Below are 60948 nucleotides of genomic sequence, written 5' to 3'. Positions count from 1 at the left end.
CATCTGGGTGTTTCGGTATGACTTGATCTAGAAACACTGTTGACGTCAGGTTAAATTCATAACAATAATACCATATAAAGTATATATGTTACCCTTGTTTTAACATTGTGCGTAGTTGACATCATAGTATTAATTTTTATCACAATAAAAACAGACTGGCCCCCGGCCCCTGTTGAGGTGTGAGCCTGGCTCCCTGGGTATTCTGCGCTGGCGCTACATTGCCTTTGCTATAACGAGTCAGCCGACAGGGGCCCAGTCGTTGAGGAAACCAATCTTTTCTAAAAATAGCTTCAGCCTCGCTCGCAACGGAAGTTCCTGGTCGTCGCTGTTTTATAGATACCCTGACGGCGAGAGGTAGTACATAGGGGTGACACTCGAACAGAATAGAAGTAAATGTAGCAGAGGTAAGTCTTCCGACCCTACATTTTAACGAGGAGGGAAAATATATGTACATTCATGTGATATGCTTTGGCTTGAAGCCAGGGGATTTAAGGGAGGTCACCCATTTTGTACGGGAACAGGTCAACAGGTTCGCTACAACCCCCGAACGGGTAATTGAGCCCGTTCGGGAACTAACACCCCGATCGGGATAATAAAATCGCCCTCAAAGTGCAGAAAAAACTTGTTTTTCTGCACCCAAGGGGCATTTCACATCGGCGCATTATGGTGACTTGTTGTAAATGTCAACGAAACCTCCAACTTGGCTATGGTTACACGCAAGTTCCCAAATGATGCCGCATTTGTGGCGCTGACCCCTCGAAACAGAGAACCCCTGTGGTGAATGTTACACATTTAGGCCTATAAATGAATCATTAAAGTCATTCTTTGCATATATTTGAACAGAAATGCAATTGTCCCTCACCACACTTTCCTTGTCGATGGGAAGTAAATGCCCAGCGCCCTCTAGTTAGCGACAAAAGGAGGAAACAACTCCAGCAGCGGTTCATCTACTTGAAAGTATGGAAACATATTTCAGCAATGAATCTTGTTCTTAATGTATGTTAATTTCAAGTGAACGTAGGTGGAATTGTCCCTACCATGAGGTCACAACTCCATATGTGTAATATCATAATGCTATTTGACTTCGCATGTAATTAATATTAATATAAGTATCATCGCTTCATCATCTAGTTGTCTGTAAACTATTGTGGTATTTTCGTTTACAAAGCAGACATATTTTCATCCCCTTGCATTACTAACCTTTCAAGTGCAATGTACAGCGGCATGTTCAATGACATGTATGGATTCATAACCAAAAATGCTATTCATGATCCTTTGATTATTTCAATCTTAATTCTGGTTCAGATTGAGCTCGAAATCATTATGTCACAACTGCGCCTCCATAGTTGTTTGCTGGTGTGCCACTCCAGCTTAGATTATCGCCCTTTGTAGGCAAACAGAGGGCTCTTGGCAGTTACTTCCGGATAAGATGGAAAGCGTGGTGAGTGACAAGTGCACTTGAGCTACAATTATGGCATAAAATGACATAATTGATATATTTTTAGACCATAATGTGTGTAAGTTCTGCAAGGGGTCCTCTGTTTCGAGGGGGTAGCGCCCAAAATGCGGCATCATTTGGGAACTTGCGTGTAACCATTGCCTAGTTTGAGGTTTCGTTGACATTTATAACAAGTCACAATAATGCGCCGATGTGAATTGCCGCTTTGGTGGAGAAAAACATGTTTTTTTCTGCACTTTGAGGGCAAGTTTATTATCACGATCGGGGTGTTAGTTCCCGAACGGGCTCAATTACCCGTTCGGGGGTTGTACCGAACCTGGTCAAATGTCCACACGAAAAATTGCCACAGTGACCCTAGTCAAAATGGGCATACGAAAAAGTCAAAATGCCCATATGATCATCACAGCCTAAAGGTATACGTCTTTAGGTCTACTTTAGGTCTCATCACTAAACGTTTCTGGTCCCCAAGCAGTTAGTGGCATTCTTTTCTATAACATTTCTAGCCTCCAAGTAATGTAGTGTTGATATTATAGCCAGTCATCTCAGAAGGCTACAGTTATAACTTTGAAGATATATGATGGCGTAGAACATATTGAAAATCTTTTCTTTAATATTCCGTTAAAACCTTAAAAATCCCATTCCTGGGCAGCTTGAAGAAATTGGGAAATTCACTGAGCCCTTCATATCAGCTCGAACTTGTTATTCCACGCTCTGTCATCAATTGCGTTAATATTTGCTGGACTAACTAGTTAGAGTTGCCCCCCCCTTCACAATTTGCTCGAAATGGTTGTCTGCTCCTTGTGTTGAAGGACAAGCAGCTGAAGTTTCTTTGATAAATATTGCTCCTGCAATGAAACTGTCAAGGTAAATGATGCCTTCATATTTATTTCTTTATGTGTGTAATTTGAAGTAAGAATGCAACCCAAGTATGGATTAGAAATAACTTTATCAGATAAATACAACAAGAAATAACAGTTTACACGTTCACACCTGTTGAGCTGGAGTCAGTAATTATCACCCTTCAAAGGCATCACGCACATAACACAGTTAACACACTGCACACACATCACACAATTCACTAGTGTTGGGAATTGGTGTAAATCTCATAATTGATGATTGGTTCATTACAACCGATCAATCATCAAAAATAATTGGTTAGCGTCATTTATCGAATTTTCCTGGTTATGTTTGTTAATGCCCAAAAAATAAAGAAAAAAACATGTAGTTCTCTTGTTTTTTCCCCGCAAATTGCACAAAATGCATTTGCATCTTTAAAAGATGACTAGTGTGTTAAGAACATACATTTCCTGGAGTTGTTAAGATAAACTTAATCATGACTTGGAACGAGCTTTTAGTGCTTATGCAATGTGCGATCGACACAGATAGATCTTTCTTCATGAAGAATAGAGGTGTCTGGCCCATGTTCTTGTGAGTAATATCTAGGGATGAAATTAGTTCTGTTAACTGATTTCATTCAGAATTTGCTCACAAGATTGGAATGTTATTTCTTATCAGCCCAGAGAACAACTTTAAACTGCATAAACTGTAGGTAGGTTTTAAAGGTATTATCAGTGTAGGAAAGATGTAGAAAATCTAGCCTGTCCACAGGACTGGCAGGTCAAATTTTTTACCAGTCCTGCCAAAATCTAGCCTGTCCTCCAAATATAAATAAAACACCTTCGGCAGTAAATATTCGAAAAGGTTATAATCATTATATATATGTCATTGGTTTGCTAAAATTGACCCGACATGAGGACGGACTAGATATTTTTTTAACCCGTCCTCCACAAAATTCACCCGTCTCGGACGTTGGGACGGGCTATCTTTCCTACACTGGTATTATACAACTTCTGGTCAAGTGCATATGAATATATAAATAGGTAAAAATCTGAGCTATTGACCCAGTACATTAAGAAACTGCTAACACGATTTGAAATGCTATTTACTACCTTCAGTCTAAAGGAAATGTTGAAATTGAATAAACTGTAGGTTTTTAAGGCATTATCCCATTTCTGGTCAAGGGCATGGGACTAATAATAATAGTTAAAATATGTGAAAATTATAACTATTGACTCAGTACAGTCAGAAACTGCTCATAAGTGTGAAATGCTATATACTAATATAATATACTAATATACTATATAAATATCATAAGATAATAAAAGTAATAATAGTTTGAAGTTTGAAATGTTATTTAGTATCATCAGCCCAGAGGAAATCTTGGAATTCATGTAAAATGTTTACAAGATATACAATGAATAAAAAATAAATTCTGCTTAATGTATGCCTATTGTTACATGAAACTCCTTACATGGTAACTTTGAAATGTAAGGAAGATATGGCATCTGCAAAACTGTAAGAGTAATTTTGTCAGTCATTGCTCCATTGGCAGCATTCCATTTACACAGAGTTGGAAATTAACATAAGCCATATTGTCCCCCTCTGTATCAAAGTCACAACACTTGAGATGGACTCCATATCTGAAAATGACATGCTTCTTTCACCGCTACATACAAATTGTGGTGTGTTGTTGCACTGTAAAAAACAAACCCAGACAGACAATCAATGTACCATGCTTACATTAACTAACTACACCAAAAACATTCACAAGAAATGCCTCCAACATGCTTAAAAACCATGGAAAGTATTTTGAACAAATAAGAATGACAGGTGCAGGTGTGAGTGAGTGAGTGGAGTGGGTGATGCAGGAGAAGCTGAATGTGGAGAGTGAATCTAGAACAAAAGTGTCCGGCAAAACGAGAATGCCCGGGAGAGCAAAGTTGATGGAGTGTGTAGAGAGGAGTGACTGGAGTGGTGCTGAGTGGAGTCGGTGGTGCAAGAGGAGCGGAGCTGACTGGAGACGAATGAGTGGAGTGGCATGGTGTGAGCAGAGCTAGTGGAGAGAAGCAAGTGAATGAGTGAAGTGGAGGGGGTGGAGCGAAATAGATTGAGAGTAGAGCGGGTGGAGGGGAGATGAGTGAAGTGAGTGAAAAGAAGCGGAACAGAGGGGAGTAGAGCAGGAACAAGATAAAATTAAATTGGTCGACTCGGGGTCGTTTCTTCGAAGTAATTAAAGTCGACTTCGTCGTCGATAAAATCAAAGTCGTCGTCGACAAACAGAAGCCAGAAGTGGATTAAAGTTTCGGAAGTCAGTTCGAAAACAAAGTCGTCGTTCGTCGTCTATCGCTCGTCGTCTCTCGGCTCGACAGATCAAAGAAATAGTTCGAAATAAATGAAGTCGTCGATCGACAAAGTAAAGGTCTTTCGTCGTCGTCGACCGAAGTCGAAGTGGAAAAGTTAAAGAATGGAACAGATAAACGTCGTAGATTTCGTCGTCGAAGTCGTCGATTTCCGGTTTCTTTCGTCGGTCTTCGAAATAAGCTTCCTCTTTCATCGTCGTCGAATGAATTTCTAATAAAGTATCGTCGTCGATAGACCATCAAAGTCGTCGTCGGCTCTCGTAAAGTGGTCGTCGAGAATAAAGTTCGAGATGGAAATTCAAGATCAAAGATTAAAGTTGTGGTATTAAAGGCTATAATTTTCCTAATCAAAACATAATATCATCTTGCAACTTTATAATTTACTTAAATATATATAGCAATAGCATACATATAATTTGTATCATGACTTGCAAATAAAGTCATTTTGATGATAAACATGAGTTAAACATTCAGATTACCAACCCTCGAAGAACTAAATGTTCACAACGAATTATGTCAGTTGCCCAAATGAACAAGTCATAAGATAAGATTTCTTTATTATCTCAAGGGAAATGTTGTGTGCATCATGTACAGTTCTCCAGTCTATATTACCTGCAAGTGATTGCAAGTCACAATATCATTACCTCTCGAAATGGAACCCATACAAATAGATAGTACAAAGCCCCATTCACAATGCTTAACTCGCATAGTCTGCACAAAAACCATTATTTTCAGAAGAAGAAAATTTATACAATGTTTATGATGATTTTGATGATGATTGTGATCTACACATTGTTGTAGATAAATGATGACTATCTGTCAACCATGAATAGACTTCAAAATCTAAAGTGTTGTCTCATGTAACACAATATGTAACTACAGGTTTGAGGAACAGACTGTAGTGTTACATCTTTGTTCAAGTGGCAATTTATGGCTATTTTAATCCCATAAGTGGATTCATTACATTGGGTTTTACTGAACTATATATTTCCGGAATTTTTTAAGTAAATCTGAGTATAGAGAAAAATATGCCAAAAAAGAATGTATGACAAGTCCCCTTTACAGCAATATTTATGCAAGGATATTTTCAACCAAAGTGAACCGATTCTACACAATTTTATTATTAGTAATTCACGCAATATTCATACGCTTCAGGGTGGAATTAAAAGCATGGGACAAATATCACCACATTATTCTTGACCACTTATGTTCTAGTCAACATTGTCCTGACACGGAACAGTTGAGAGACGAAATATGAAAAGTTTATATTTTGTTTAAATCACCTCGAATTATAGCTTCAAACATAAAGATGATCTTTAGGCACAACAGATACATTAATAGAAACGTCCAATTCCGATTCATTAACAAGAATTTAGAACTTGTGTCCCTTCAGTTCCATTTTTCTGATTGTGAATTTTCTGTGACCAAGAATGAATTTTCCGTTACATCAATTTCATAATGACAAATTTTCTGTCACAATAGAGCTATTCAGTGTTTTAGATATGTGTCTTCGCTGATTAAACAGCACATGCTTCATTGTAGTAGGCAATAAACCCAAGCAGAATGCTGACTTTGCAGGCTATAATAATTTATTTAATCATTTTTTTCAAATATATCAACTCATAATAAAAAAATATGAAAATCTTAACAATTTATGACTTTACATGAATATCAAATGTTTTCAGAGTAATATAGTTTAGTTCTTTCCTGAAGGAACATAGCATTGAGGTAAACGTGGAATTAATTCCCTTAGAAGGTTGATTTTGGACGTCTACAGAACATTTATTGTACCTTACCCTCGCCTTACAGATGCTACGATCACAAAGACTCTTTAAAAAATCATAAATGTTCTGTTGCAAAAATCACAAAGACTCTCGCTGTAACCAAGTTCCCTACCAATGATGCACGATATTGTGGACTTGACCGCCATATTTGCGCATGAAAATCGAGAACTCCTAACATTGCCAGATCGTAAATATTAGTGGATGTGAATCCAAAATCGTGACAGGGAGTAAAGATGCAAGTGTTGCTTCCACTTAAATACCTGCTGAAGATTCGTTTGTTCCTTTTCCAATGAAATTTAATACATTTTTCACTCAATTTATATTTTTTCTTTTGGTGAAACATGTTTTTTTCAATGGGAGGTGTACAATTGAGAATAGTCAGCGCAAAGTTTAGAAATAAAAATAGTTTTTTATTGTATGGGCGGGTGGGATTTTTACAGATCGGCGGAGATGAGAAACACAGAATTATAGACAGATGCCCTAACCCGAAAAATATGTTTAAAGCTGGTCTCCCCATGTAAGGTTCTTTTGCTGGATGTAAAGGTGCTCCAAGTGTTTAATGACAGGATGTGTCACTCCTTATGATATCTGCCATCTAAATGATATTATTATGCAATATTATTATGTAATTAAATTGATCAAAGATAGATCTAATTATGTTCACTTGAAGACATATTTGAATTATTTCAATGCAGTGTTTTACAACTGTGGGTATGCTGATAACAATATTGAGGTTAAATGGAATAATAGTGGAATATATTCATCACTTTTAACCAATTTTACACAATGGTGTATTTCACATGTACACAGGTATGCAAGACATCTATTTGTTTTTTTGTTTTGTTTTGACAGAATAATGAACTATTCATAGCCTGTAAATATGCAACGTTAGTAAAAGTTTGGATATTAAACAGCTGAATACAATTATACAGGATAAATATACATCCCGTCATTGGCATTTTCCATACTGAATATTGAAAATCACTCAAGTGTGCTGTGTGTGGGAAGACATTTTGAAGTACATTCATCCCTCGCCATAACGCGAGTCTTGGGGTCCATGGATGACCCCCTGCGTTATTAGACACCCCCGGACATACAGTGTTTCCGTTCTCCGGTATATACCTGAAAATCACCGGTAAAATTTGCTTGGGACCGGTAAAATTTTAGGTCGCCTGACACAGTGTCCGATAAATAATTAAGTCAGCGGAAACACTGGACATAACAAAACTGCTATTTCGTGTATTGTGCCCAAGCAAAACTATATCGTATTGTTGGAGGTGAAAAAAGAGTTAAAAGTTAAAAGAGATCCGAAAATATAACATCAAAGAATTTCTATTCCATTATCAGAATAATTTATATGTCAAGCAGTTATTCTCACAGAGATCTTATATATTGCTATCGTATAAGTATGATGCATGTTTTCTACAAACTATTTAACATAATAATGAGCATTGCTAAGCACTTTGGGTTACCTGGCTGGATACATTTTACGTAGGAGACAGTTTGACAAGTCACCGCTGACTTCCCGCGGTACGTGCCACATTGATTGCAAAAACAAAATGTTGGCAATTAATTGTCAAATATGACTTCAATATGAGTCAATAACGCGGGTCTTGGGGTCAATGGATGACAAGGCTGTAATCTGTTCGTGATTGCTGAGAAATATGTGAAATTGGTGCTATCGCGGTAGGCGCGAAAAACGGACCCTCACAAATGTGGTAAGCGGACGTTGTATGGAATGAGGTAATGCCATTTCACTCACGGTTTCTCCGTTGTTATTGTAAACAGTTTTAATGAATGAAAATGGGATTGAATTTAATCAAATAAAATGTGTTTTCTGACATCATACATTCTCGGATGGCAGTGTTTACCCGCACAATTACGCGGTGTGTTGCATCACAGCATACGTTGTAAGTATTCGGCTGATGGCATGTCTTATAAAGTTATTACGATGTTTCGCTGTTCATCAATTATTATTGAAAAAAACCCTGCATGTTTTAAGCATCTGAAAAACCATAGATATGTATGATTAACACTGTTAATTGCAATCCGCACTGAATTTCACTAGTTTACAACGTGATTAACCAGAGTTCAGTAGCAGATTTGTTGATGTGCTATTATTGATGCCGTGAAGATGTGTGATCGCTGTGCAATTTTTTTAAGGGAGCCATGGATTACCCCGCGGTTTAATTGAATCCGCGGTATCGCGAAGAGCGTTTATTGCGAGGGATGACTGTTTCAGGTTTGTTATCATGCAATGTGTCATACTGTGTATGGTTCCTAACCTAGTTGTTATAAGAGAGTAACAATTTCTCTTATGTTTGCAGTAACACCATAACATCCACAGGTTAATGATGGAAGATGACAGCAATCCACAGAATCCTTTCTCTGTCACTGAAACAAATGAAATCTGTTAAAGGGATTTGCTGGAAACCTCAAGAAACATTTTTATTGACACCCTGGAAATAGGTGATCTCATGAACCCACCATTGGTACCATTGGTTATCTTCAGAAACAAATGAAGATTCACAGTTGAATCATGCCTTATGAATGTGTTGAATGTGGGAAAACATTTACAGCGATCATATACTCTTAAGGTACATATGAGGATTCACAGTGGAATCAAGCCTTATGAATGTGTTGAATGTGGGAAAACATTTACACATTCATATACTCTTAAGGCCCATATGAGGTTTCACAGTGGAATCAAGCCTTATGAATGTGGTGAATGTGGGAAACAATTTACAGCATCAGGGTATCTTCAGAAACACATGAAGATTCATAGTGGAATCAAGCCTTATAAATGTGTTGAATGTGGGAAAGAGTTTACACATTCTAATTGTCTGCAGGCACACATGAGAAGTCACAGTGGAATCAAGCCCTATGAATGTGTTGAATGTGGGAAACAATTTACACAATCCAGTAGCCTGCAGGCACACATGAGAATTCACAGTGGAGTCAAGCCCTATGAATGTGTAGAATGTGGGAAAAGATTTACATATTCAGGTCATATGCAGGCACACATGAAGATTCACAGCGGAATCAAGCCTTATGAATGTGTTCAATGTGGGAAAAGTTTTACACATTCAAGTACTCTTCTGAAACACATGAAGATGCACAGTGGAATCAAACCTCATCAGTGCATTGTGTGTGAGAAAACATTTGCACAATCAGTTCATATGCAGGAACACATGAGGATTCACACAGGAATCATGCCTTATGAATGTGGTGAATGTGGGAAAAAATTTACACTTTCAAGTAATCTGCAAAGACATATGAGGATTCACAGTTGAATCAAGCTTTAGGAATCTGTTGAATGTGGCAAAAGAATTTATGCATTCCAGTAGTCTGCAGGCACACATTAGAGTGCATGGTGGAATCCAGCCTTGCTAATGTGTTGAATGTGGAAAAAACATTAACACAATCAAATATTCTGGTGACACACATGAGAATTACAGAATCAGGTAATCTGCAGACACATGAGGATTCACAGTGGAATCAAACGCTATGAATGTGTTGAATGTGGGACAAAATTTACTAGTGAGGTCATCATCAGAAACACAGGAGGATTCACTATGTAATCAAGCAGTGAAGACTTTTCACTGTGTTAAGTTTGGGATAAGATGTACACAGTGATACCCCTACGATTTTATATTCCTTCCGAAAAAAACAAACACAAAATACGAGGCTACGATAGCAGTAAAATATATGAATAAAAAAAATACATTGAATTAAATTATCAAATAGCAATCGTACCATTCACAATAAATTTCAACCACACTTTTTTCAGTAGCAAGCTGTATGTGGATACCTAATGCTGAGTTAGGGGAGTACACTGTTAATAACAAGATCTTAGAATATCTGTATATTTTTTAATTTAATATGAAAACCCTTTTGAAAAGTTGATACTAACATCAGTTTTGGTCCAAAATACTAATTGGACCAAATCATGGTTGGCATCTCTGTGCACACCTTTAGGCACCCTGTAGAAACACATAAGGATTCAAAGTGGAACCCCGTCTTATCAATGTGTTGAATGTGGGAAAACATTTGCACTGTCAGATACTCTTAGACAGTAAACCCTTCAGAGGATTCGCTGTAGACTCAACTGGTTGTTGAGGTTTAGTGTTATATATATATTACAGAGCATATACTGTAGTACTGGGGTAGTTTCTAGGCACAACATGACGTAATTGAATTGTTAGGCGCTCCACTCCGTACTTGTCCTCTGCAATTGTTGTTGATGATAAATCAACGTCAATATCCATCAGGTTATGTTATTTATCAGCACCGTAGTTACTCAAGGAAATTGTCGGTATTATGTTTCTGTAAGCAGTTACCGTACATACTCTATTATACCACAGATTGCTTATATTACCTGACTTCGGCTGAAATTGTAATAGGATATCAATGATTACTTTTGTATGTCATTATTATGTATAAATTGATGCATTTGGAATGGCATGTTAGACTCTTGCTTGAATAAACCCAAGGACCTCACAGCTCTCTCTTTCTTGTTTCAAGGCTCGCTTCTAAGAGCTAATTCCCCAAATGGAGGCCTGACAGCACCTTTTGTATACTTAACACTAAAGGTCGTCTTAACTCACGCAAAAAAATAATTAATTACATAGCAAGATGTGAGTGCGTGAGTTCAGTTTTACGCCGCTTTTAACAATATCCCAGCTATATCACGGCGGGGGACACCAGAAATGGGCTTCACACATTGTACAGCAAAGTGTAAGACTGATTAAAGTTCTCCTGTGTTAATTTGAGGTAACTTCAATGGCAACTCAATGCATACAGTCCAAACTCACATAACTTTGAGAAGGTGGAACACAACAACTATGTGTTAAGACACACATCTTTAATGAGTATCCCACTGCCATTGTACCTTTCCGTTTTATTGAGAGTTTTGTTTTATATCACTTTTGGCAATATTCCAGGTGGCGTTGACACTACAAACATGCTTGTCACATCGTATCCATGTAGGGAATTGAACCCGGGTCTTCTACCCCACTGCTACTATTGCGTATTGTATGAATATAACATCTAATGAGATGCACAATCATTACCACGGGTGCATTATTTATTCTTCAGTATTAAATCAAAAGTTCAATTTTCCGTGCACATGTCAGAGCAAGAATATATTATCCACACCAGGTTAAGAATAATAATTATCATCATAAAATGCAACAAACTTTTCAGGACATCACGTTGAGGCTGCCAACTGGACTATGTCACACCGGGGGACTCAGTCAGTATTTAGAACTTAGGTCAACCCCCCAATAAGCCTTAAGTCAGAATGATCTGACTTTGGTTAACGGTTGATTAGGATTATACCTGGGTCAGCATGGGTTCACATGGGTCAGTGAAGGGTTTCGATCACAGTCGAGTGTCCTTTTATTTTACTTCACTTTTGAGAGGCTGCAGTGCTAAGTGTATTTCCAAGGACTCAGCATGGATTAAAACGGACATGTGTGGCAAATCACGTGTGTGTGATAAATGATATATGTGACAAATGACTTGCGTACATATACAAGCTATTATTATGCATGCATATTTTCCTGGCTACCTGATTGGTCTAGATGCGGTCTCGTGGTCGTCGACAGAAAAGCATACTGACTCCAACCCAAGCCCCGATACTGAGTAGCTTGAACAAGATGAAACATAAACATGACTAGCGACGGTACTTTGATGTGGTTGTTGTCCACCCGGACAAAATCCACCCCAAAATTGCCATCCCGGACAAAATCCACCTCTTCTTAACAAAATATGGACAAAATCCACCCTTCTCAAATTTTAGTGTGTCCTGATCTTTGAAAATCCACCCTTCGCAAATTGCTATTGTTAAAAGTTTTAGTGTGTCCTGATCTTTGAAAATCCACCCTTCTCAAATTGCTAGTGGTTGTTGGTGTTTGGTGCCTTACATTCACTGTCATGTAAAACGAGTTGTTACTGGGTCAATATTGCTTTTCGTGGGTCCATGAAACGGGTATTGACCTCATCACCAGTCTATAATTGCACTGTAAAAAATCCCTGTAATTTCTACGGTTGAACCGACGTGAAATAATCACGTTTGTCGCTGTAAACGAAAATAACGTCGAAATGCACGTAAACGTTGCATCGTGGGATACTAAGCCGGGTTATCGCGCTCGCGCGCAGTAGCATCACCGGTCCGCCATATTGTCTCATAAATTTTACATTGGGGAAAATGGGCGAATGAGTGGAGAGGGCTACGTTTTTCATTTTCATAATAATGAGATATGTAATGTGTGTGTGTGTAGTGTGTACACATGTCTGTATGTATGTGTATTTGTTTGTGTCTGTATGTATGTATGAGTGTGTGTCTATTTATGTATTACAAAAAAGTAAACCGCGAACACCACACAGTTTACATGGTTAACCAACGTAACACCTGCAAATGTTGCCTACTCTCATAGATCTTTCTTTCTTTCTTTCTGGATAGGTGTTTCCAGTGTTAAGGTTATGATTGTAGGTAAATGCAGCACGACATTTAAGAAGCAAATGATTTCAAGAAAGACGACCATCTCTGGACAGAGATTTCCTTGAGGAAATCGTCAATCACCGCCCAGTAGTTCCATCACCCAGTAGTTCTCCCCACTGTCGATTGACCATCATCCAGCAGTTCTACAAACCGTTACCACCCACCCACCCCCATCCCATCTCCGTCACACACACACATGCACACCATCCCACCCCGTCTCTCTCTCTCTCACACACGGTGTCCTCCCATTACGCAGACAGCCAGTTCGCAGACACCTTAAAACAACAACATTTACGGTTCAGTGAACAGATTATCTACTACCTGTTACCTGCACATTATATTGGAATAGTCCAAATAAAAACACAGGAACAAACTGAAGCTATATTATTTATTTTGAAAGATGGATGAAAAGACAGTAATTTGAACAGTTTATGTTCATAAACATTTTTAGTCTAACGGGAGTCGGCATCATCATATTGAAAACATTAGCTTCTCTATTAGAAATTGCGACACTGTTGTATCATATAAATCAAATAAAGACAAATGTGAACCTAAATATTATTCATATGGAATAAAGAAGTTATATGTTTTGCACACAATATTAAGATATATGACGAGTGCACTTAATTACGATTTATTTGGAATAATTTAAAAAAAAAATGACGCATCATATCAATGTGGCCATGGATGTGAGAATGTTTTTCATTACTTCCTTGAATATCCATTGTATACTACTCAAAGACATAAACTGTTACAATCTTAAGAAAGTATTGCTAAAATTAGAACACTGATTGGTATTAATCGTATCTTACATGGCAATGCAGGTGTCTCATTTACAACAAATCAGAATGTTTTCAAATATGTACATATCTATATCTCTCCAACAAAACGTTTTCTCAATTAACTTCTGTTGTACATATGCTATTATTGGGAGGGGGGCTTTTCTATCAATAACCAAAATATAACCTCTCAGTGACAAACCTGTTTTTATATTCGATAGTAATTGGTAGTAAAATCAATTTTGAGAAGAGATATCATTTATCATTTAATCACAACAAAGTTCTATTTACCCACAATCAAACTTCTCAGTAACGAACCTGTTTCAGGCTCACCCTGCTCTACTCACAAGACAGTGGATTGTTCCATTATACCCGTAGGTGTTACCCTAATTAACCTTCTAGTTCAGTGTCTGCCAAATGGGTGTCTGTCAAATGGGAGATAACCTCACACACACACAAACACACACATACACAAGTGGAACTACTGGTGATGATCGACGCTCGGTGGCAATACTGGGTGTCGATCGACAATTGATGGATCTGCTGGATCATGATTCACAGTTGGGAGAACTACTGGGTGATGATCGACGCTCGGTGGGACTGCTGGATCATGATTCACAGTTGGGAGAACTACTGGGTGATGATCGACGCTCTGCGGGACTGCTGGGTCATAATTCACAGTGGGGAGAACTACTGGGTGATGATCGACGCTCGGCGGGACTGCTGGGTCATGATTCACAGTGGGGAGAACTACTGGGTGATGATCGACGCTCGGCGGGACTGCTGGGTCATGATTCACAGTGGGGAGAACTACTGGGTGATGATCGACGCTCGGCGGGACTGCTGGGTCATGATTCACAGTGGGGAGAACTACTGGGTGATGATCGACGCTCGGCGGGACTGCTGGGTCATGATTCACAGTGGAGAGAACTACTGGGTGATGATCGACGCTCGGCGGAACTGCAGGATGATGATTGACGGTTGATGGTACGACTGGGTGATGTTCGATGGTTGAGGGAACTCCTGGATGGCGATGAAAAGTGGAAGGAACTCTGGTGGACTATGACCAACAATTGCAGGAACTACTGGGTTCTGATCAACATTTAGGAGAACATCTCGATGATGACAGGCGATTGTTGGAACTCCTGGGTGATGATTGACGGTTGTTTGAACTCCTGAATGATGATCGTCGGTTGGTGGAACTACTGGGTGTTCAACAACAATGGGGAGAACTACTTGGTGATGATCGACAGTGGGGACAACTGAGTGATGATCGATATTGTGTTTGTGTGTGGGATTACTGGGTGATGACTGACAGTTGGTGACACTGCTGGGTGATGATTAATGGTTGGTGAATCTACTTGGCGCTGCTTGACTCTCTGTGTGTGTGTGTGTGTGTGTGAGAGAGAGAGAGAGAGAGAGAGAGAGAGAGAGAGAGAGAGAGAGAGAGAGAGAGAGAGAGAGAGAGAGAGAGAGAGAGAGAGAGAGAGAGAGAGAGAGAGAGAGAGAGAGAGAGAGAGAGAGAGAGAGAGAGAGAGAGAGAGTACAGGTTGGTGATGAACAGTGGGTGATGATCGACGGTCGGCGGAACTAGTACTGATGGTTGATTATCGCCTGTTGGAAGAACTAGTAGGTGATTATCAAGAGTGGGCAGAACTACTGGCTGATGATGATCGACGCTCGACACAGCAGTTCCGCCAACCGTTGATCATCACAAAGCAGTTCCAATAGCTATTGATCATCACCCAGTAGCTCCACCAACTGGGAATTATCATCCAGCAGTTCCACCAACCGCTGATCATCGCCCTGTAGATCCACCAACTGTTGATGCCCAGGCATGTCCAGGTTCGCAACATTATGTCCACTTGCGTGTAAAATGAACAACTGGCGTTAAGTGTTCTTGTTTTAGGTTTTGTTTGTTGTGACCTGTTTATCTACAGTATTGATACATATATTGTATTTACATTCCGTAAGGGTCGGCAACCAATTGCACCAGTCCCGACAGTAGTAGTAGTAGTAGTAGTAGTAGTAGTAGTAGTAGTAGTAGTAGTAGTAGTAGTAGGTAGTAGTGGTGGTGGTGGTGGTAGTAGTTGTAGTAGTAGAGTAGAAGTAGAAGTAGAAGTAAAGGTGGTGGTGGTGGTTGTAGTAGTAGTAGGAGTAGAAGAAGTAGAAGTAATGGTGGTGGTGGTAGTAGTAGTAGTAGGAGGAGTAGAAGTAGAAGTAATGGCGGTGGTGGTAGTAGTAGTAGTAGAAGTAATGGTGGTGGTGGTAGGTGGTGGTGGTGGTAGGTAGTAGTAGTAGTAGTAGTAGTAGTAGTAGTAGTAGTAGTAGTAGTAGTGGCAGTAGTAGAAGTAATGGTGGTGGTGGTAGTAGTAGTAGTAGGAGTAGGAGTAGGAGTAGGAGTAATGGTGGTGGTAGTAGTAGTAGTAGTGCTCGTCTGTTTCACCTGAGTTGTACCTGTCGAGTACCTGCGTCACGTGATTTCCCCACTCATCAAGCTGACATACCTGGTATTACTACAATATTATTCAAAACAACGTTTCTCGCGCAGCAAAGATCAACACAAAACTACAGGTTATGCAGTAAAAACAAGTAGGCGATATACTTACGGGCTCGAAGCAGACCAGGTTCGTAACATCATGTACACTTGGTGTGAAATGAACATGTGTTCATCTGTTCCGTTCTGTTGATAAACTACGACATGCCTTTTCGGTGAGTGAGTGAGCGAGTAAGTTTAGTCTTACTCAGCTTTTAGCAATATTCCAGCAGTATCACGACAGGGGACACTAGAAATCGGCATCACACACTGCACACATGTGGGGAATCGAACTCAGGTCTTCGACATGACGAGCGAACACTTTAACCACAAGGCTACCCCACCGTCCCAGTCATATCCGTCTCAGCTGTTACATCAGGGAGTCCATAATGTGGACGAACACATTGCGACCAGAGATACCCAGTAATATCGATGTACAGAGCTGTCTCCCACCAATGAGCCGCGTCTTTAAAAAAATGTGATTCTGGGTTCGGATCACAGATTCGATCTGGTGTCTAGGCTTGTCAGCACCAAACCTGAACTCGTGGGTTTGACCAAAACTGTAAACGTCTGGGACCAGTAGACAAAGGGCTTTCTCCCCACATCAAGTTCACTAGCGTACTCCGTATTGTGTAAAGTTTCCCCATGGTGTAGAGCTCGACTGTTGCTCAAACCAAGACAAAGGGCTTTCTGGCAAAAAACAGAGAACATTGCAACATTCATCTGCTTGGTTTGGTATGACTTGAAACAGTGTTGACATCGGCTTATAAATAGAGGTTAAATTCATAACAATAATAATATACAAAGTATATATGTTAACTTTTAAAATCTACATTGTGCGTAGTTAACATCGTAGTATTGATTTGGTGATGAGTGATCTCTGAACCCTGTGTTTTGGCAACGTGCAGCGTCACAGTGAATACCACAGACTGGCCCCCGGCTTCGGTTGAGGTGTCAGCCTGGTTCTGTGGGCATTCTGCGCTGGCGCTACACTGCCTTTGCTATAATGAGTCAGCCGCCGGGGGACCAGGTCGCTGAGGAAACCAGTCTTTTCTAAAAATACCTTCAGCCGCGCTCTCAACGGAAAATCCGTGTTGGCGCTATTTTATAGTTTCACCCTGACGCCGAGAGGTCGTACATAGTGGTGGCACTCAAACGTCAGTAAATGCGGCATAGGTAAGTCTTCCGCCCCTGAATTTTAACAAGGAGTGAAAAGATATGTTTTTCGTATAATATAATTTGACTTTAAGCCAGGGGATTTAAGGGAGGTCACCCACTTTGAACACATGTACAACCTAGAGGGGAGGTCAGCAATGTTGTGCAGGTTACACAACACCAAATGATTTCCCATAGAGACTTCTATATTAACCTTATATCATTTTTTTTAAAATTACCCAGGCTATCTGTTGACATCGTACTTCTTACTCATGAACGACAGAGGCATCCAAGTTGGGGTTAAAAGTTTTAATAAATCATCCTTCGCACATCGGCGGTTACATTCAAACTGAGCATGGGAACACATGTGCAGGTACTTCCGTAAGATAAAAGGGAGTTAATTGTTTTTGTCTTTTACATACCGCTAAAAACATTAATGAGAAAAGTGACTGATGCTTACGTACAATATCCACAAAGCAATATAACTACAGTTTACAACAACACAATCAACAGTCATTCCATGTACACGGGTACAGTCAGGCTTTTAAACTATTAGTTTGGCATGAAATTCATGTGGACCCGTTTTTGGTAAATATCTCTTCATCCAATGACCCAATCGATCTCAAACTGTGCAAGAGGATGTTTTGTCAGACAACCTAATCACATTGTAAATCACCGATTTTATGCATTTGTATTAAAGAATCTGTCTATGTAACTGTCAACAAAATAAACAGCAGAGCGCAGAAGGCTTGCAGAGGGAGGGAGCCAATGACCTGTAACAGCGGTCAGGGTTCGAAATACCCCATATATTAGTGTGCCATGGCACGGTAATTATTGAAATGGCACAGCTAAAAAATGTTCTCGGTGCCCTTTTGACACGCCTGATTTTAATCACGTCATTTAATCGCCAAAACAATTATTTTTTCCAAATTAAATAATACCATACATATTTGAATGCTCATAAACCAATTTCTTTCTTTAACAATAAATTTCAAATTATCATCATCATTGTCATTTATTCTAAAAACATGTGGGCATACTCAATTTCTGAAAGGCACACCTAAAATATTTGTCTGGTGCCCTAAGGCACACTTAGAAAAAAAAGTATTTCTATCCCTGGCGGTAGTGTTGGGTCATAAAGGTAAATGCACGTGCAGTTCATGATAGTTACCTGTGCACTGCACAGTGATAGACCGTTTGGATCATTCACATTGACTACTTCTAGCTGTTATCATGAAAGCTTATTCAGATGATGCTAAAAGTTTAATTAGCAATGTGTTTAATTTTTTTTAAAAAGAGAGCAAACGTAGCAAACCGATTTATAAGGTGTCGGATTACATGAAACGTACAACTTTTGCTCCTGGCATGAAAGAGAACATCGTGCTAACAATTGTGAAAAATAAACCAACAACCAATAAACAAAACCTTGTACAAAAAGGTAGGCATCCAAAGTTAGATTCTTTTGAAATCAGGGTCATCAGCATAGCTGACCTACATTGAGGAACGTTGACCTTTATGACCCAACACTGCCGCTGTTACAGGTCATTGGCTCCCTCCCTTTGCAAGCCTTCTGCGCTCTGCTGTTTATTTAGTTGACAGTTACATAGACAGATTCTTTAATACAAATGCATAAAATCGGTGATTTACAATGTGATTAGGTTGTCTGACAAAACATCCACTTGCACAGTTTGAGATAGATTGGGTCATTGGATGAAGAGATATTTACCAAAAAACGGGTCCACATGCATTTCATGCCAAACTATACATTAAAACACAATTTCTGGACAAATTGTCCGGCTCATTGTCTGAGCACAGGAAGCGGAAGACATCAGTATTAAACAGTAGCAGTACTGTTAAGGGCTGTAGGTTTTAAAGGTATTATCCCACTTCTGGTCAAGGACATGTGACTAGTAATAATAGTTTGAAGTTTGAAATGTTATTTGGTAATGGCATCCTCAGCCCTGAGGAAATCTTAATCCAGTAAAATTCTCACAAGATATAGAATAAATAAAAAGAAATTCTGCTTAATGTATATCTATTGTTACATGAAACTCCATACATGGTAGCTTGGAGACATAATGAAGATATGGCATCTGCAAAACTTTAAAAGTCATTTTGTCAGTTATTCCTACATTTGCAGTTTTCCATTTCCACAGAGTTGGAAATTAACATAAACCTTATTGTCCCCCTCTGCTCCACTGTATCAAAGTCACAACACTTGAGATGGACTCCATATCTGAACTTATATTGTTGAGATGCTTGTAATTCAGGTTCTTGAATTTCTGAATCAGAAAATGACTTGCGACTTTCAGTACTACATGCAAATTGTGGTGTCTTGTTGCACTGTAAACAATACCCAGAAAGACGATCAATGTACCATGTTTGCATAAAATATCTGCACCAAAAACATTCACAAGAAAATGCCCACCAACAAACTTAAAAACCATGGAAAGTATTTTTAATAAATAGGAATGGCAGTTGCAGGTGAGATAGACTAACAACTAGTCTCTGAAAGGAACATATTTTACTGAAAAAAAGTTCATAGTAAAAATATGATATAATGAAAAGGAGCCCTGAGACTTTCTTCATTCCTGAAGCTGAGGAAATCTAGACTTGCCACATTTTCTAGACTTGCGTGGGCTTTCTTGGATATATTTGCTTCAGGGTCTGTACGACAGACTACAGGTGTGAGTGAGTGATTGAAAGGGTGTGTTGGAAATGAGTGAGTGAGTGGAGCAGAGTTGAAAGAGTGAGTTGAGCGGGTGATGCAAGAGGAGCTGACTGGAGGGGAAAGAGGAGAGAGGATTGGGTGGAGGAGAGTGGTATGGAGTGCCTGGAGTTGAGTGGGTAAAGTAAGTGGAGAGGCATGAGGTGGGAGGAGTGGAGCAGAGGGAGTGAAGTGGAATGTTGTTGAGTGGAGTGGGTGGTGAGAGGATTATTGCTGACAGGAGTGGAATGAGTAGGGTGGAGCGGAGTTGGTGGTGAGAGGATTATTGCTGACTGGAGTGGAATGTTGTTGAGTGGAGTGGGTGGTGAGAGGATTATTGCTGACTGGAGTGGAATGAGTTGTGTGGAGCGGAGTTGGTGGTGAGAGGATTATTGCTGACTGGAGTGGAATGAGTTGAGTGGAATGGAGTTGGTGGTGAGAGGATTATTGCTGACTGGAGTGGAATGAGTTGAGTGGAGCGGAGTTGGTGGTGAGAGGATTATTGCTGACTGGAGTGGAATGAGTTGAGTGGAGCAGAGTTGGCGATGAGAGGATTATTGCTGACTGGAGTGGAATGAGTTGAGTGGAGGCGGAGTTGGTGGTGAGAGGATTATTGCTGACTGGAGCGGAATGAGTTGAGTGGAGCGGAGTTGGTGGTGAGAGGATTATTGCTGACTGGAGTGGAATGAGTTGATTGGAGCAGAGTTGGTGATGTGAGGATTATTGCTGACTGGAGTGAGAGAAAAGGAACGGAGCAAAGCTATTGGGGCGAAGTGAGTGGTTGAAGCGGTGTGAGTGGAGAGGAGTGAGAGAAAAGGAACGGAGCAAAGCTAGTGGGGCGAAGTGAGTGGTTGAAGCTGTGTGAGTGGAGAGGAGTGGAGCAGAGGGACTAGAGCAGAGCTAGTGGAGCGAAGTGAATGGTTGAAGCGGTGTGAGCGGAGAGGAGTGGAGCAGAGGGACTAGAACAGAGCTAGTGGAGCGAAGTGAGTGGTTGAAGCGGTGTGAGTGGAGAGGAGCAGAGCAGAGGGACTAGAGCAGAGCAGAGGGACTAGAGCAGAGCTAGTGGAGCGAAGTGAGTGGTTGAAGCGGTGTGAGTGGAGAGGAGGCGGAGCAGAGGACTAGAGCAGAAACTAGTGGAAGCCAGTGAGGAAAGTGAGAGTGGTTGAAGCGGTGTGAGCCCGAAGTGAGAGTAGTTAAAGCGGTGTGAGTGGAGAGGAAGGAGAGAGCAGAGGGACTAGAAACAGAAGCTGGTGGAAGCGAAGTGAGTGGTTGAAGCGTGTGTGGCAGAAGTGAGAGTGGTTGAAGCGGTGTGAGTGGAGAGGAGTGGAGCAGAGGGACTAGAGCAGAGCTAGTGGAGCTGAGAGTGAGAGTGGTTGAAGCGGTGTGAGTGGAGAAGGAGGCAGAGGACTAGAGCAGGACTAGTGGAAGCAGAGTGAGTGAAGCTGAAGTGGAGAGGAAGTTGGAGTGAGTGGTTGAAGCAGTGTGAGCAAAAGTGAGTGGTTGGTGTAGCGGTGGAGAGGAGGAGCAGAAGGACTAGAGCAGAGCTGAGTGGAGGCAGAAGTGAGTGGTTGAAGCGGTGTGAGTGGAGAGGAGTGGAGCAGAGGGACTAGAGCAGAGCTAGTGGAGCGAAGTGAGTGGTTGAAGCGGTGTGAGTGGAGAGGAGTGGAGCAGAGGGACTAGAGCAGAGCTAGTGGAGCGAAGTGAGTGGTGAAGCGAAGCGGTGAGAGTTGGAGGACTGGAGTAGAGGACTAGAGCAGAGCTAGTGGAGGCGAAAGTAAAGTGGTTGGCAGGGTGTGTGTGGAGAGAAGGGAGGCGGAGGAGGGGACTAGAGCAAGAAGACTAGTGGAGAAAGTGAGTGGTTGAAGCAGAGGGACTAGCGGTGTGAGTGGAGAGGACTGGAGTAGAGGGACTAGAGCAGAGCTGTGTGGAAGGCGAAGTGAGTGGTTGAAGCGGTGTGAGTGGAGAGGAGTGGAGCAGAGGGACTAGAGCAGAGGTAGTAGAAGCTGAGTGGAGGAGCCGAAGTGAGTGGTTGAAGCTGTGTGAGAGGGAGGAGGTGGAGCAGAGGGACTAGAGCAGAGCTAGTGGAAGCCCAAGTAAGCAGTGGTTGAAGCGGTGTGAGTGGAGAGGAAGTGGAGCAGGGGACTAGAGAGCAGAGGTAGTAGAAGCGTGAAGTGAGTGGTTGAAGCGGTGTGAGTGGAGAGGAGTGGAGCAGAGGGACTGAGAGCAGGAGTGGAGGCCGGAAGTAAGTGGTTGAAGCGGTGTGAGTGGAGAGGAGTGGAGCAGAGAGGCAGTAGAAGCGAAGTGAGTGGTTGAAGCGGTGTGAGTTGAGAGGAGTGGAGCAGGGGACTAGAGCAGAGCTGAGTGGAGGCGAAAGTGGGAGAGAACGAGTGGTTGAAGCGGTGTGAGTGGAGGGCGGATCGGAGTTCAGTGGAGGTGGCGGAGGCAGTAATATGGGGAGTCGAGTAGAGTGATTGGTATTTAGTGGAGGAGAGCAGGCGAGGTGAGGGAGTGGAGCTGAGCGGCAGGCAGAGTGAGTGAGGGAGTGGAGCTGGCGAGAGTGGAGTGGAGGCGGAGCACAGCTGGCGAGTGAGTGGATGGAGTGGTGGCGGAGCCGGAGCAGAGGCGAATGGTGTTAAGCTGAGCGAAGGGAAGTCGGTCTGAGTATGGGGTGATTGGAGTATGTGGTGTGAACGGAGCGAAGTGGTGTGGAGTGGAGTGGTTTGGAGTTGAGTGGTTGAAGTGAGCTGAGTTAGTGGAGTGAGGTAGGTGGAGCGGAGCGTGGGGAGTGGAGTGGGTGGAGCAAGCGATTTCATCGGAGCATAGAGGACTGAGCGTAATGGAGTGCAGTCAAGTTGAGATGAGTGATATCTAGTGGAGCGGAGTGAGTAGAATGGAGTAAAGTGGAGCAAAGTGGAGCGGAGTGAGTGGTTTGAATCGGCTGGAGTGGAGTAGATGGAGGGAGTCAAGTGAGCCAGTGGGTGGAGCAGAATGATGTGGAGAGGAGGGCAATGGACGGAGTGAGTATAATGGAGTGAGAGGAGTGAGTGAGGGGAGATTTGTCTTGGTGTCTATAAACATTTCAGTAATTTTAGTTATAACAATATCATCAAATACTTTATCTTACCAAACCGGTGTGGGAGAGAGTTAAAAAGTGTAACATTAAACTAAACATCTTCACTTGAGCACTGCATCTTATCATTTACTAATTCAGTTACCTTGACAGGTATATAACGGGATGCAAATCCTCCCTTTACTTTTCTGGAGAAACACTGTGTGACTCTCTTCGCTCATTCCTGTTGCCACAGTAAGGAGAGTACATTTTTAGCTGGACATACATTGGTGAGTTTGAAGAAACGTTGACCACTACCCACCAACCTATTATATTCACGACCTCATTTGTTATAACCCATGGACATTTTAAAGAATAAATACGTATGGCAGATGCATTTAGTTACGTTAAACCTAAGCAATACCAAACATGAAGTATATGAATATGTATTTAACTTTGAGGCTGTTGAGAACTTTCTTAGATTTAGTCTGTTACATAACTACACATCAATGTAGAAACATGGATCAAGGATCTAGGAGCAGGCAAGACTTATTACATTTTCTTACCTGAAGTTTCCCTCTATCAGGCTGTGACATAACATGACAAGATTCACGTCATAGAGTGAGTGAGTTTAGTTTTATCCACACTCAGCAATATTCGAGCTATATGATGGTGGTCTGTAAATAATCAAGTCTGGACCAGACAATCCAATGGTCAACAGCATGAGCATATATATGCAATGGACCCACCTCATAGAGAAAAACTATGAACACTGAAGAAACTCCCCATGTAAACTCTTAACATTATGACACTTTATAATGCTAGACTGGTAAACAAAATATATTGTTATTAACCTTGCATACTTACCTCATTCTCTTGGAACTTGCATAGTTTCTGGAGTTATTTTCTGTACCTCAATCAAACTTTTCTCTATAGTAGATTTGATTTCACCATATACATGGAATATCTTTGATGTCAAGGAGGATAACATTTTTCAGTGAACAGTTCACGGGAAATAACTGCTTAAATGTTCAACCAGTTACCAGTTAGACACAGACACTGGGGATGGGTAGAGAAGGGGGGTGGGGGAGGGAGGGGGTTCCTGGCAGCTGAGGGAGGAGGGGTGCAAACAGTTCACAGACCAACTAGGAGGCATTTTAGGCAGCTGTGATTAGATGATTGAGAATACACTTTCATTTTTGAAAAGAGAGTAACTGTGCAGGAATTCACAGCAAACACAAGTGTAGTTCCCATAGGGTCATCAGTTTGGTTTAGGCGCGTCTTATGTATCATGTGTATATATAATATTTTGATTAGCTACTAAAATGTAGTGTACATGTGTAATTCTTTTACATCACTTTAACACTTTGTTGATTTAATCTTGAAATAGAAATATTTAAGAGTGTTATGCTACATAACATCAAGGTTGCTTCTTTAGTATTGTGCACCATGAGCTTGATGGTATATCTGTTAGACCAAACAAATGCTCACCTTTTAAATTTTCCTTACACATGAATGCCATGTTATGAAGATTGAGAAACAGTCACATTTCATTGTTTTCAAATGAGTCCATTTATACAATTATACAGTGTTATATCCGGGTTGTATTTTTCTCACTTGTACTTTAAACAATGATTAAGTACCATGTAATTTCTATTGCAGAAAATAAATTCCGGTATTTGGCAGTTGCGATATGTAAATGAAACATGAACATTTTGATTCATGTAAACAAAAATAGATGTTTCTAAGAAAATACCAGTATTCCATTCTGATGATATTATGTATAATATTTCAAAGGTTGATGATGACCAATGAACATATGTATATATGAATTGCCATCATCTTTGGATGTGAGTGTTTGTCTATTTCTAGACTTGCTTGAGCTGAATTGGCGAAAGCGGAAATTCACAGTTAAAACTGAAAGGTTCATTGGTCTATTAATGGCTGAATCACCTGAATACAGTCTAGCTTGTGCTAGCACTGACTGAGCGGGTTGCCATAAACATGTCTTTAGTTTATTTAGTTTATTAGTTTACTACAGTCATGTGTTACATAGTACAAAAACATTAAGTACAGATATACAAACACCAGGCATCAGAGGGCCGAAATGACACCTTAAAATGTTGCAGATTAAAAATTCAGTTAAATAAATGCGCAGTGATACTTAGTGTCTCCACTAACTTTTCAAACCGCCGGAACAGTGAACCGACAGCAGTGAATATTTTCGGTACGTTACGATTTTCAACAGTACCATACAATAACCTGAACTTGAAAAAATAAAAATAAAATGCTCACACCTTCAAATCTTCCTGTTTTTATTTGCTCTGAATAACTTCACAGCGTGTGAAAAATCAAATTGTTCAGTCTGCGCTGGGACAGTCGATTGTAAACGACTGGCGGCGTGGATCCTGTTTTGTAAGCTAAATCCTCGTTCAGCTGGCACACTTGTTACTGGAGTTATCAGTCTATAACTACGAGATATGACGAAAGCGATAACGTCATAACGAGCTCGTATCTGACGATGAGGTTCGTATAAATACTCGTGTTTTGTTTAAAAAACAAATGATTCAAATAAAATTGGAAACCGACCCCCAAGGTAAGGTCGTGAGAATATTTCTTAGTTGAGAGCGTTAATACGGCGCATTTAAAAAAAATTATTACGGTACCTATAATTTACGACAGTGAATAGCTTGATGACTGTAACTGGAGTTCTAATGGATCGATTTAAACGAAACTTTTTGCATTATTTCCAATGTTGAACGAACTTTTTATTCATTGGTGCTACCAAACACGTTCGGTACAACAAGGACTGGTCGGCTCGGAGTCAGTATACTGTGTCTGAGTGGGGTATTCATGCTTCACTGCAGCATGATATCTCAGTGGGTTAGCACTATAAAACCAGCTTCAGTCTGGGCTAGTACAAGCAGCCGCATATACACATACACACGCATGCACGTCATCATCTGAGCGAAATATTCTCAAGCACGATGTCTTTGTTTCGTGAACGCTAATTACAACACGAGTTGCGTTGGCCGTACCCCATGATTTCATAACATTTTTAACCAATGGCAACGTCGCACAGACCATTTCATTTTTAAAACTTGAAATCTTCTTATAGTACCTCTTCACGACTTTGGCGTCACTTGCGTTTTGGCTTCCGACTTAAGGACATCTCGTGATCATATCGTCTGCATTCAGAATGAATTCGTCATTTCCTATGTGAGTATTTCGGTATTTGTCCTACTTCTGGAAACACGATAACATTATTACATTATAACATTGTTATTAATTGCAATTAATTTGGTTTGACTGCTTTTTCCTATGTTTTTTGTTTGTTTAACAGCGTGTCTTTGCTGGATACAACTTTGAATTATCCATAAGTACTTTTTGTTTCATTTCTTAGGTAAGTTTTATTAGAATGTAATGTCAACAACAAAAATTACGAACGAAGGATCATTAGATTACAATTTGTAACGAGTCGTGTTCATCTTTGCCCTTTATTTTCATTTTAATTTCATTTGTAGTCTCTGGAGCAGCACTCCTGTACGTCCATGAGTGAAGACGCTCAAGCGGCGTCTTTCTTACAAGGGAGAAGTGCCATCCCCCGTGTAAGTCGCTATTTTACTACATTTTGCTTTTGATGCGCGGTATACTCGTATACATTTTTGCGCTTGATTTGTTGATAGTCTCGATGCTTAGGCGTTTTATTCAAAGGTTTCTTGTACGATACCACGTTATATAACGTATAATTCAAAATTTGTTCTATTTCTTTTTGCTTTGAAGGGAGAGAAAGGGAGACACGCGACTTTGGCGTCACTTGCGTTTTGGCTTCCGACTTAAGTACATCTCGTGATCAAATTGTCTGCATTCAGAATGAATTCTTCATTTCCTATGTGAGTATTTTGGTATTTGTCTTACTTCGGGAAACACAATAACATTATTGTCCGACTCTCCTATAAACAATTTAACAACAAATTGATAACAAAGTAGAGAATTGGATTAACAAAGGCCAGGTGTGGAAGGTGAAGGCGGACGCAGGGACCAAGCCAAAGCGATTTAATGACCTGCTCTCCGTTGGACCCTGAACAGACGAGACAGGTAGCGGCGATGTTTAAAATGCTATTTTGACCACCCGAAGGTTGGAAGAAGCCTCTATTGGAAAATAGACAGCCTAGCAGCAGCAGCGAGGTATAAATTGAGCGAGAGACTGGTCCCGCGTCCACCCCCGTACCTCGCCACCGAGCACTGAAAGTGCTGCGCCATCCACACCGAAATAAAGTAGAAAGTGTTATGTCATGTTATGTTTTGGTAGAATTGATAATGTAAAATGATGGAGGGAAAAACACAGGAGGACTCCACCAAGTTTGCCAATGAAAGTACCAGATAAATGAATTTATGATGAACTTATGCTGCAGCGAATGTCATCACAGAAAATGTGCAACCTGACGGGAGTCAAGTGTACCCCATCACTGATGTAGTGATCTACACCTGGGTAGATAAAGTCGTGGTGCATGACTTCACCGTCGATTGTCCTCATGAGATTGGCAACACGCCTATTCAGCTTCTTACGGCCAAGTTCAACACACTTAATTTCTCTTAGCGTATCGCCAGCAACACCGCGGCAACATATTGGACCACAGGAGCCTGGTGTGGGGAAGCCGCAACCGAGTGTAGAGTAGCTGCTCTTTGATCTGCTCAAAGAGCTCCCGGCCTGTGGTGACTCCGAGGTCATTTGAGCCCAGGTGTAATACTAGGATCCGGTGTTGACTGGCTGAGTTGGCGATCAGATCATCTATTGCCGGCCTGTCATGGCGCCATGTCCAGCCCCCCTTGACACGCCACTCCACCGGGGCCACGCTGCTGAGGGTGTCCGCCAGCGCAGGTCTCGCTCGGGCTAGGTAGCTGTCACCAACTACCCACACACCTACAACGATTACGCAAATTGTCATTATAATTATTGAAGCAGTTTACATTCTTATATATTGGAGATAACAATCAGATGACCATCGACCAGATCTCTTAATGGTCTCTGCATCAACACTGTTCATAGCTGCCGTAGTAGCAGCCCTGATTCTGAAAGAGTGAGAAGTGAATTTAAGATGTCCCACGTCAAGATGACTGATGGCTTTCTGCAGCACTGCCTGAAACTGAAATCTAGTTAGTTGTTTGCCATCAAAGTGAAGGAAAAGATAAGGGGAAGCAGTCGGTCGCGATTTTAAATATGTTACAATGGCAGCGACGGGACATAGCGGAGAATATGGAATAGCTTTGGTGTGGATAGAAGTACCTTTACCTGTTTGATCAGTCTTAGAATATTGAGGTGTGACATGCATGGCCGCTGCGTTACCTGTAATCTTTACATCATGAATAGTGAGAGACCTATGCGACGTGTCAGAAAGGGAGGTAGGTACCAACTCACTTATCCTGAAGAAACCGAAAAGGCCAGTGTATATGCTGCTTTAAAAAGATTGCATTCGTAAACAGAAGAACAAACAATATGAAGAACGTTGGAAATTGATAATAATATTTCTGCTGTGATCGGGCGTCGACTCTCTTTGGCCCTAGCTGCTTTGCTGAATCCTAAGAGCGTCTTCCGCACCAGGAAATGTTGGGATGCATCCTGCATGTCGTGCCACTTGTGCCAGGTTCCCAGTGCTGAGATATAGGCGTTGGCCGTTCTAGACGATTTACCCTGCAATGACAATGCTGACAAGTAATACATAATATGATCAAGTGGTGCCGGCCATGTAGATGGGAGACAATGTGACACTCTGAACTCGTTGAAAGACTGTAACGCTGTATGATAGGTCTTCCAAGTGTTTCTGGATAGTGACAGGTCCAGTAAACGGTCCGACTCCAGTCTTAGATGTCCCAGATGTCTGGTGGTAGTGGTGTTTTATTTTACTACATTTTGCATCTAGAAATTGCTTTTAATGTGCTGTATACTCGTATACATTTTTCGCTTTGATTTGTCGATAGTCTTGATTGCTTAGGCGTTTTATTCAAAGGTTTCTTGTAAGATACCACGTTATATAACATATAATTCAAAATTTGTTCTATTTCTTTTTGCTTTGAAGGGAGAGAAAGGGAGACACACTGACTCCCTACTCCACTCCGAAGTCGCCCTCCTGGATGGAGGGTGTAGAGGAGAGTGCGCCAAAAAGGGCGAGAAAACGTCTCTCTTTTGGGGAGAGACCCCGACAACGTAAGTCCACATGTTACTACATTTACAAATAGAAATCGGTTTTAATGCACGGTATACACATTTAAACCAACTCATAGAAAGCATTCACTTGATTTAATGGTAGTCTTTTTTTCTGTTCTGCGCGATACCATGCATACGGTCTCTGATAATTCTAAATTTGTTCTGTTACTTCTACTCTGAAGGGAGAGAAAGGGAGACACCACGTGTTTGCTAGCACCGACTCCGACGTCACCGAACTCGCCCTCCTGGGTGGAAACACCAAATCCGAGGCAAGTGAGTATCATTCATTCAGTCATTTCACTCATTCATTTCATTCATTCAATTTTATAGACGCGACAATTAACCAGTAATCCTAACTTTGTTTTATTCTAATTCCAATTCCTTTTTTTTAATCCTTTCAGGAGATCATACTTCTCGTGGCAGCCTCAAGGCAGATCATCAGGGAAATAGAGGAACAGTTAGAATTTATTTTAGAAAATGATTACTATTTTGGCTGATTGGGAAAGTAAAAAATTTAAAATTTAGAACTCCTCGTGACAGCCTCAAGGCAGATCATCAGGGAAATAGAGGAACAGTTAGAATTTATTTTAGAAAATGATTACTATTTTGGCTGATTGGGAAAGTAAAAAATTTAAAATTTAGAACTCCTCGTGACAGCCTCAAGGCAGATCATCAGGGAAATAGAGGAACAGTTAGAATTTATTTTAGAAAATGATTACTATTTTGGCTGATTGGGAAAGTAAAAAATTTAAAATTTAGAACTCCTCGTGACAACCTCAAGGCAGATCATCAGGGAAATAGAGGAACAGTTAGAATTTATTTTAGAAAATGATTACTATTTTGGCTGATTGGGAAAGTAAAAAATTTAAAATTTAGAACTCCCCGTGACAGCCTCAAGGCAGATCATCAGGGAAATAGAGGAACAGTTAGAATTTATTTTAGAAAATGATTACTATTTTGGCTGTTTTGGAATTTTTTAAATTATATCAAAAATTAAAACAAAAACTAAAACAAAAATTCTATGAAATTTGGGTCTTTTGGAATAATTTGTGGGGGGGTTCTTTTATGATATATGTCGACCGAGTTCCAAAATCTCGGCCTCATTATTATAAGAGTTTCACCCGACTAAATGAACGACAGAACTCGGAGGAAAACGAGGATTTCTCGATATCTGAACGCTCTTGGAATTTACAGTGGATTTATTGTGCTTTAGGATTTGTTTATTCGTTGGAACGTCATCGACATACTGTGAGTATTGTGTGTTTTTTATTGTTATGGTCAATAGCGCTGTCACAAATCACGGTCCTTGCGAGAGAGATGAATGACTTTTCCTTTGTTCCCCGTATCGCGGGCCGCTCTCGCGGAAACGTTCAACGAGGCTTGTTTAGGGCTGGCGGTCGTTTATTTTATCAGCCCTAACACAGCATTCTTATACCAATGGAATGTAAACGGACTCAAATGGCATATGAATGAACTGGCTTGTAAACAAGGGCTTGTTACTACACCGTTTTCGTCTTTGTTTTTGTCTTGTATTCTTTCAAACCGTCAGTTCATTACGATCAGTTTCATGTACTATATAAAAAGGAAGTTGAAATCAATCAATAAATAAATAAAAAATGAAATTATGTAATTCGGTTCTCACCTCAGTTGAAATTGAATTTGTGGGACCGTCACACAGTTTTCAAACGAAGACTCGAAGGAAATGACGCTGACGTAGGAACGTTTCATTTATAGTTAGTTAGTTAGTTATAGGCTCCTTTTGATTGGCTAAATTATGATTGAAAACCAATCACCACTCATCTTCAAACCATTGTATAGTGAGGGAACGCTATTGGAAACAAAGAGCGGATTCGACTTTGACCATTTTTGGCATCGCGTCTTTCGTGACGTCATCGAGTTGATTGCCTCTCATTGGCCGCTTCTTCGACTTGGACTGTTTTTGGCATCACATGTTTCGTGACGTCATCGACTCTTTGTGTCCTGACGCTTAGGATAGGCCATGCCCCCCGACCATTTTGATCGAAAATTTGATCAAACAGAGCTATATACAACAATCATTTTTGTCTTTCACAGCAGAAACATGTGCATTCACCGCTGTCTTGTGGGACATGGATAGAACAGCCTCATGATGACTATTGCTGTCACGGTGGTCTTTCAAAGCCGATTCTTGTGAATTAATGCACCCACGAGTAAATCCATTCAATTTACAAGCTGCTTAACATATTTTGGAAAGTCTCCCTTTCTGATCGTTTTTGGTACGTACCCAGCGAAATTTGTGAAACCAGTAATCATTAAACGGCTTCACTCTCTTCCTATCACTGTGACAGGTTGAATCTTGTTTGCCATCATTGTTATTACTACTGTCACCAGTTGCTTCCTCCTTTTGTTAGCCTTATGATGAGAGTGTTGTATGCTTTTGAGTTGGCATTTGACATGTGCTTTGAAAGCCAGTCGTAACCACTGGTATCTTTCTGCCAGACAGAGAGGACACTAGTTGTTGCAAATCGCTTTCTCAGCCAATCAGAATTATGGAACATCGGCATGTCAAGGTTTCTTTGGTGACATCTATATATAGATCAGCGGGATTTCCATTATCATGTTTTTCCGTGGTGAAAAGACAACAAACGAGACCAAAAAGTCAGATGATTTTATGTCTCAGCGCGTTTTTAATGTATGATTACCACCACTAGTCTAATAGCCAACTAACTGTGTATGATTTTTACTGCTACACTGAACCGACAGCGTTTGAAATGGCATATGTTTAATAATTTTCTAACATATTGGCAGCATTTTTACTTTCATATTCGCAATGGAATATGGAAATATATAAATGACAATTTTCAGTGTTTGCCAACAAAAACATACACTAAATCATATTCTGTGCATAGATCGCCTTAGGTCTTAGAGTTAACCGGGAGCATGGCTGTAGTAAATAGAGTTTTACAAAATTGTGGACTCTTATCCCAGTTCCGGTCGCTACATACGTAGATCCCAACTCTCGTTCACTGATAGCCATCTACATATAAGTAAGTACTTCTGTAGATGGCTTATATATATATATATATATATATATATATATATATGTAATAAGTACAATTTCATTCAGGGTTAAGATATAAACATGTCATATCACATTACATGACACAACATTACATCACATCAATAAGCATATGTTTACAGGTACATTACTATCTGTAACAGTGCATACAGCATTTGTTCATATCATCATCATCATCATCATCATCATCATCATCAAGGCTATAGTACGAATATACAACAATAAGCAAACACATCACTAATGTATAAATAATGACAATAGATTATAACATGATGCCTACCCTGTGGGTGACACTGGAGTTGTTTTTGGCTGTCAACCCTTTGGAATATTTGTTACATGATTGTAATACTTGAGGTTATCGGCAGTGAACCCTATGCACACTTGTTACAGGATTGTTCAGACACAGCAATTAACTTATACAATACAAGGAAATTCTTACGTCACTGGGTGATTTATACAAATATGCATAATCTAAGCACACTTATAATATAAAGGTACAGTGGAAACCTGATAAGTAAAATTTCAAGGGACTCGCCAAAATTGTTTACTTATCAGGTATTTTACTTATCCAAACTTATAAAAACCTGCAAATGACAACCATATATATGTATATGTACACATATGGAACAATGAACAACTTATCAGGGCTGGCTTCCAGTTGTCAGTGTATTGTCAAGTGCTTGACGCCAGCGAGCTGTAAGTAGGATGTTTGTTTGACTGGAGACTGACACGACTGCCCCTCATGTCGGATTATGTGGTGGTCGCTAATTTAGTTATCCAGTCTCTTTTGTTAAGTAATTTACTTCCAGGGACCGTGCGAGACGTTTAGTTAAGCGGTATTGTTTACTTATCCGAGTTTAGTTAACCAGACTCTAATAGTGATAATTAATGAAGAAATTTGCCGGGACCAAAGAAAAGTGTTTACTTATCAGGTCTGTTTAGTTAAGCGGTCTTTACTTAGGCTGTTTCCACTGTATGTATAAAATCACCACTCATATAAACATTTTTGCTTATGAGTATTCATACCTTTGCTAATTACACTATCATACATACTGCACTGAAAATAATTGCTTGTTATATTTATTTATGTTATTTATCCATTAATAAAAGTACATTGTAATACTGTACTATAGTTACTAACCCTAGAAGTAGATTATTGATTATTTTGATTTGCTGTGCACATCAGGTGAGGGTGACAGGTGCTGTGTAAGTAAAAATGACTGATGACCTTGTGATTAGAAATTAGCCAATCCCAATCATCCAGGTGATGATATCAAATTACATAACTGACAGAAAGATGGAATCACCTAATTTCCCTATGACCTTGTAATGGAATGATCCAAAACAATCAGAGACCTGCATTAAGCCTTTAAGATACTACTTGCCGACAACTGCTCATTATGAACACAATGAACCTCTGTTGAATGCTTTTATTATGCAATTTTGATATGTAATTACATTGATCAAAGATAGATGTAATCATGTTCACATCAAGACATGTCTGGATTATTTGTTTTAAACATATTTTTATTTCGTCAATGCAGAAATCTGGATAGGCGAACAAGCCTAGTGGCTTATATAAACGCCGCTCCAGTACACGGTTCCAATATAGCTGGATACATATTTGAAATAGACGGACAAGAAAAGAATTATATTGAGACAAGATTACACTCAGAAAAATGATTGAATAATAAATATGCGGTTATGGTGTTGGTTGTGCCTAGCAACGAAAAGAGCTGCCGCAGAAAATCAAGTTATATAAATCTTTTCTTGCATTGAATATACATGTATATGTAGAGATGATAATCACTGGAAGCGCTTACTTTTAGAAATAAACTGGTGTAATGAGTTGAGAATGTCACAATTTGTTGAGTTATCCAATGCGTCGTTACCGTATAAGGTAGTTTTCACATCGTATCCTTGAATATAAAAATACACCGTTGTTCATGTCTGGATTATTTCAATGCAGTGTTTTTAAACTATGGGTATGCTGACAACAATATTTGGGTTAAATAGAATAATAATCATAATATATATTCATTGCTTTTAACCAATTTTACACAATGGTGTACACCGGTTTGCAAGACATGTATTTGTTTTTTATTCTGTTTTGTCAAAATAATGAACTATTCATAGCCTGTAAATATGTAACGTCAGTAAAAGTTTGGATATTAAACAGCTGAATGCAATTCATTGTGAGACTATAGGGAGGATAATTATACATCCCGTCATTGGCATTTTCCATACTGAATATTGAAAATTACTTCGCTAAGTTGTATATAGTGTGTTGTGTGTGTTATGTGTTTACAGTATCAGGATGGTTATCATGCAATGTGTCATGCCATCATGTCGTGTATGGTCTCTACTCCAGATGTTATAAGAGTGTGACAATGTTTTTTATGTTTTCAGTAAACACCATAAGATCCACAGATTAATGATGGAAATTGAAATCATCAGAATCCCTCCCTTGTCACTGAAACACATGGAATTTGTTGAAGGGGTTTGCTGAAAACAGGATATCTCAAGAAACATTTTTTATTGACACCTTGGAAATAGGTGATCTCAAGAAAGAACCTGTTAATGGAACCCTGGCATATAGTGGCAACAGATGGTTTGGAGTGATCCAACAAAGCAGTCTCATATAGATGTTGTGATAGCTCGGGAACATTTTCTAAATCGAGTGTGGGGCAACAGGGTAGCCTAGTGGTTAACGCTTTCGCTAGTCACACCAAAGATTTCCCACATGGGCACAATGTGTGAAGCCCTTTTCTGGTGTCAATCGCTGTGATATTGTTGGAATTTTGCTAAAAGCGGTGTAAAACCATACTCACTCACTCTAAATCGGGTGACTTGAAAAGGCACACGCTCTGCCGTCATATCAGTGTGCTGAGTGTCAGAAAACATTTACGCTATCAGCTAATCTTCAGACACTTGAAGTATCACAGAGGAATCAAGCCTCTTAAGTGCATTTTGTGTGAGAAAACATTTACACAATCATTTCATCTGGAGGTACACATGGAGATTCACAGGGGAATCAAGCCTTATGAATGTGTTGAATGTGGGAAACAATTTACAAAATCTGGTAATCTGCAGGCACACATGAGGTTTCACAGGGGAATCAAGCCTTATGAATGTGTTGAATGTGGAAAGAAATGTACGCAAGCTGGTAATCTGCAGGCACACATGAGGATTCACAGTGGAATCAAACCTCATCAGTGCATTGTGTGTGAGAAAGCGTTTACTCAATCAACTGAACTTCAGAGACACATGAGGATTCACACAGGAATCAAGCCTCATGAATGTGTTGAATGTGGGAAAAAATTTACACAATCAAACAGTTTGCAGGCACACATGAGGATTCACAGTGGAATCAAACCTTTTGAATGTGATGAATGTGGGAAAAGATTTACACATTCAAGTAGTCTGCAGAGACACATGAGCATTCACAGTGGAATCAAACCTTATAAATGTGATGAATGTGGGAAAAAATTTACACATTCAAGTATTCTTCAGAAACACATGAAAATTCACAGTGGAATCAAACCTTACCCGTGCATTGTGTGTGAGAAAACATTTACACAATCAGATCATCTGGAGGTACACATGAGGATTCACACAGGAATCAAGCCTTATGAATGTGTTGAATGTGGGAAAAAGTTCACACAATCAAGTAATCTGCAGAGACACATGAAGATTCACAGTGGAATCAAGCCTTATGAATGTGTTGAATGTGGGAAACAATTTACAAAATCAGGTTATTTGCAGGCACACATGAGGATTCACATTGCTATCAAGCCTCATGAATGTGTTGAATGTGGGAAAATGTTTACACGATCAAGTAATCTGCAGAGACACATGATGATTCACAGTGGAATCAAGCAGTGAAGACTTGTCACTGTGATGGGTTTGGGAAAGGATGTACACCTGCAGGTACTCCGTAGAAACACAAGGAGTGAAAGTGGAATTCCGTCTAATCAATGTGTTGAATCTGGGAAAACATTTGCACTGTCAGATACTCTTAGCCAGTAAACACTTAATAAGGTTTGCTGTAGAATCAACTGGTTGTTGGGTCTTAGTGTTATGTATATTACAGTGCATATATTTCGTCGTACACTTCCATATTCCCATCCCAACAAGTGCATGTTTTATCACAAAGTAAATCGTAATCGAAAATGATCTTTTGTTGAACAAGACGAGGTTACCATCTTACCATCCTCTTTGTCCTGTAATAAATGCCATGGTCAAGCACTGACACATATTTTGTTAGCAGCTGGCGCAAAATGACTGGCTACACCATAAAGAAAATCAAGTTTCTCAGGTAATTACCTTCTTTCCACCTACCTCGTGTTGTACATTTTGTCAGCATAGGGTACATGGTGCATCTGGAACTTTAAACTTTAGATAACTTTGATAATGACTAACGAGGAGAGCTGTGAGGTATAAAATTTTGGGTTTTTTTTCAACTCGGCATGTTAGACACTTGCTGGAATACACCCATGGTACTCACAGCTCTCCCCTTTCTTGTTTCAAGGTAAGAAGCATTTAAATGTTATTCATGTTTGTGTCTAACTTCATATTTCTTTGTACAATGTACATATCGGCAAGAAAATGTCAAAGTAAAGTTTGACACATTCCAAAGATACTGAAGCACTTTTCGAAATACCTACGATTGAAAATGCTAGTTCAAGATAACCGATTAATTCTTAGGCACTTTCCAGTGATGTCCATGCACATGGGCTCCTTAAGTTTTATGTCTTTCATGTGCATATGAATATTTCTTTTCAATGTTTCGACACATGTGTATATCCCCAGTTTTTGTCTAGCTTCTGTGTGTTAGATCTGTATATGCAGGCTAGATTCTCGTTCAGTAGCCTAGATTCCAGTAGCTTAGTCACAAAACCAGTTCAGAGAATTTGTACAATAATTTTGAGCAATGATCAATAGGCGCTCCACTCCGTACTTGTCCTCTGCAATTGTTGTTGATGATTAAATGTATCCGTGAGGTTTTGTTATTTATCAGTACCGTAGATACTCAAGGATGAAATGGCATGATAGACACTTGCTTGAATACACCCAATGACATCACAGCTCTCTCCTTTCTCTCAAGGAAATTGTTTGTATTATGGTTCTGTAAGCAGTTATCGTACATACCCTGTTTTATTACCCACGTGGTCAACGTATGGGAGTTGCATACTAATCTCGTACGTCACACGTGTGTCGTATCACGTTGACCTGTGTCGTAACGACTTGACCTGAGATTCTAACGATTTGATTGGATAACCGATGACCTCTCAGTTAGGTCATGTTGTGACGGAACTACTTTTTCATTCATAACAAACACGTGGATCCATTCATTCTACAACCAAATGCATTGTGGGAATGTAAACATCGCGAACGTTGCCGTGTCGCTGTTTTATTGTGAGTCGAACTGAGACATTATACCCGTCGAAAAACGTAAACGCAATGTTTCCACCAGTGATGTTAGCCGAATGAAGCAACTGCAAACCAAGAAACGGGGTGCTACGGAGTAGTTTACTGTAGGAGGCTGTACGAGGCAAAGACAACTGACATGCATCGTGACGTCGGTTACCAAGGCAGTGACGTCATTACAGTGACGTCATGCAAATATTGTACTACAGTACAAAACTCTTCCGCAACCTCTTTATGAAACCGGTTTCGGTTTGAAACCAAAATATTAACAAAACTACGTTATTTTGTCAATTTAATGCATGTAAGACGTGGGTAATAAATAAAATACCACACTCGGTCTCATTACATACGAATTATATGAAACTCGTGACCTTCCTATGTTATCTGACCTCGCTTTCGCTCGGTCAGATACCATAGGAAGGACACTCGTTTCGTATAATTCGTATGTAATGAGACCTCGTGTAGTATTCTCTATATACCACACATTGTTTATATTGCCTGACTTAGATTGAAATTGTAATAGGATATCAATGATTACTTTTGTATGTCATTATTATGTATGAATTAATGCATTTGGAATGTAAGACACTTGCCTGAATAAACCCAAAGAACTCACAGCTCTCTCCTTTCTTGTTTCAAGGCTCCCTTCTAACAGCTAATTCCCCTAATCGAGGCCTGACAGAACATTAGTAAAGGTCATCTTAACCCACGCAAAAAATACCTGTCATAATTATATAGCAAGGTGTAATACTGATTAAAGTTCTCCTGTGTTAATTTGAGATAACTTGTTGCATTTTAGTGCATACAGTCCAAACTTAAATCACTTGAAGAAGGTGAAACACAACAACTATCTGCTAAGACACACATCTTTAATGAGTATTCCACTGCCATTGTACCTTTCCGTTTTATTTAGTGAGTTTGTTTTACATCACTTTCGGCAATATTCCAGCAATATCCTGGCGTTGGACACCAGAAATATGCTTGTCACATCGTATCCATGTGGGGGAATTGAACCTGGGTCTTCTACCCCACGGTTGCGTACAGTATGAATATGACATCTGATGAGATGCACAATCATTACCACGGTAGCGTTATTTATTCTTAAAGGTCACATGCAACGTAGCTGGGGTGAAAAGTGGTTTCAACAACTGTGCTGCGCTGCATTGCGCTCATTGTGCATCCGTGGTGAATAGGATCGCACAGCTTGGAAGCGGGATGTCCGGATTATAAGGTCGTGAGCAGGAGTAGACTAATCTCGGTTGAGTACACAAACAATAAACAGTAGATAATCTATTCGTTACACAAAATAACCTTGTTAAGGATCTAGATCTACTCAGGTATGTGTCAGCCAGTGAGACGTTCGTCGTTTGAAGACGGTAAACCTGAGTAATCGAAGTAGGCTTTAATGTGAGCTATTTTTCTTGATCTTTTACAGTCGCTAGTTTTTATATGTTATGACAGGAGATAACTGATTTAACCGTTTACATAATTTTATTTGACTATTTCACCAGACGTTCTTACCGAATCACTTTCTGAGTTCGATACTTAACATCAACGTCATTATTTAGTATTGTCAGAATTTCTAACTGTGATATAGATATGCCTCTGTCACAGACAAAACTCAATGTCTGTTTTATTGACACCTGTCTGCCTGCCTGTCTGCTAATGACAATATTGTTGATTATGACAATATGCAGTACACAACTTCGATCACTGCACATCCAATTTGAACTTAACACCTATCAGGCTATACGTCATAAAGAAAACGCATTGATTTATGGCTCGTGCACCCGAGTTCTGTCTCTGTCACATTATGTACCTACACAGACAGGCAGGTGTGACACTTGTACACGTGACAGGATATGGTGTCTGTTGATTGCAAAATGTTATACACAAAAAATGAGCATGTATTTACAAAACCCAAACTCTCTATACACACACAAAGAATGCATCGGCAAATGAACCAGCCAATGAAAGTCTCGCACGCCTACCCGCTCTGACTGGGTTCGGTTACCCGGCTGCTTCGTTTCGAGGGAAGTAAACCCAAGTACAAAATATTGCATTTTTGATTTGCGATTGTCCGCTTATGAGTTTGTTTATTTGTTTCTTCATAATCAACAGTGTATATTATATGTCATGATAATTGTGTTTTAATTTGGTTTGTTTTTTTGGTTGCATGCGGCCTTTAAGTATTTAATCAAAGGTTAAATTTTCCTTGCACATGTCAGAGCAAGAATACCATCGACACCAGGTTATAATAATAATCATCATCATAGAAATGCACTTATTCCTAACTGAATCGGTTAAACAACCCTTTTATGAAATCACTTCGCGACTGCTAACTACAGTATGTCACATCGGGGAATAAGTCAGTAAATAGAACTTAGGTAACAAAAATAAGCCATGCGTCAGAATGATCTGACTTTGGTTAATGGTTGATTAGAATTATACCTTGGTCAGCATGGGTTCAAACAGGTCAGTCAAGGGTTTCGATCACACTCAAGTGTCCTTTCACCTTTCTTCACTTTGGAAAGACTACAGTAGTGAGTCTATTTCCAAGGACTCAGCAGGGACTAAGACATATAGATATGTGTGACAAATAATACATGTGACAAATGACTTGCATATATACTCAGCAGCAAAAGAAACGTCAGTAACAATTCAAAATGCCACACAATACTGTCACTTTGGAAAGCTCAACCCCTGCCCTTGCGATCGTTCAAAAGATTAAACGGCTATTGAAACGCATAGCATGCCAAGGCTCACATCTGCACAACGTCATGAGGCCATTGGCATGGTCGCTGGGGGAATGTCTCAACGTCAAGTGGCTGCATATTTCCACTGCCACCTGCACTGGTGAGGTGAGGTGAGGTGAGGTGAGGTGAAATTGGGTTTAACGTCGTGCTTGAGAATATTTCGCTCATATGACCACGTGCATGCGTGTGTATGTGTATGTGCGGCTGCTTGTACTAGCCCAGACAGAAGCTGGTTTTATAGTGCTAGCCCTCTGAGATACCATGCTGCAGTGAAGCATGAATACCCCACTCAGACACCGTATACTGACTCGGAGCCGATCAGTCCTTGTTGTACCCATTAATGCTGAGCGCCAGGGAGGGACCAACAAGTCTTTTGGTATGACGCGGTCGGGGATCGAACCCGCGACCTTCCGCTCTCCGGGCGGACGCTCTAACTACGGTACCACGGAGGCGGTCTGCACTGGTGAGACGCTACCATAACACAAATGACGTCATTGATCGGCCACGTTCTGGACGTCCACGTGTAACAACGCCAAGACAAGACATATATGGATAAGGGTGACCCATCTTCGCCACAGGTTTCAGACTGCAGTGATGACTGCTCAAACCATCCCAGGACTTCGCCGTATCCACCCCAACACAGATCAACAACGTTTACGTCATCACGGGATCAGACCACGACGTCCCGCCATACGGCCTATCCTGACACAACGTCATTGACAAGCTCGCCGAATGTGGTGCCGAAATCATGTCCGCAGACCCTTGGAGAAATGTTGTTTTTACAGATGAGTCCAGGGTTAACATTTCCCATAGTGATGGACGTCAACGTGCCTATGAACGCGTGGGAGAACGTTTTGCACAGGCCTGTTTCTTGGAGAGGAATCGCTTTGGCGGTGGTTCCGTGATGATTTGGGGTGGAATAACAGCACATTCACCGGATCTCTCCCCGATAGAGCATGTTTGGGACGAGATGGATTGACGTCTACGCCGTCTTCGTCATCCGCCAGATAACGTCCTTGACCTTGCAACAGAACTTGAGAGAATCTTGCGTGACATCCCACAAGCCTTCCTTGCACGTTTGATAGGTTCTATGCATCGCCGATGCACTGCTGTTCTCAATGCCGATGGTGGACATACCCATTATTAAGCTTGTGACATGGTCGTTTCACCCCTGTCCTGCTTGTGGACTTGTGACGTCATTTGGGGCGGTGGGGTGGCCTAGTGGTTAAAGCTTTGGCTCGTCACGCCAAAGACCCGGGTTTGATTCCCCACATGGGCACAATGTGTTAAGCCCATTTCTGGTGTCCCTCGCCGTGATATTGCTGGAATTTTGCTAAAAGCGGCGTAAAACTAAACTCAGTCAGTCAGTCGTGACGTCATTGTGATTGACTTTTCAATTGAAATTCTCCCGACTTGTTATGGTCTCATGATCCCTCCATTAAAGTTTATCTTTTCCTTTGACATTGTTATCGTACTTATCAACTGGGATAATATTTTGACAATGCACAGTTTCTTTATGTGGCTAGTATATATACACCTGTGCACTAATTAGGCACCACCCTATTTTGAAAATAAGATGTGATGCTACAGAAAAGTTAGGGTTTAGCCATCAATTTAATCAACCTGTAGTTAAAGAAGCTTTTGTTGCGACCAGAACTGGGATAACTACCATAGCGAATAATACGTGTTCTTTTCAACTATGTATTTAATCGACAAACAATTATTAAGAGCAAAATCAGCTGCACAACTTGTGTCCTTTATTTAAACTACTGTTTGCAAAAAGTGCATATAGGTGAAATAAAACAGATGATGACACGTGCAGTGATGCCTCTGTTCACATTATTTCGAAAAAAATAGTTGCATATCCTTTATAGCAGCTTGTAAAATATTGTATGGGTCTGAAATATTGGGGACAAGTTACTTTGAAGTTATAGAAAAAGTTCACACACAGTATCAAAAACGTTTCTTACAGGATGACAAATTTCGCATCCAATAAGGCAATACTTGGCGAAACAGGCGCCATACGATGTTTGTTTCAACACCGATAAGGGTTATGAAATACTGGATAAAAATACTTCATATGAATTGTTCTAGATATCCATACCAATTCTATATAATGTCGAAAAAAATAGATGATGCTGGGAAGCAAAACTGGATGTCAAATCTCAGAAATTTGTTATTTTACACAGGTAATACCCACGTTTGGCTACCACAAAGTGTGGGTGATTCTATATTGTTTACAACTTTATTCAAACAATGGTTGAAAGATATTGATTGCCAAAATTGGCATAGTTTTATATCAGCTTAGCACTACTTAAGTAATTATATACTGGCCACATAAAGAAACTGTGCACAAAAAAATTAAATATAGGCACACAGCGTATTTATACATAAATACATTTGTGAACATAGCAAGTATTGGAGACAATCAAACGCTCATGCACGTGCCAGGCGACGTGATGTCATTGACGGTGGCGTATGGCCGTGCAATGTGTTACCGCACGTACAGAGAAGTCACATGCACATCAAGCCAAGATTAACATCTGCTCAACGTCATGAAGCCATTGGAATGGTTCGAGTAGGAATGAGCCAACAACAGGTGGCAGCACTTTCCAATGCCATCGAAACAGTAATGACGTCGCCGACCACCCACGTTCTGGGCGTTCCCGGCTCATTTGGTAGCCTCTATGCGTCGTCGTTGCACTGCTGTGCTTCACGCACATGGTGGTCATACCCGTTATTGATTTTGTGACTTCCTCATGTGACCCCCTACTCGATTTTGAACTTCTGACGTCATCGTTGCGGATATTGTTCATGTTCTTTTGACAATTTCTTGTGGTCCGATACTTCAGCTTATAAAGTGTGTACATCATTTCGTCTTTGCTGTGTTGTATTCCAATTCTGAAGGCATTTTCTGTGTGCACAGTTTCTTTATGTGGCTAGTATAGTAGCATTTGATCCAGAGCAATTTCCGTGGACAGGTTGTTGCTTTTGTTATTGTTTTTCTCCAGTGAGTACCTGGATGATATCCCAGAATTCATGACTGGCTCATCACCTCTGCTGCGCCACCCTCATGCACAATTGATATAGACTGATCAACAAAGATGAAATCTTTTTTACTCGAAAATCTTATGTGGATTTTGTTGTAAAATTATGTAGACTTTGTTGAATATTTTGGTTTCTTAAAGAAAAAATATTCACTTTGATAAAAATGCTGATTTTGGTGTAAAATTTTGATTTCATAGTAATGTTGACTTTATAAAAATGTTAACGTAAATTGATGTAGAATTTGATTTAAGAAATAGGTTAACTTTGAAGTTGGTGAGAAGCCTGATATAATAGCATTGTTTTGAATGTAAGGCTAACTAAGTACATGGGGAGTCTTGGGGAGAGTAGTGAGCTTGGGTTCACTACTAGTCAACCATCTGAATGTTGAATTAACTGGCATTATTTTGATAACAAATAAAAACATTTTAAGTTTAACCATCTGCCAGTGGTAATAAATGTTAGGACTGAAATTACGTAGTCAATGTACGTCATTATAGTTTGTCATATAATCCTAATTAGTTTGTCATATATTTGTATGCATTTTGAAACTTAATAAAATACACACGATCTGTTGGTGAATTTATAACATGACTGACATCTTTTAGATTGCCAATGTGTATCATATTTCACACAGACGCCCTAGTGTGCGACCTAGTGTATGTTGTCTGTCGCATTACACTTCACGGCAAAAAAAATGATTCTGTTGAATGCCATAACAAACAAATAAAAACAAAATGCAAATATTAAAATTAAAACAGACCAAAGTTAAGCAACAATATCAGGATATTACCTTGTTTGGGGAATATATCCATCAATATCCACATAAAGGAATGATACGCCATTCATCTGCAGCTGACAAAGTATCCATGTGTGTCTTTTAACAGTCTAATATGCGAAAACGTGATCTAGCGTTTCAGGTTTTTCGCATTTGCGAATAGCCCATTGGTCACCCAAGATAGCCCACCTGGCAACTAACTGCATGATGACCGCCATTCTTTAAAACAAAGTAATTTAGTTAGCAAATAATGAGCAATCAATCAGTGTATTGGCGCTTAATCCTTTGAAGGAAGGAGCTTGTTTTTACACAGAGACATTACGATAGGGTGTATTCAGTATAGATTAGTAAATCCACATATACTGAACAGCAAAAGAAACGCAAGTTTCAAAAAATGAAATCTCATGAAGGTAAGCGTTCTTGTTTATGGAACGTTCATGGTAAAGTGACGTAATGATCCCATATGCGATGAAGTCATGCAATTTGACGTCCATACGAAACATTCGCACAAACACACCAACAGTGAAGCAAAATCATAATTTTAGCACGTGCATCAAAGTTTATGGATGAAAAGCATGCATTTCTCTCTGAGGTATCCTTTATAAAGGTTTGTGTCAAAAAACAGTTCAGTATTGACGCTAGGAGGTGTACACGTCACACAAACGATGCCTAGACTAACGACTGAGCAGAGGAGAATGGCCATTGGAAAGTTACACGGAGGTAGCACTGCAACCGCTGTAGCTAGACAATTGGGCTGTCATCTGACCACCATTACACGACTTGCTTAACGTCATCAGCAAACACGGGCAACGAGTGACAACTCATGCGCAAGATCAGTTCATCCGGGTCACTCATCTAAGGAACTGAACTCAAGCAGCAACAGTAACAGCAGCCTTTGTTCTTGGGTCAAGGGGAGCAGTGCCAATTGATACGATTAGGCGTTGTCTGCGGGCTGCTGGAATCCACTGCCGAAGGCCATATGTGGGGCCAATTTTGGCACGTCAACAACGCCAGCGACGTTTGCAACCCTCACACAGCTAGGGTGTCGATGGATTATCTGGCTCAGAACAACATTAACGTCTCTTTCCCCGGATATGGCTCTCATTAAACATTCTGGGCTGAAATTGGACGGAGGATTGCTGCAGGTAGACAGCCACTCACACTTGCAGAATTGGAATAGAGATTGGTGTTTGAGCGGAACCAGTTGGCTCAGGCATTCTTTCAGACTCTAGTGAACTCAATGAGGTCACATTGCGCGGCCTGTGTGCAAGCTCAAGAGACTGCTACTAAAGAGATTGTCCCTTTTCGCGTTCAGGGGTATCTCCATTTGACGGACTGTGATCAATTTGAACTTATTGCAATTCAATGTCAACAGCAACTTTTAGCTGTTACATTGACAGTGTTTTCTATAGAATAAATGATCAGACATAATTTGGGTTGTCTTCTATTCAAAAACTTGACGAAAAGCCAGACTTGCGTTTCTTTTGCTGTTCAGTATACATAAAGATTACCTATTGACAAATCTGCGGTGCAGGATAAAGGCAATTAACCAATCAGCGTGTTATCAGTTAATCCTTTGATTGACGCTTGTTTTGTAACTCAGCTGATAATTCATCTTACTGCACTTCCATGCATATATTACATAAGGTGTAATACATTTGCCACATCAGACCTCAATTTATGATGATGTGTATTTACTCCAGACACAAGAAATGCCAAATGGGAACATTTGTTGGGTAATCTGAGTGGTGTTATCACTAATTATACCTGTTATAAATGCATTAACTGACCATCAAGTGAATGATGACAAATAACGTATAGGTTTACGACCAAACAAGGGTTACAGCAAGAGAGTAGTAATCACTGTATTGCATGCAAGTTTGATTGCCTGAAAAAAAGACTTATGGGCCGACACTGTTTTATCGGGGATATTTTCAAATAACGGCATCTGATGGGCATCCACCCTTCCTGATGTCCCATTGATTAGGTTGAAGAAATTCTGCCAAGGTGGACAGTAGCCCAGTGCCTGTGTCCGTCACGGTCGAGGGAGCAGGGGCTGACCAGTTTGCAGCTAGGTTTCGTAATTAGACTGTTGGCTGGAAACATTAATCGTTCTGGATCAGTGACCCTTTAAGACTTTGTTGCAGCCTGAAAAATATTTCTTGTGTCTCTCGGATAGGTTTTTGCGAAGAGCCTTATGTAGATTTAGAATATCTCTTCATGATTTTAATATTGATCACCTACATAGAAACAAAAATGAACATGTATATAAATCACTCTGTTTGCAATGTGACCTTAACGTTATGGAGGACGAGTTCCACGTCCTGTTTATTTGTAAGAAGTATCATGACTCGAGATTAAAATATCTCCCAAGCCTATCTAATGTTAGGCACTATTCAGTGAAACTCTTGTGTAATATAGTAAATACAAATAATGAGGATAATTTACGAGCACTCACCAGTTTTTAAAAAAAATGTATTTCTATTGAGATGTAAATGGAAATAGAAATATTGCTGTATTGTTCACCACGTGACATGTGTGAGTTGTATACTAGGCTATGAGGCCGAAATACTGAATACATGTAAATATATATCATTATAAGCACTTGGGTAGGAATGCATTACACTGGACACCTTCCGCCATATTCTTTTATTCGCAGCTTCGGTCAAGTTGTTATTTTTAGGATTATTGGGGCCTCCTGTGTCTTTACAGAGCTCAGATAAGATTTAGCTCATGTGGGTACTGTATCCACTGTATTTTGTTCGTGGGTATTATGAATGTTGAGTGGGTATTTCATTTTCCGTTACCTACTGCTTTCAAATATGTTTGTATTTCAGTGGTTTTAGTCACCTAAGTATATGTCATTGAGTAAGTGTACTAAACATGTACGTACTGCCTTATGTTACACGTAATCAAAACCAACTTAAATATAATGGACATGATTTCATAAAAGATCACTCATCCTATACTGACAGTACAACACTAGTCCTATACTGACAGTACAACACTAGTCCTATACTGACAGTACAACACTAGTCCTATACTGACAGTACAACAATGGTCCTATACTGACAGTACAACACTAGTCCTATACTGACAGTACAACACTAGTCCCATACTGACAGCACAACACTAGTCCTGTACTGACAGTACAACACTAGTCCTATACTGACAGTACAACACTAGTCCTATACTGACAGTACAACACTTGTCCTATACTGACATTACAACACTAGTCCTATACTGACAGTACAACACTAGTCCTTTACTGACAGTACAACGCTAGTCCTATACTGACAGTACAACACTAGTCTTATACTGACAGTACAACACTAGTCCTATACTGACAGTACAACACTAGTTCTGTACTGACAGTACAACACTAGTCCTGTACTGACAGTACAACACTAGTCCTATACTGACAGTACAACAATGGTCCTATACTGACAGTACAACAATAGTCCTATACTGACAGTACAACACTAGTCCCATACTGACAGTACAACACTAGTCCTGTACTGACAGTATAACACTAGTCCTATACTGACATTACAACACTAGTCCTATACTGACAGTACAACACTAGTCCTATACTGACAGTACAACACTAGTCCTTTACTGACAGTACAACGCTAGTCCTATACTGACAGTACAACACTAGTCTTATACTGACAGTACAACTTTATAGCAATCGATGTATATTTCATTACACAGGGGATTTTTATAAACATATTCCGTACGCTTATGTTTTGAACTTTTTGTGCATTTACCATTTTTAAATTTTTAATTGGTACGCAACAATTATTTTTCAATGTGTAATTGGATATTTTCTATGCTTATTTTACCCAGAGACGCAACTTATCTGGGCTTCTGATACACATGCATTACACCGGACTTTAGCCTTCCTCCAAGGCTGTACTAGCCTACTAGTGCTGTGCTAAGCCCCTGCATGTATAGTAATCCTATGCAGTAAGGCGACAAGTCCGTTATTCATAGTTTTTTTGGAGAAATTATCACTTGAATTAAAAATTAATGCCCTAAAGTTTAAGACCCCTACGTACCATACTGGGTGAGGTGTGGTGAGTTTGGAGGGTGGGTGAGTGGGGGAAAGGGGGATGGGTTGTTGAACCATCCACTGTGTTCTGGGCAGGTGGGAGGGGGTGTCATACATTTTGTACACATGTACACTAGGTGGGGAGGTCAGCAATTTTGTACATGACATGCAGAGAGGGGGGTCACTTACTTGATACATAAAATATAGTGGGGATCATTTACATGAACATGTTCTCCATATCATCATCATCTCCTCCAGCCATAAAGTATGAACAGTCCCAAAATAGAATAGACTGATCGAGGCTGTGAATAATAGAATATAGGTGAAGGTATCTGGTTTAAACAGCTGAATACAATTCATTGTAAGGCTATAGAAAGAATAATTATTCGTCTCATCATTGAGAGTTCGAATGGTCCCTAACCTAGTTGTTATAAGAGTGTGACAGTGTTTCTTATCTTTTCAGTATACACCATAACATCAACAGCTAAATGGTGGAAGTTGAAAGCAATCCACAGAATCTTTTCTCTGTCACTGAAGATATATGAAATCTGTTAAAGGGGTTTGCTGAAAACAGATCTCAAGAAACATTTTTTATAGACACTTTGGAAATAGGTGAGCTCATGAAAGGCCCCATTATAGGAACCCTGAAAACAGATGCTTTGGAGATACATGAAAAACATGTGGTCAAACAGAGCTGTCTCATACATGCTCTGCCACAGTGGAATCAATACTTATCAGTGTGCTGAATGTCAGAACATATCTATGCCATCAGCTCATCTTCAGACACACGTGGAATCAAGCCCTATGAACATGATGAACATGTTGATTGCTTGAATTTATTTATTTTCTAAGTCAGGTCATCTGCAGACACACATGAACATTCACAGTGGAATCAAGCACTATGAACATGATAAACATATTGATTGCTTGAATTTTTGTTTTTTTCAAAATCAGGTCATCTGCAGACACACATGAAGATCCACAGTGAAATCAAGCCTTATGAATGTGGGAAAAAAGTTACAAAATCAGGTCATCTGCAGTCACACATGAGCATTTTCAGTGAAATCAAGCCTTGTGAATGTGAGGAAAAAATTACACATTCAAGTAATCTTCAAAACCACATGAAGATTCACAGTGGAGTCAAGCCTGATGAATGTGTTGAATGTGGTAAAAAAAATACCCTTTTAAGTAATATACAGGAAGACATGAGTGAAATCAAGCCTTATGAATGTTTTGAATGTGGGAAAAAAGTTACACTTTCAGGTAGTCTGCAGAAACACATGAAGATTCACAGTGGAATCAAACCTCATCAGTGCATTGTGTGAGAGAAAACCAGCGAGTCTGCAGGACTCAAAACCAGTGAGTCACTAACATCTTTTAAGACTGGCCTCAAAATATTTCTTTTGTGTCAATTTCCATCTGAAGCGCACAGAGTATTTATTAGTGAATGATGCGCTATATAAATGCAATTATTATTAAATATCATCAAGAAAATGTCAGAGTTAAGTTTGAAGCACTTTCCAAAGTATCTACCATTGCAAATGCTAGTTCAAGAAAACCGGCACTATCTAGTCATGTCTATGTACATTGCATCGAGGGCTCCTCAAGTTTTATGTCTTTCATGTACATGGTTAGATTCTCGTTCAGTAGCCTAGATTCCAGTAGCTTAGTCACTAAAACAGTTCCGAGAATTTATATGACTATTTTGAGCAATGATGAAGTTATAGGTAGGTCAGTTATTTCCTATTTTACAAATACGGTAGTCCGCCGATCAAATAACATTCAAGTAGATTTAACTCAGATACACGCCCACAGTATAGATTACAACAGCCAACATTTGTATTTTGATATTTCACCATTACACATAAATAAGTATTTGAATAATGATATGAAACGTCCCGTTTCCCGTGCAGTTGTATACCGTACAGAACAGCAACATCATCATTCGAAACACATTTACCGTAGTCACCCATATAATCCAGGATGAAACAAGGTAGTAGTACTCCAACTAAAACTATATCTTCTGTCACCATAGTTACATATCTTTATATCAATCTCTAATACAACCTACCACATCTACTGAGTTTTTGTATTGAGAAAATAAATACTAACATTACAGTAAGAATGCGTACCAGAGTTAAAGGGCATATGTCCAGTTGGAGAACTTCGTGCCGTTTACCGTATTTGCCCATTGGATGTATTTTGATAACTGAAATTTAGTTACCCTAGTCTTAAATTCTTACCGTATTTAATGCATTAAGCTCAACATACCGAAATAGTTGTAAATCCCTACCGTAGTTAACGCAATGTGTACTACATAACATAAGTGGTATAAACCCTCACGGTAATGAAGGCATTAGGCGCGACATACCGTAATAGTCATAAATCCTTACGCTCAGTAACGATATACCGTGATAGTCATAAATCCTTACGCTCAGTAACGATATACCGTGATAGTCATAAATCCTTACACTCGGAAATTCAGAAGATGCAACATACAGTAATTGTCATAAATTCTAAACGAACTAGGCACAGCATGGCGTAATTGAATTGTTAGGTGCTCCACTCCGTACTTGTCCTCTGCAATTGTTGTTGATAATTAATTTATCGGTGAGGTTATGTTATTTGTCAGTACCGTACTTACTCGAGGAAACTGTTTGTATTATGTTTCTGTAAGCAGTTACCGCACATACTCTGTTAAACCAGACATTGCTTATATTACCTGACTTAGATGGAAATTGTAATAGGATATCATTGATTATTTTTGTATGTCATTATGTAGAGGGTAATGTCCTCGTAACTCAGGCCGAGGCCCATTATCTTTAAGGAAAGGAGAGTTACGAGGATATTACCCTACTTAAATTACATGCAAAGTATTGGTAATTTCTGTTATCAAATATAAAATGTCAAAATGACAAAATAAAATCTTAAATAAGAAACTGGTACGCATCTCCCATTCCCGAAAAAGTTATGAAGCGAGCAGACAATGGAATGACAACACAAATGTAATTCAATATGCATATATCAATGATTACTTTTGTATGTCATCATTATGTATGAATTGATGCATTTGGAATGGCATGTTAGACACTTGCTTGAATAAACCGATGGAGCCCTCCCTTTCTTGTTTCAAGGCTCGCTCCCAATAGCTAATTCCCCAAATCCAGGCCTGACATAACCTCTAGTATACTCAACGCTAAAGATCGTCTGAACCGACGCAAACAAGCTGTCTTAAGTACATAGCAAGGTATCAGATTGATTAAATTTCTCCGGTGTTAATCTGGGGTAATTCAAAGCAAACGTTCCAAACTTACATAACTTGAGGAACACAACAAATGTGTGCTAAGACACACATTTTTAATGAGTATGCCATTGTACCTTTTCCGTTTTATTGCATGAGTTTTGTTTTACACCACTTTTGGCAATATTCCAGCTATATCATGACGGGGGACACCAGAAATATGCTTGTCACATCATATCCATCTGGGGAATTCAACCCGGGTTTCTACCCCATCGCTGCAATTGCGTATAGTATGAACATAACATCTAATGAGATGCACAATCGTTTCCACGGTTGCACTATTTATGCAACAATCAAAGGTTAATATTCCTTGCACATGTCAGAGCTAGAATATCCTCTCCATACCAGGTTAAGAATATTAATATTGATCATGAAAATGCACTTATTCCTGATTGAATCATAGACGATAGGCCGTCTTGCGTACACGTTACGTCTCTGACTGATAAAAGAACTTTCCATGATGTCACTTTGAGGCTTCCAGCTGGAGTATGTCACACCGGGGATTCAGTCAGTATACAGAACACAGGTCAACCCAAATACGCCATAGGTCAAAATGACTTTGGTTAATTAGAAGTTAAAGCTACTCTGTTTTCAATTTTGCGGTCCTTTATCGTTGATTTAAGATAACTTAATGAAAATACAGTTTATACCGGGAGCAAGTCTTATTAATTGATCTTTCTGAAGCGAATTATTAATCCCCACCCCCCAGTGTATGGTTTACTCCCATAAGAACTACATCCCGTTTGAACTCCATCTCAAATTAACTACGGGGAATAATTAGGAATTAATTATCTGAGTAGAGGCACCCCTATGGCAGGTAATGAGCACAGCCTATCAGCTCTCCCAGAAGAACTACATGCTTAAAATCCTGTTGACCAGTAATTATGTTGTTGTAAAGGTAATCTAATAACCAGAAAGTAAAGGACAAGAGAGAAGGGTGTATTGTAGCAGGTGAATGTTCTTGTATTCATATGATAGAAAAAACAAACAAACCAAACTTAGTATATTGAAGTAAAGGTGAAATATAAACGAAATGAGTTTTTATAGGTCACATGCAAAGCAAAACACAACTTTGCAGATTCTGATACCTTTTGGTATGGACTTACAGTAACAAATTATTCAACTTATAAAGTTGAAAAATAACGAGATGACAAAAACCCTGCGAAATCTGAGTTCAAACGATTCACTAATTTCCCCCCAGCGCTGGGGTGAAAAGTGGTTTCAACAGCTGTGCTGCGCTGCGCCCATAGCGCAAGCATAATAATTAGGTTCGCGCGGCTTGAACCGGGAAGGCGACTCGTAAAAGCACTGAAAGTGATGCGTATCGCTGTGGTCGAAGCTGGAGAACAAAAGATGTTTCTTGTGATTACAAGCATCTTTGGTCTGCAGTCATAAAAATACACTGGTCCCATACTTTTCTTATATGTTTTCACGTCTTGCTTTGTGGGGGTTTACAGATTTGCAAACCAATTTTTCAAAAAGTGGAGCATTAGAAATACTAATTTCATTGTTAAAATTGCTCAGCTTGAAAACTGAAATGTTTTAATACATGTCTATGGAAACAGAGAAATATGTTAATTGTGATAAGCAGTCTCTGTCACAGACAAAACTCAATGTCTGTTTTATTGACAGCTATGTGTCTGCCTGCCTGTCTGCTAATGACAATATGCAATACACAACTTCAATCATTGACCACATGCAATTTGAACTTGAAACTATCAGGCTATACACCTTACACAAAATACATTAATTTATGGCTCATGCACCTGAGTTCTGTCTGTCACATTATGTAATTACACAGACAGGCAGGTGTGATACTTTTGCACATGACATGTTATTATGTCTGTGGGTTGCAAGCAAACTGCATCCCTTTTTCTCGGATGACTGGATAGGATGGAAACCGGTGCAAACTCAGATTGTCAGTTTCAAGTCCTGCTTTATACTTGAACGAATGACAGTTCCAGCCATGCAGTAGTTCACCATCTTAATATTTTGTTTTGGGTCGAACGCAAATGCTGAAAACTGAGCAAGTATTTACAAAACCCAACATCTCTAAATGCACACACACAATGAGCCCTTAGCTATCGGCAAACGAACCAGCCAATGAAAGTCTTTGTTACACTTGAGTGCACACCCAACGCTTTGAATGGGTTCTGTCTCCCGGTCTCCCGGCTGATTCTTTCGGCTGATTCTTTCGAGGTAAGTAAACGCAAGTACCAAATTTTGCACTTTTGATTTGTGATTGTACGCTTATAATTTGGTTTATTTTTGTTTTTCATACTCAGCAATATATATTATATGTCATGAATAAGTGATAATTGTGTTTTAATTATGCTTGTGTTTTTTGGGGGGTGGGGTCGGGGTGGGATGGGATGTTGCATGTGACCGTTAAGTTACAATGGTATTGTTATAGACTGCAAGCCAGGACCTCAATGCAGTTGGCTACTTATTGAAGCTGGGCTAAACTAATTCTACACGGATCTGATTGAACACTGAGGATGAAAGTGACACTAAACTATCACACTAAATATATAAGCCTATCTATAGACTATCTGCACCAAGATCTTTCGCCGTTCAACGGCTCTTCATGTGTACAATGAAAACTAAGTGTCGTCATAGGCGACGCATAACGATAGTAGTTTGGTAGTCACCATGCGTATGACGTTACAGTTAGTAGCAATAGGTAATATGTAATAGATATATAAGACATCTTAGGTAGTTGAAAAGGCTGTTCATAAAGCAGTAAGAGTCCCAAGAGAGACACTTATGAAAACAACAGAAACCAATACAGAGATGGACATTCTTCCATTTGTTTGTACCTGACCCGTGAAGATCCGGGGTAGAATAGGTCTTCAGCAACCCATGTGCTTGCCATAAAAAGGCGACTGTCTTGTCGTAAGAGGCGACTAACGGGATCGGGTGGTCAGTTTCGCTGACTTGGTTGACACATGTCATCGGTTCCCAATTGCGCAGATCGATCCTCATGCTGTTGATCACTGGATTTTCTGGTCCAGACTCGATTATTTACAGACCGCCGCCATATAGCTGGAATATTGCTGGAGGAATTGGGTTTAACGTCGTGCTTGAGAATATTTCGCTCATATGACGACATGCATGCGTGGGTATGTGTATGTGCGGCTGCTTTGTACTAGCCCAGACTGAAGCTTGTTTTATAGTGCTAGCCCACTGAGATACCATGCCGATAAAAATAAAGAACAATCGCACCACCCGGTGGTGCTCAATGAGAACCATCGCACCACGTCGGTGGTGCTCAACGCTCATTATTGACCTTATATCAACGGCCGAATACCTTCGCTGCCCCTTAAGTCAACAGAAGAGGGGATGTGCTATCGACCTTGCGACGTCGGGACTGCCCCCTCGTTGACCTTAGATATCGACGGCGGGGCGAGGAACGCGAAGTCAACGGCGAGTCGAACGTCTATCGATCCGATGTCAACGAACCGACAGTGACTCGGCTTGTGTAGACCCTAATTCCTAACGTGGTGCAGTTCGCTCGTTCTCTCCGGTACACGCTCGGGTGTTGTTTTTTTTAGCTGCTCTTTGGGAGTTACTGTAGCTTCACCTATGTCCAAGTCCCTCAAGCGTACCGCTGCTGAAGATGCTGGCAACGACACGAAAATGTTCAAACCTATGGTCACCCGCGTTTCGCAAAAAGAACTCATGAAAAAGGTAGATACGGACGGAATCTTAATCCATGAAGATACCCAGAGATGCAAAGTGAGCGAACTGCCGAAGAACGTATTGATGGAGATTGCCTCCCGCGAAGAAGTCAATGTCCGCGGGGAACTGCTGTGGAAGGTAGTATTATCTCCGGCAGTGAGGAAAGAAGCGCGTCGAAGTTGTAATGTGCTTCTGAACAATCAGTACGAGGGAGCCCTTGAAGGCTGAACCCATCTGATCTTCATGGGTAAAGCCCGGTCCAAGAGCAACCGGACCTTTAATAAGATCAAGTTCTTCTGCTGCACTGAAGATGGCATCTACGAAAACGAATCGGACGAACCGCTAAGCCAATGAGTGAGTGAGTGAGTGGGTGAGTGAGTGGTGTGTGTGAGTGTGGAGAGATACGCTAGGAGATGTATGGAGAGATACGCTAGGAGATGTATGGAGAGATACGCTAGGAGATGTATGGAGAGATACACTAGGAGATTTATAGAGAGATACGCTAGGAGATGTATATTTGGGGTAGCGTACCGTGGGCGCAGGTGTAGGGATGACGCAAGTGAAGGAGGTTTATTGCGTTAGAGGGGACAATTTGAGTGAATGCAAGATTTGCATTAAGGCTGACATCAACAGCTCCCACGGCACGGGTCCTCAATCTCGCGTGTGTCACTTCAGTGACGACGAACTCAAACCCAGACAGCATGCAAACGTTGTCCCAACGTCTGAATGCTACCTGGGAATGTGTACATACATACAATACACACAAATAGAAACATTTTCTTCTTTCTTCTCCGTAACAATACGTATACGCACTTTGTAGTTATGTAATTAAATATATCACACTCCACTGTTGCTTACAAAGCTGTGATACTTTATTCACTATTATCTGTTTTAAGTATGATGTAGTGTCTTGTGTGTTATTGGCCCGCCGTGATATTGCTGGAATATTGCTAAAAGCGGCGTAAAACTAAACTCAGTCAGTCAGTGTTATTGGCCATATGGCCGGATGTTATATTTTATTGAGTGTTTTAAAGTGTCAATGTATGTTTTATATATGACATGTGACACACAAATAATTTTTTTTCTTCTTCTTCATATACAATACCCACGAATTAAATCTTACATGATAAAAAGATAACTCCATTCAATCTGCTCCTAACCGGTTTCCAGTATAACCCATTTACCTGTTCTTAGTCTCACAGTCGTTAAACGTAATATGTTTATTGACCCAAAATATTATACAGCGATCTTAAAGTTCAAAATAGGTATAAATATAATTCACTTGTTAAAACAGGCCATAGGAATACTGTACCGAAACAACTTGATCGTCTATGGGAACATTACAACTCTTATTCAGCTGCACTTGATTATTCTTTTTATTTCCATCTTTGACAGAAAATCTTCATATTTACCAAATAGTCTACCAAAATTAACAGTCTAATCTTTATATACACTGAAAAGGAATTAGGCCGTCACACATTCGGAACAGTGCTGAATGCGGTGTTAAATAACAAGCATTTGAGCGGTTAGAGAGATCTTACAAAAACATATCGAGATGTATTACAGTAAATATCTAGGGATGAAGGATCAGGGATGAAGGATCAGATAATGATACAGACATAGTTAGTATAATACATCCCTCGTGACATGCTGTCATCGTATCACCCGTGAAGGTCCGGGTTAGAATATCGATCTTCAGTAACCCATGCTTGTCCTGACTAACGGGATTGGGCGGTCAGAGGCTCGCTGGCTTGGTTGACACACGTCATCGGTTCCCGATTGCCCAGACCAATGCTCATGCTGTTGATCACTGGATTGTCTGGTCCAGACTCGATTATTTACAGACCGCCGCCATATAGCTGGAATATTGCTGAGTGCGGCGTAAAATGAAACTCACTCACTCACTCACTCACCTTTGGTAAAGTCATATAGAAAATATATGAATATGAGTTTTAGTTGCGTCTGATTGTCGCCACCTGTTCTAAAGAAAAATGAACCCATTCCATGAAAAAACTCTGACAATTAAAAATGAAGTTCTTAAATGAACACAAACTCCGTTTTAGAAACTGTTGATCAAGTTCAAATGTTCATATTTCACACGCCTCGTGAACCTACGTCCAGTCCCTGCGAATGTACACGTAAACACTTGTAGTTTATCGGTTAGTATAAAATGCGCGGAGCAGACTGCTTGCGCGCTGTCACGCACAGTGTTTAAGCCCCTCGCTGAGGTGACAGGAGAGACGAAACGATAAATGAATGTTTTAAAGAAAAGAAACAAATCTCGTATAGATCCACATTCTCACAATGTTGACATGCACCGTTTTGGGCGATATGACGTTTGTCAAATCCATATGTATTGAAAGAGTTGACTGTAGTTCCTCTTCTGCGTTAGGCTTGTGATTTAGACAACCTGGGGTTGGGAGGGGGTGGGGGGGGACAAACTCGTGTTCATTTGAGTGTTTGATATCATCTCCTTGTGCAAGCAGGTACACCTTTCATGATCGATGTTTCCAACAAGCTGCGTTTGCTGATCTCTAGCAAAAACAACAAGTTAAAGCAAACAAAACCACAACGATTTTTTGAGTAAATACGGGAAAGAAGCCACAGAGAAATGGGAAATTTGAGTAAAATTGAAGTGAAGGTAGGATAAACGACTGTGTGTCTGTGAATCAAAACTGCGGTAACATGGTGAGTTCTGATTATGTTTTAATGATTTAACTGATATTTATAGAACAAAGTTGTAAAATTCATAGTTAGCGTACAGTTTTTAAAAAAATAATGAATGTTCCCTGTGTTTTGCTTACACAATCGATCACTCCAGACTTATAGCCACCGAGAATATACAGGGAGGACGAAAAGAAACAGATTTCACTCTATATCTATATCTATATCTTCTATATCAAGCGCCCTGATGCTTACGTTTTTCAACGTACTTCCAGACCCATCGCTTGGCAGAGGCCCGGCGCTTTTTTTTCGCCCTTACCGGGGTGTCATGGTTGTAATTACGAGCCGGCGCTCACTACAGGAAATACGCTGACTGTAAATTACACAAGACACCAATGAATGGCTGTGTAAAGTATTGTCATATAAGTTCGAATTCGGGTATTTACTTCAAACACGTACTTGAATGTTGTTTTGGGTATGTGTCTAATCGCGCCTACATTCATTACTAGTCGTATTCATTTGTAAAGACGTATCCGTTTTAAGTGCTATAGTACAGCTAAAAAATGCAGTCCATGTCTCGGGCAAGGTTTATTTACTGTATGTTTGTGTCTGTGCACAAGATTTTGTGTGTGTGTGTGTGTGTGTGTGTGTGTGTGCGCGCGCGCGTGCGTGTGTGTATGTCAAGTATGTATCACGACGGACAAGGTATGTTGCATAGTATGGTTATTTCAGAGTGAGCGAGTATGGGTTTACGCCGCTTTTAGCAATATAACGGCGGGGCGACACAAGAAATGGGCTTCATGTGGTGATTCGAACCCGGGTCTTCGGCGTGACGAGCGAACGCTTTAACCACTAGCTAGGCTACCCAACCGCCTCTGTTCTTTGAAAACGCTACAGCGTTCAGCAACAAGACTAGTAGCACTGTCAACCCCTTGTCGTGAATACGTGTTGTGAAGATTTTTGTCATATCAGGTTGACAAAAAGATTATACACATGTATACTTATATACATGACAATCTACTCACATCAATGATATTTATAATTTTATTCAAGGCATATATACAAACATGGTTAAACAATGATATTGTTAACAATGAACAGTTTTTACAAAGCTTCCAATTTTCTAAAGGTTCCTGGCACCCCAAGACCCGATTTGCGTTTCAAGTACAATCTTTTCACATTCCGCTGCTTAGCTAAATATTTCACAAGACATTTTGGTACATCCAAGCTGCGCAGCATTTTACGAAATACTCTGTAACCGTTTGTGTTGTGGCCAAAGTCAACTAATTATTCAAAAAGAGAGAATCATTTTTCGTTTCCTTAAGTTCCAAATTTGTATCATTCCCATTTCACTTAAGTTCCTAACTTAAATTCATATTTCATTTAAGATTCTATGTTTTTGATACACCAGTCTATAAGTTACCCTTCCATTCCTGTTAAGGGGAGGTAAATGCCTTGGGTCAGGTATTTCATGCCATGTGCTCTCAGCATGCACATGCTCAAGTCACCAAGTTCACAAGCTAGAGGTCTAAAACAATGGTAAGTCACTTACACTTTTGACTCAGACATAAAGTGGTTACATTAAATGCAATAATGCTTTATATATATATATATATATATATATATATATATATATATATATTTAATATGTTAAGGTTACAGTAGTTCTGTGATATCCATTCTGAGCACAGTCACTTGTTTTCCCCATGTGTTGAGTATGTCACCATGTTAGCTCACCTTACCATACTTAACCTTTATGTTCATATGCTGTGGAGTTCCATTTAAGTGAAGCTGGTTAACATTGAATTTTCATATGTTAAAAGTAAGAGAGATTTTCATCTCTTTCAGTCAATCTGCATTTAACTGAACTTGTATCAAGAAATGTATCAAGAAATAAGAAGACAAAAATAAAGCATTAAAGAAACAAGCCACTTGGTTATTACAGCATTGACATTGTTAGATGTTAGAATGAGTAGTGAAGAAGAAAATGTTGAAGATGTGAATATTGAACAAAGAACAAGAAAAATGACTGAAAGAGGTTTAGCATATGCCAAGGAAACAACAAGTAAAAAATTGGATAGTGTTTATAAGCAGCTATTGAGGAATTATGATCAGGTTAAACCGGAAATGACAAGAGACTCTCTGACAAAGGACCAGGTTGAACAGATACGTGTTAAATATGCAAAATGGTTAGAATTGTACAGTGGATTGTTCGAAATTCGTAGCGAGTACTCCAGGCTGCTGTGCGATGGTGAAGGTTCTGACTTTGATGATACATGCAGGTTACAAGATATTACATTAACAGCTTTGAAGTCCACATTTGAGCATTTCTTCATGCTGTAAAGGCTCAATACAACGGGATATTGATGATGGTACCAGGACAAGTGTTATTTCATCAAAGAAGAGGTCTGTTTGTTCTCAAGGCAGACGTTCAACACGATCAAGTATATCTTCTGCCCAGATACGTGAAATGCAGATAAAGGCTGAGTTACAAGCCAAAGTAAACGCACTTAAAGAGAAGCAGGAGATTAACATGGAGAAGCAGAAGCTTGAAATTGCTAAGTTGAAAGTAAAAATGAAAGAAGGGGAACTGGAACTTAAGACTCAAATGGAAATATCCGATGCTAGGTGTAGAATTCTTCAGGACCATAACTATGATCAATTTGAATGTTATGGGTCTGAAGAACAGCAATCACAACAACACACTGACATTAACATACCTCACATTTAAACAGAAAAGGAACAGCCTGTTGGAGCGACCTCAGGAGGATCCAAGGATATTAATCAGCCTATTGACAAGAC

General features: G+C 40.0%; 2 long non-coding RNA genes across 2 annotated transcripts; both read left to right on the top strand.

Moving 5' to 3' along the window:
• Nucleotides 1–283: 283 nt before the first annotated feature.
• LOC124253093 lies at nucleotides 284–10104 on the top strand. Its single transcript, XR_006892093.1, has 2 exons — nucleotides 284–404; nucleotides 8771–10104. It is a non-coding gene; the product is annotated as an uncharacterized LOC124253093 (long non-coding RNA).
• A 7235-nt stretch (nucleotides 10105–17339) lies between these two features.
• On the top strand, nucleotides 17340–30140 carry LOC124253094. Its single transcript, XR_006892094.1, has 7 exons — nucleotides 17340–17439; nucleotides 26293–26393; nucleotides 26699–26782; nucleotides 26958–27067; nucleotides 29252–29379; nucleotides 29562–29652; nucleotides 29781–30140. It is a non-coding gene; the product is annotated as an uncharacterized LOC124253094 (long non-coding RNA).
• Nucleotides 30141–60948: the final 30808 nt, after the last annotated feature.

Source organism: Haliotis rubra, unplaced genomic scaffold, assembly GCF_003918875.1.
Source record: "Haliotis rubra isolate DU_JTF1 unplaced genomic scaffold, ASM391887v1 Scf531, whole genome shotgun sequence".
Taxonomy (NCBI): Eukaryota; Metazoa; Mollusca; class Gastropoda; order Lepetellida; family Haliotidae; genus Haliotis; species Haliotis rubra.
Note: the sequence above shows the minus strand (reverse complement) of the source record. Positions and strands in the feature narration are given on the sequence as shown.